Source organism: Rhineura floridana, chromosome 3 (assembly GCF_030035675.1).
Source record: "Rhineura floridana isolate rRhiFlo1 chromosome 3, rRhiFlo1.hap2, whole genome shotgun sequence".
Lineage (NCBI taxonomy): Eukaryota > Metazoa > Chordata > Lepidosauria > Squamata > Rhineuridae > Rhineura > Rhineura floridana.
In genome coordinates, this window is record NC_084482.1 from 206064491 (window position 1) to 206135249 (window position 70759).

The 70759-nt window shown below is 44.1% G+C and overlaps 4 protein-coding genes across 8 annotated transcripts in view; 3 read left to right on the plus strand and 1 right to left on the minus strand.

The window, feature by feature from the left end:
* Positions 1 to 3607: 3607 nt before the first annotated feature.
* LOC133381323 (zinc finger protein 24-like) lies at positions 3608 to 16972 on the minus strand. 2 transcript variants are annotated; one of them, XM_061620311.1, is made up of 4 exons: positions 16799 to 16972; positions 14964 to 15572; positions 13741 to 13855; positions 3608 to 5426 (listed from the first exon to the last, which is right to left on the minus strand). In XM_061620311.1, exons 2-4 carry the CDS (start codon positions 15513 to 15515, stop codon positions 4888 to 4890), a joined length of 1206 nt encoding a protein of 401 aa, XP_061476295.1. In that variant the 5' UTR covers positions 15516 to 15572; positions 16799 to 16972; the 3' UTR covers positions 3608 to 4887. The 2 variants fall into 2 exon arrangements, with proteins under 2 accessions (XP_061476295.1, XP_061476294.1); XM_061620310.1 differs by having other exon boundaries at positions 14739 to 15572.
* A 115-nt stretch (positions 16973 to 17087) lies between these two features.
* Positions 17088 to 24771, plus strand: LOC133381290 (zinc finger protein 260-like). 2 transcript variants are annotated; one of them, XM_061620218.1, is made up of 4 exons: positions 17088 to 17148; positions 18505 to 19502; positions 21419 to 21539; positions 23142 to 24771. In XM_061620218.1, exons 2-4 carry the CDS (start codon positions 18807 to 18809, stop codon positions 24689 to 24691), a joined length of 2367 nt encoding a protein of 788 aa, XP_061476202.1. In that variant the 5' UTR covers positions 17088 to 17148; positions 18505 to 18806; the 3' UTR covers positions 24692 to 24771. The 2 variants fall into 2 exon arrangements, with proteins under 2 accessions (XP_061476202.1, XP_061476203.1); XM_061620219.1 differs by lacking the exon at positions 17088 to 17148 and adding an exon at positions 17159 to 17414.
* Positions 24772 to 38127: 13356 nt separating this feature from the next.
* Positions 38128 to 51134, plus strand: LOC133381286 (zinc finger protein 585A-like). The gene is made up of 4 exons (XM_061620205.1): positions 38128 to 38212; positions 42904 to 43944; positions 44314 to 44443; positions 45202 to 51134. Exons 2-4 carry the CDS (start codon positions 43117 to 43119, stop codon positions 47691 to 47693), a joined length of 3450 nt encoding a protein of 1149 aa, XP_061476189.1. The 5' UTR covers positions 38128 to 38212; positions 42904 to 43116; the 3' UTR covers positions 47694 to 51134.
* Positions 51135 to 64619: 13485 nt separating this feature from the next.
* The window catches only part of LOC133381311 (uncharacterized), a 22789-nt gene continuing 16649 nt past the window's right edge, over positions 64620 to 70759 (plus strand). The window contains exons 1-4 of one of the 3 annotated variants that reach the window (XM_061620282.1): positions 64620 to 64805; positions 66109 to 66662; positions 67838 to 67961; positions 69679 to 70260. In XM_061620282.1, the coding sequence (XP_061476266.1) occupies positions 66297 to 66662; positions 67838 to 67961; positions 69679 to 70260 (1072 nt within the window). In that variant the 5' untranslated portion in view covers positions 64620 to 64805; positions 66109 to 66296. Of the gene's footprint in view, positions 64806 to 64884; positions 65204 to 66108; positions 66663 to 67837; positions 67962 to 69678; positions 70261 to 70759 lie in introns of those variants that run through there. The other 2 variants (XM_061620280.1, XM_061620281.1) reach the window with 2 other exon arrangements.

Below are 70759 nucleotides of genomic sequence, written 5' to 3' on the forward strand. Positions count from 1 at the left end.
GTTAAAAACAACTTATCAATGGGGTAAAGCCAACATAGTGAGATGAAACCCCCACATACAGGAGAGGAATATTTTCCAAGGATCCACTGTAGAAAGCAGACAAACAAAGTGGGGACGTATCACCTCCATTCTCTGCTTGTGAGTTTCCCACAATGCATCTGGGTAACTACTGCTGGACCAGATGGGACCTTCCTCTGATTCAGCAATGTAAATCTTATGTTTTGTAACTCATTAGATACTGTGTAAACATCTCTTCTGACCCTGTTTTTTAAACATTTTGTCAAATGTTTTAATAAAAGATACACAATGCAGCAGATGCTTCTCCTTTCCTGTTATGTTCTGTGTTAACCAAGCATCTTCCACGTTGACAAGTGGGACCTGCATTCCATTCAAATGCTGCTGTATGCTATGGAGGGTTGCGGTTCAGGATAGGATGCCAGCCAGGCAGTTGTGCCCTTTCCCATGGCACACTGTTCCATTTTGCACCAGTTTTCACCCCCAACAGACATTCTTGAGTTTTGTGGCCAGTGAGCATGCTCAGTACTAACTGGAGGTTGTTTTGCCCAAGCCTGCTGCTATCAGCCTCTTTTATGTGGGCAATGCTGTTTTGATTTCGTAAGAGTTGGCACTAAAATAATGTTGTTGTTGTTGTTATGTGCCTCCAAGTCGATTACGACTTATGGCGACCCTATGAATCAGTGCAATCGACTTGGAAGCACATAACAACGACATTATTTTAGTGCCAACTCTTACGAAATCAAAACAGCATTGCCCACATCCAAGAGGCTGATAGCAGCAGGCTTGGGCAAAACAACCTCCAGTTAGTACAGAGCATAAGTCGATTACGACTTATGGCGACCCTATGAATCAGTGCCTCCTCTTCGGATGCACACCTTAACATGGTGAGAGGGTTTGAGTGTGTTGAAGAAGCTGAGAGCAATGCCGTCAGGAGTCTAGACCAAGAGGCTAGACTCCTAGCAGGGGCACTCAAGGCGGAATGGTCCAAGCTGAGACACCAGACTACGATGCATCCAAACTCAGAGGAAGGCAATGGTAAACCACCTCTGAATATCTCTTACCACGAAAACCCTATGAACAGAGTATCCAAAATGCAACACGAGATAGTGCTGGAAGATGAGACCCCCCAGGTCAGAAGGCACTCACCGAGCTACTGGGGAAGAACAAAGGACAAGTATGAGTAGCCCTGTGACTAATGACGCAGCTGGGTCAAAGCCGAAAGGAAGCCCAGAGGCTGATGCGCACAGATGCAAAAGGAGAGTCCGGAGTTGTACGACACACGCAATAGGAACATGGAATGTGAGAAGCATGAACCAGGGAAAGTTAGAAATTGTCAAGCAAGAAATGGAACGCATCAACATTACAATACTTGGCATGAGCGAACTAAAATGGACGGGAATGGGACATTTCCAATCAGGCAACTACAAAATATTTTATGCAGGAAATGAGAAATTAAGAAGAAATGGGGTTGCTTTAATAGTGAGAAGTAATGTTGCAAGAGCAATTAGAAGCTACAACGCAAGGTCTGAGCGAGTGATATCAATGAGATTAAATGGGAAACCTATCAACATAACCATTATCCAAGTCTATGCTCCGACGGCAAATGCAGAAGAAGAGGAATTGGAGAGATTTTACGCAGAAGTACAGGAAGAAATTGATCACACGCCAAAACAAGATGTGCTGATAATCATGGGGAATTGGAATGCAAAAGTAGGGAACAGAGAAGAATTAGGAATTGTGGGGAAATGGGGCCTAGGAGACAGAAACGAAGCAGGAGAAAGACTTATTGAATTCTGTGAAGCCAATAATTTGTTTCTTGAAAACACATTTTTTGAACAACCGAAAAGACGACTGTACATGCGGACATCACCAAATCGCCAATATAGGAATCAAATTGATTATATAATTGGTAGCAGAAGATGGAGAAGTTGCATACTTTCTGCAAAAACAAGACCAGGAGCAGACTGCGGTACAGATCATGAACTGGTTGTATCGAAAATCAGAGTAAAGCTAAAGACATGATTCATTAGAAAATATAATAATGCTTGGAGAAACAGAAGGAAGTAGGGTGGTTCATGACAGATGCTCTTGGAGGTCACTGATTCATAGGGTCACCATAAGTCGTAGTCGACTTGGAGGCACATAACAACAACAACATGAATCAGTGACCTCCAAGAGCATGAACCACCCTGTTCAGATCTTGTAAGTTCAGGTCTGTGGCTTCCTTTATGGAATCAATCTATCTCTTGTTTGGTCTTCCTCTTTTTCTACTCTCTTCTGTTTTTCCCAGCATTATTGTCTTTTCTAGTGAATACTAAAAGAATACCCACTGATATTATTCTTAATTATTATGATTATTGTTCTCTTGGGGAAGAGGAAAAGGGGAAGAGGAAGGACACCCAGTGAGATACAGAGGAAAGAATCTGCCCTAAATATAAGAACCTAAGAAGAGCCTCATTGCTTGATCAGGCCAAAGGCCCATCCAGGCCAGCATCCTGTTCTCACAGTGGCCAACCAATTGTTCCAATGGGTATCCAGAAAGCAGGAGCTGAGCGCAACAACAGCTCTCCCTAATTGTGATCCCAGCAATGGGTATTAAGAGGAATACTGCCTCCGACAGAGGAGGCAGAACATATCCATCGGTGTTGGAATTCTTTTAAAGATGTTTTAAGATATTTTTTTAAAATATCTGAAACAAAAGGTCTTAAAAGTATCTTAAAAACAAAATATCCTAAAAGAGGTTTTGCTTTTAAGATATTTTAAGTGTTTTTATAATTTGTTTGCCACCCTGGGCGGCTCCTGGGAGGAAGGGTGGGATATAAATTTAACAAATAAATAAATAATCATGGTTAGTAGCCATTGATAGCCTAATACTGTTTGTGTTCCCAGGTGATTGGTATTCAGAGGTATCTTGAATAGTGTAACAACAACAGCTCTCTTCCCACTTGTGATTCCCAGCAATTGGTATTCAGAAGCATAATGCCTTTGACAGTGGAGACAGAACAGAGCTGTTGTGGCTAGTAGCCGCTGATAGTGTTATGAAATACAGCTGAGATCCAGTTTTTGCTGTAAGAATAAGCGTTCAGGAAATAACAGTTCCCCTATCCTCTCACAGGCAGACAACAGGGATGCCAAAATATCGAGGCGGCGAATTGACAGATGGAAAGAGGCACTCACCCAGCAGCAGGATGTCCAATTTTGCCACTTCCCAAACACAAACACACCCTGCAAACATCTGTTTAGATGTATTTTTGTTTTTTAGACTTGATCCCGCCCTTTTACTCCCAAAGGAGCCCAGGGTGGCAAACATCAAAATGTTAAAATAATACAATTTAAAATAAAACATATTTACAACAATTAAAATCATCTAAAACAGAGGTTCCCAAATGATAGTCCATGGACCACTATTGGTCTACAAGCTTCATTCAGGAAGGCCATGGAGTGTCTATGGATTTGTGGCTAAAGATGGGAGAGGGCACATCCATTGCACTGAATATTCATATTGATTTTTATTTTTATTGTTTTCTCATTTCTTACACTGAATTTTATTGCATCACTGTTTGAATTCTATGGATTACAATTGCTATAACAGGCAGAAAAATAATTGAACGGTTCACCAAGGCCCTCAGCAATTTTGAAGTGGACCACGGGATCCACTGATCTAAAACATTTAAGAAGCCATTTAAAAACAATCACATACCCTCACAGTTCCTAGTTTCAAGGTTGCCATAGCTAATATCTCTCAACCATCAAATGCCTGGGTGAACAGGAATGTCTTTAAATTTCTCCTGAAAGTCAGTAGTGAGGGAGACAGATGCACCTCATCAGGGAGGGCATTCCACAGATGGGGAACCACAACTGAGAAGGCCCTGTCTGGCTGCCAATGCCAACCAGGCAGCAACCACAGGCGGCACCAGCAACAGGACCTCCCCTGTTGCTTGTAGGGCCTAATATGTTATTAATGTACTGCCAAGATTCCTGTGGCTGTTATGGGGGCTGTTTGTTCTGCTTTTATTCATTCATTTATTTATTAAACTTATATCTCCTAGAAGGAGCTCAGAGCAGGAAACAAAAACACCAAAAGCACTTTAAAACATCTTAAAAACAAAGGACTTTAAAACACTAAAACAAAACATCTTTTAAAAAGAACAACTTAAAAGCATCTTAAAAAAGCAATTCCAGCACAGACACAGACTGGGATAAGGTCTCTGCTTAAAAGGCTTTATGGTATTATGTACTGATATTTGTGTTTTTAATGTGTTATAAGGAGGGATGGGATCCCTTGGCTGGTGCCAGTTCAAAAGCATTCCATTGACCTAACAGGCTGGAATTGATTCAAGTTCATTCTTGTCCGCTAGCCTCTGCTTTTACTGATACTTTTGTTTGCTTGGAAAAAAAACTATATTAATGTCAATATTTTTAAAGGAAATATTGGTATTTTGAAGGAAATATTTATATTTTCTTTTTTAAAAATATTTTTAAAGGAAGTATTGTCAAATTATAATTCTTACAATTGATGTTTTTAGAGGTGGACTTTTTAAAAAAAATCCATTTTCACAAATAGCTGCGGAAATTTGCTACATTAAAATCCAATTCTCACAGATTGAGAATAAGCAAATTAATGGAAAATGTGGTACCAAATCTGAATTGGACAAAATTCTAGCACACCCCTAGCTGTAAGTCACTTGAAGACCTTTGGGTAACAAGCGACTAACAAATCTAAATAACAATAACAATAATCCACAGGTTTAGCACAAGGGAACACAGCCCTTGGGCTGAAAGTGGTTCCCCACCCCTGCTCTAAAATGTTTGCAGTGTCATCTGGCTTTGTCACCACCGCAACTCTAAAAAACCACGTATCATCTATTCCTACGGCCAAATCATCACCTGACGGTATTGAACAGATCCAACACTGGCCTCTTGGTCAGAGCCTTTGGCGCTGTGGGCACTGCAGTTTACAGAGTCAGAGCCCTTCCCTTCCCTGTGGATTCTCTGACAGGCTGTGGGGCTTCTCTTGTGTGTCCTCAGAGCTGACAGCATAAAGAAGGCTCTCCCACAGTCCAAGCATCTGTGTGGCTGAGAGCCTGTGCGGGCACACTTGAGTTTAGGAAGGCCTCGTGCCTGCTGGAAGCTTTCCCCACAGACATTGTCCAGGTCTTTCCAAGGGTGGATTCTCTGGTGTGCAATAGTTTCGGTGAGGGGTTCGTGGTCCTTGTGGGAATCTGGTTTTCGCTCTCTTGTCCCTGGACAGCTGCCTTGTTGCTGCTGAACCAGCCCATGCAGACTCCCAGATTCGTCTAGAGAAGCCTTGCCTTGTGCTCTTCCCCTGGATGCCCCATGGGTTGCCACTTGCCCAGACCTTTCCATAGCGTGCCTCTCCTCCTCCTGCATGTTCTCCAATCCTTTCCCTGTTGGGAGACAAAAAAGAACAGGGCTGGCGTCAGCATAGGTGTCTTCCAGTGGTGGCTGGTGCCCATTGCACCTAGTAGGGCGGAAAGCAGGGAGCCCAACAGCAGGTGGAGCCAGAGCCAATGAGCAGCGGAGCCAACCAATTCTAGTTTTGTCTCCATCCTCCTCCCTGCCGACTTCCACAGTGGCAACATTGAGACTGAAGAGGAGGAGGAAGAAGTGGACAGGAGGTGCCACCCTCTGGACTGGTTGTAAGTAAGAAGGCAGGGGACAGGAGGGGTTGGTTGGGGGGCAGACAAAAGTTGGTGGGGCAGTGTCTAGAGATGTAAAATTTCAGGAAATTTTGAAGCCATGGAAAAAAACCAGTGTTTTTCCAGTTTTTTTCCAGAAAAAACAGAAATGTTTGGAAAAATTGAAAAAATGCAATATTAACACTTTTTACAAATTGAAAGTCACTTTGTTACTTTAGGAACATCAAATGTAATTATGTACAAGTTGGTTTGGCATAAAATTATCACATTTGGTATATTAAAAGTTATTCAAACAATTATATTAAAAATTATTCAAACAATTGTTACAAATTGAATTTACTTTTTAAAAATTTTTCTTTTTTTGTAACAAATGGATCTACAAGATCCTGAACTGTAAGGAACACCTGAACCGTAAGAAACCTCTTTTGTTTTGCCAGTTTATGAGGAGCAGGCAAAAACACTTTAAAAAAAACCCAGAAGAAACCATCAACATTAATAAACAAAATTATTTATGTCTCCACAAGTCCTCCACAGTGTTAAGCAGACATAAAGCATTAATTCCCATAAAAAGAACTGAGGGGAAAAAAAGGGGGGGGGACCAAGATTAAATGAAACATTTTATTCTTCATGCTAAAATAAGACATTCCATAATCCATTTTTTCTTCATTTTTTCAATTTTTCAGGAGAAAAAGGCTTCAGAAAAAGAAGAGGGGAAAAACCCCAACTGTTTTTTTCTGAATTTTTCCAGATTTCTTCTGGGCATACACATCTCTAGCAGTGTCCCATTTGCCCTAATGGACCAGCCTCCACCGGCATTTTTGTTTTGATCTTGAGCCCCCATCCAGTGGGACCATGGTTTGCACTTGCCACACCATAGTTTGTCCAGATTCAGCCCCAGTTGGGCTCAGTGGGACCTGCTGCTAAGTGCAAAAAGTCAAAACAGAGCCTAATGAAACATGCATTGCAGAGTCTTCTGTCCCCCTCCCCGCAAGTGCTGCTGACTTTGTATTTAGCTGCTGATAGGAGTATCTACCATGACTTTGCTTATTTACTGTTCATTTTTTATTTACATTTATTAGTCGCCCATTAATTTAGTCCTCTTGGCAACATGCAACAACTCAGTCAACAAAATTAGAACTCAAGTCAAACAATGTAAGCAAATATTAAATCAGACACACTTTATATCTACTTGTGTTTTTAAAGCTATTTAAGCCAGGGGTTGCCAACCTGTTTGGACCAGAGGGCATATTTCAAACTGTGACAGAGCACTGGGGGTATCAGTCACAATACGGCTCCTATGAGGGCATGACATAACACCAAAATGGCTGCCATTGGGGGCGTGGCATAAATAAAATTAGACAGTAGTCATGGTGAAGGTTGTCACATAATTGTATTTCCCTACTACAAAAGGTTTGACCTGTTGAATTTCTGCCTCCCATACTGCTGTTAAAGGCACCAGTACCCTGTTTTTCCCCAAGGCCAACCCTAAATCAAAGCCTAGGCTGCCATCCTGTACCCACTTACCCGGAAGCAAGCCCCATTAAACAAATAAACTTACTTCTGAGTAGGCATATATACCATTGTCCTGTAAGTTAACTATACAGTAAATTCTTAAAGAGTCCCTGGTCTTTAGCTCCTGCAAAGCAGAAAACACACCTAAGCATTTTCACATTTGCTTTTTGAGGAAAGGATTCTTTAACATTCACCCACACTTACTGTGTAGTAGTAATTGCAGTAAACAACCTCTAGACACTACCTGATCTGAGGTGAATCCAGCACAGGAAAGATGCATCCTGATTGCTAGGGAAAAAGGAAGAGCAAACTAGAAGATTCCAAGAGCTCGAAGAAAAGATAGTGGGAAAAGAGAGAGAAAACCAGCAGCTCTTTATGACTCCAGGGATTCCTATTGCCTGGTGTGCAAACAACTGATTTGTCAATCATAGCTCTGACTTCACTCATTGGCCAATAATATGTTGACCCATAGACAATACTACCTCTGGTTATTTTCCATCAAGCCTGAAAGCCTGGAGCGAGGATGAGCATTAGCATGAGTTAAGTTTCTTGAAGGTCTTTGGAGAGCCTTGGCAGAGGCCGGGTACGGCCTCAAGGCCAACACCATGGCAACGCAAAGAGATAAAGGCTAGAAGCCTTCAGCCAGCTATCTGTGGGGGTTTTGCTCAAGGAGAAGAAGCAGCTTTCTGTGGAGTTCTGTTATTGAGTGTTTCTTGCTAGGAGGAAAGTGAAACTGCTTTGTAAGCGTGCATGCCTTAATGTCCGAGTAAAGGACTCTTAAACTATCTCTTGCCTCTGGAGTTTCTTGACCGTCTCAATCTCAAGTGTACGCTGCGCTGATCACGCAAACATCCGCAAACACCAACAGGGTTATGGGCCCAGATCCAGCGCATGCTACACGAGAGTAAGAGGCTGGTCTGAACTGAAGGCAGTGTTCCAGAGGGCAGCTTGATTGATCGTGCCAGACAGAGGTGAGCGGAGATGGCTGTCAACATGTCTGGAGGGATGCCGATGGAAAGGCTTACAGAATCTAATTATGCCAGCTGGAAGCTGAGGATGAGAGCTTTCCTGATAAAAGAGGATTTATTTGAAGTAATTGACACCACCCCACCAGCGGCACCTCAAGCGGCCTGGAGGCGCAAAGATGAGAAGGCGCAGGCGTTTATTACCCTGGCTCTATCCGATTCTCAACTTTTGTATGTGAGAGATGAACCCTCAGCCAGACGGATGTGGGACGTGTTGCAGGCCCTTCATGTGCAACAGACAGCGGGGTCCAAGTTGTGTCTGGCAAGACGGCTGTACCAGATGCGCTTAACGGATGAGTGCACTATGACTGAGCATCTCACGGAATTCCGGCACTTATTCGCTGAGTTGGAGAATAGAGGGATGGAACATAGTATTCTTCAAAAAGTTTATATCGTTTTGGCTTCACTGGATGAAAGTTGGAACAATCTCGTGATGGCGATGGAGGCAATGCCCGATGGCGGATTAAATTTGGACTTTATTGAAGAAAAATTGACCCAGGAATGGCAGAGACGACAAGAGAAGAAAAAGACTGAGCTGCAAGCTGTCAAAAGTAAGCAGGCAAGCTTCAAAGAGCAGCAGGGCACTAAAACGTGTTATTTTTGTGGAGCGCGTGGGCACATTCAAAGGTACTGTGCAGTCAAGCGAAAAACCAGAGACAGAGGCTGGAAGCAGAGCAGCGTAAACTTTGTTAGCACAGAAAAGCCTCAAATTGAGACGGATTGGGTGTGTGACAGTGGTGCGTCCCATACACTCGTTAAGGACAAGAGTTTGTTTCACACATCTACAGCTGTGCAGGACTCTGTTCTATTAGCAGATGGTTCCAAAAGAGTCGTGAAGGCACGAGGGACGTTGAAATTACGTAAGATTGGCATTATTACAGATGTTTTGTATGTCCCTGAATTGTCCAACAATATCCTGTCAGTCAGAAAATTAACCAGTATTGGGTTTAATGTGGTGTTTGAAAAGGACAAATGTTTTGTGAAAAGAGGGGGTGAGGTATGCATGCAAGGAAGCCTGAAAGATGCACAGTTCGTTATACAGAGCAATCAGGCAGGGTGTGCTGCGTTCGGTGCTGAGGCGCAGACACATAAAGGCTGTGTGCATGATTGGCACAAAAGGCTGGGGCATGCAAACTACGAAACAATTAAGAAATCCCTGAGTCATAGTGAAAACATGCATTTGACAGATTGTGGTCAGTTGATTGATTGTGATGCCTGCCATAAAGCTAAAGCTACAATTGCACCCATAAACAGGGAGGCTGAAAGCACAACAAATGCTCCCTACCAATTAGTTCATGTTGATTTATCAGGGCCAATACAGAGTTCACGAGGGGGTGCGAGATACTTTATGGTAGTGGTCGACGATTTCTCCAGGTTTTGTCATGTTTATTTGCTGAAACGGAAAGATGAAGCAGAGCAGAAGCTGCGCCTGTTCATCAAGAGAATCGAAACTCAGCATAACGTTACTGTGCAAGCCATACACTCAGACCAGGGGGGGGGGGAATTCATGAGCAATTCATTACATGAATTCCTGGACAGCAAAGGAATAAAACTACATTTAAAAGCTCCTACTTCCCCATTTTCTAGTGCACTTCAGGAAGCATTGAGAGCCATGCTGGAAGATTCCAGCTTACCGGGTTCTTTCTGGGGAGAGGGAATTTTGTACGCGGCTTACATTCAAAACAGGGTGTTGCACAGTGCACTTGGAATGTCTCCATATGAAAAGCTTACTGGAAGAAAACCTAAGGTGCAGCATATTGAGAGATTTGGAGCCCGCTGCTGGGTTCACATTCCACAGGGAAAAAGACGTGGCAAACTGGAGACATGGCAAACCCAGAGCACAGGAAGGGTTTCCAGAATGCGTATTACAGAGTGTGGGTCCCACAAACACAGCAGGTTGTTCTGAGCAGAAGCATTAAAGTCTCAGACAAGCCTTGGGATCATAAACAAACAGTTATACTCGATGGGTCAGACGAAACGCCAACACAAGGGGTAAAAGTGGAAGGAACACAAATTCCACTGAAGGATGCATTAAATGAACTGATTTGGGGCAAACGTAAAACAAAGAAACGTAAGGCTAACGATCTGACATATCCTGAGCAAGCTGTGCCAGGAACAAGCTCAGGTGGTGGTGCAGTGGGAGCCGAAGCTCCAGTTCCCTTAAGACGCTCTGAGAGAGCTAACATTGGGAAGCCGCCTGACAGATTTACAGTGGGTGTAATCAGCGGCCCAGGTATGTGTAGAGAAATAGAGATGGATGCAGAAACTTTGTATCTGACCTGTGTACAACCAAAGTTTGATTAATAAAGTTTGAGCTTTGTGAAATGTAAACTGAAATGTAATGTATGCAATGTACTGAAATGTAACTGGAGACTGAAATGTATTACTGGATGCATACGTATGTAAAAATGTACTGTAGAAATGTACTGCTGAAATATAAATGTACCTGTTTGAGTTTCTGCAAGACCTGCTCCCTGCATTTCTGACTGATTTCCACCTGGCCTGGAAGGGTGGGGCCCTGTCTCTCTCCAGCTACAAAAGCAGCAACTGCTGAAGGGGCCAGAGACCATGTGTGTGTATGTGTGCGTGAACCTGCTGCTCGGGATGTCTATAGACTACTGGTGTTAGTTGTTTTTTAGTTGTTTTGGGGGTCAAGATTTAATTTTGGAGATTCATTTTTGCTGTTATTTGGACTATAGCATATTTTTGTTAAACACTGTTGTGAAGTGTGTGGGGATTGTTTAATTGTATATTTATTGAGATGTTCTCATTAGTTTGTTGTTTATTATTATTGTTTGGCTACTTATATACTGTGTATATTTATATGTTAAAAATAAAAATGCTACTTATTTGCTGGGAAATTGAAGATTTTTATCTAGGCCTTTTTATAAAGTGTTTGGTTCTCTTATTGTGACACATTTAAATGTTTTTTCTTTTCTTTTAATAATGTTGTTATTTAATTTTGAGAATTGCATTATTGTATTTATGCTTTATGATGTGTTATATTCATGTTTTTGTAAGCCGCCTTGAGGGCCTTTTGGCCATAAGGCGGGATATAAATTTAATAAATAAATAAATAATAAATAAATGTAGTGTGCAGTATTGATGGAAAGGTGGGAGCTGTTGACCCATAGGCAATACTACCTCTGGTTATTTTCCATCAAGCCTGAAAGCCTGGAGCGAGGATGAGCATTAGCATGAGTTAAGTTTCTTGAAGGTCTTTGGAGAGCCTTGGCAGAGGCCGGGTACGGCCTCAAGGCCAACACCTGCTGCTACCATGGCAACGCAAAGAGATAAAGGCTAGAAGCCTTCAGCCAGCTGTCTGTGGGGGTTTTGCTCAAGGAGAAGAAGCAGCTTTCTGTGGAGTTCTGTTATTGAGTGTTTCTTGCTAGGAGGAAAGTGAAACTGCTTTGTAAGCGTGCATGCCTTAATGTCCGAGTAAAGGACTCTTAAACTATCTCTTGCCTCTGGAGTTTCTTGACCGTCTCAATCTCAAGTGCACGCTGCGCTGATCACGCAAACATCCGCAAACACCAACATAATACAGACAGGAGCCGTCAGGCTCACTCATTTGACACAAATCACTTAGAAAGGTACCTGCACAGGCAAAAGGAGATTTGTCAGATTGATCGGCTTTGGACAACTTCTGGGTGAGATATAGCTCTTCTCTGTTATTCACGAAATTAACAGCTTATCTCTGTTTCTGTCGCAAAAAGCTGTCCTGGAAGTGCATTCTAAAGATAATAAACAGAAGAGGGATTTCTATTCCTGATTTCTATTCCGAGGAATATTATATTGTCTGGGACTATTCTCTTTTTGGTCTATTTTATTTTGACGAATCTGCTTCTTCACGACGCCACTAACTGTTTTGATGCTGGGAACTAAATTTGTTTTGCATTCTTGCACAAGAGAGATAAGGCAGGTTGCTCTGTTTATACTGTGATGTCATCAAGCCTGGAATATTAACCCAATTGTTGCTGAAATAAGAAGTGGTTCTTCTTTATTTTTGTTTTGCTTTGTTTTTGTGGTTTTAAAAATGGCAATCAAGAAAGTGGCTGAGAATCTGGAAGTAATTATGTTTCAGAAAATAATGGATGAGATTGAGATAACGAAACAAACCCTGCGACAGGGTAGTAAGGAGCTGAAAATTGAACTGAGCAAAATGACGCAGGAGCTTAAAGAAATAGGGGACCCTGTGAGAGAGGAGAATGAGATCAGAGATGAGAAAAGAAAAAATAAAGGGAAGATACAAGCCCTGGAGATTGGAACAAATGTGGAATTGGAAAAAGATCTGGAGTTTATGGATTTTAGAAATAAAATCTACTGTTTGGAATTTAACGTTATCTCTGAAGAAATTAATGAAGATATTAGAGATAAAGTTATCAATGGCTTGGATAATCTTCTGGACTGGAATGATGTGATGGAGCTTGATATAGAGAAAATCTATGGAATTAACTGCAGCCATGTGACAATGGAAAAACTCTTAAGAGATGAGCCAGTGCATTTTGTAAAAAAGAAGAACACAGATATGACTTTACAACAGTATTTCAGCAACTTATTCAGAATGGATGGCAAGAAAATATTTGGGATAGAGGAAATTCCCATCAGACTCTTATTATATGACTATGGCTACAACAGCAAGATTATTATGGAATACTGATAATGGAAGATTGGACACTGAAATTACTGGACTTAACAGGACTATTGAAGATGGAAGATGGAACTAATAGGGATAATGGAATAATGGCTATTGAAATTATTGGACCTAACAGATTCTGATGAGATGGATTAATCGAAATGTTTATTTGGACTATGGTTATGACAATAAGATTATTATAATTATTAACGAGATGGATTAATTGACATGTTTATTTGGAGAAAAATGGATAGATATATTTCTTAAAGAATTGAAACCTCTCTTTGACTTTTTGTGGAAAGAATAAAGTAATGTTTATGAGATTTGATGATTAATTAAGATAACTACTGGAGGAAAGTGATTTTATAATATGATTTAAGAGACAGGATTGTTATATATTGTAGACCTATAACTGATTGGATATGTGACAAATGGGAAGTCAACATTTTATTTTATTTTATTTTTTTGTTTAATCATTTTTGTTTTGTTTTGTTTTTTGTCTTTGAATGTTTTATGATTTTGTTTTCTATGTTTTATGAAAATTTGAATAAAAATTATTGTAAAAAAAAAAAAGAAAGGTACCTGCACATTTTGCTCCACAACTTTCTTTCTAGGAGGCCTAGAGACTTTTTTTTTCAAATGAAAGCTCAGATTCTGGGCTACCTGCTGGAGGCACCACTGAAGGCCTTCACAGGCGCCCAGGTACCCATGGGTGACAGCTGGCGACCCCTGATCTAAGTTATCTGCCCTGCCATATCCTGTTGCTAGTTAATTCAACAAGTTAATTGTCAGGCCAGAATGCACAACTGGTGGACTACGTTTGGAGAAAAAGTGCTCAGGAGGCCTGCTTCAGGGCATCCTATAATTCAGGCACAAATAAACGTTATACCCAGTGAAGTGGAGACTCCAGTACCATCCTCCTCTCTGGCTTTCCGATTGCCTCTGTGTTTCTGTGGATGTCCTATGGCGAAATCCAAGATTGCCACTTTAATTTGGCCCGGAACCTGAAACAAAAAGGAATATCCGATTCAGCAGACAAGGATGGGGCCAGAAAGGGGAGCAAAATAAGCTTGTCTTGACTGGGGTGGATGAATCTATCCGTTTCAGAGCTACAGTTCCCAGAATTCTCTGGGAAGAGGAGATAACTGTTAAATCACTCTGGCCATTGGAGCTCTGTCAGGGGAAGAGAAGTCTACTAACAACTCTCAGCACCCTTCACAAACTACACTTCCCAGGATTCTTTGGGGGAAGCCACGACAGTTTAAAGTGGAATAAATGCCTGGTGTAGATTTGGCCTCAGTTTATCATTTTTCTAATCTTAAGTTCATTGCTGTAAATTTCCACATCAGTGTTCGCAATTTTTTTAAAAAATCCTTATGTATGTTTTTTTAAACTAATATATGCATTTTTATGCAGACTTCACCCAAGCATATCCATTTTTGTACACATTACCTGGCTGGAAAACCACACGGCTAAATGCAGAGAAGGGCACATTTTGAAAGACAGTTGTGTTTCAGTTTGCATATTACTTTGGTAAGTGAAAGCCAGGTAAGTTCGCCTTGAAAGTTGAAACTGAATTGAATTTCTCTCCCCCCCCCATCTCCAGCCCAGTAATGTCTACAAACATGCCGACGCTAGGGTAAAGGAGGCACAAGAACACACAGAAAAGGGGGTAAAGTCTACAAAAGTGCAGGTTTTTTCATACAAAAAAGTACATGACTGGAGAACTGTGCTGCAAAATTCACACAAGTGCGAATTATGAAGGATGACTGTTCTTCGTTTTGTGTATTTTTGGGGGGAGGTGGAAATTGGGTCTGTTAGCCTCTAAGTGTGAACTGAATCAAATTTCTCCCCCATCCCCACAAGCAAAGGAGGGGACCCTCTCACCTGCTCTCCCCCTCCAGCTACCTTCAGCTTTTTCAGCAAGAAGTCTTCAGTCAGGACCACCACTTGGGACAAGGTCTCTGGTCCACATTCTCTGACCCAGCTCTGCATCTCCTGGGGCAGGATGGCCAGGAATTGCTCCAAGACCACCATCTCCAGGATCTGCTCCTTGGTGTGCCTCTCAGGCCGCAGCCACCGATGGCAAAGGACGCAGAGTTGGCTACTGACCTCTCGGGGGCTGTTGGCTTCCTGGTAGTTGAAGCCCCTGAAGCGCTGGTGTGTTGCCTCTATACTGCCAGGACTCTTGCTCTCCACTTCTTCCTTCACTCTCCTTGAACCTCCACAGTCAGGCTCATCAGAGATTTGTCGGCGTGGTCCGTGAAGACCTAGTTGGGTCTGGGCTTCCTGTTCTTTGGCAGCTTGGAGGGGGGCGACAGCTGGTCCTTTGACGGGCGTGAGGGCAACCCGAGGATTCTCCCAAGGTTCATCCAACTGTTGCGGATGTTCCCAGGTTGACAGTGGCGACTCCATTCTCTTCAGGAACTCCTGCCATTTGGCTTCCCATTTCTGAGGCTGCCCTTCATGTTTTTCCTGTTTTACCTCTTCTCCTGGCCTCCTTGGCAATGGCAAGAATTCCCTGATGCTCCCAGGAGGGACGATGTGAACGGATTTTTCACACCCCTCTGTCATTTGGGGGTTTCCCTCCTCCATTTTAACCTCAGTCTGCACCCCTTGCTCTAGTGGGGCAGGAAACTGGGCAACTCCCTCCTTGGTGGCCATTTTGTCTCAGGCCAAAATCAGCCTCCAGTTGCACTCCTGAACTTCATTCCTGTAACTCTGCAAAATTATGAGGAAAGGTTGGAACTACTCTGATTTTCAGCCACTGGAACAGCCCGGAGTTTCCTGGGTCTTGAGAATGAAACGGAAACTAAAACAATTAATTTAAAAACAAAATGTTGCAGCATATCCCCTGGGAGAATGGAATGTTCCTGTTCAGGATACTCCATTCCATTCTTCCCCCAACCCTGCAACAGTCACTATAACCAGAATGTCGCAATTTCCAGGTGGGATTCAATTTCAGGTCACACAATTATAGTTGTTGGGGAGGTCTTCCGCAAGAAACCCCCTTCTCCAAAATATGATAAGGAAAGCAACAGGAAAAACACAGGAAAGTTTGTGGGATATCACTTGCTTTGATGCAACACCACCAAGCCACCCCGCAAACAAATCAGTCGGTGCTCATTACCAGTGTGCTCTAATCTCCCTGGTCAATAAACAGGTCGCCTGGAAGCACTCTTGAATGACCACATCCAGACCATGCTTAAATGTGGGTTTTAGGTGATGGTGAAGAAGACTTCAGTCCTATTTACAACTGCATAGTGGCACATTCAGAAGTGCTGGATCCCCTATGATAGTCACACCACACCCCCTTTCCACTTTCCCTCTTCTCCCTTGCTCTCCGTGTTGTCTCCAAGTCCACACTCCACTACAACAGACATCCCTAGGGGCCAATCAGCATGAAAGGGGAGGCTGTGTGTGTTAGCTACTGAGAAGAGTCTTCTCAGCAGCTGACTCGCTTCCTTTGATTGGCTCCAATCCACATGAAAAGATAAGGACTCTTCTTAGTGACTAACACACTTCCCTTTCATACTGATTGGATCATACATAGGGACCTACCCGGGCCCTTGCTCCTGCAATCCCCCTCCTTATGCGACCTTAGAGGACTACACCCCTAATCCTGTACCAACATCATCAAAACACTAAAAACATCATTTTTTAAAAAAACGTTAATAACTTCTCAAAAAGCAACTCAGTACAGACGCAGATTGGGATAAAGTCCTAGACAAATGCTGTAACGGCACTTTAAGACTACGGATTGTACCCAATTAAGTTTTACTCAGAGTAGACCCATTGAAATTACTGAACCTAAATTAATCCTGACCGTTAATTTAAATGAGTCTACTCTGAGTAGGGCCCACATCGGATACAATACCACCTTTATAGAGCGCAATCCTAACCCAATTTACCTGGGAGTAACCTCCATTTAATTCAATAGGACTTACTTCGGAGTAGGACTGTGCTCTCAGAAAAAAAAGCAATAACAAAACATCGCAAAATAGCTTGAACTTTTGTAGGTGACAACACCCCGCTTAACCTCCATTTAACTCAATGGGACTTATATCGGAACAGACACGCGCATAGGATTGCACGAACGGAACGGCATCCACAGCAGAAGGTAAGCATGTACCCGATGATAGAACCCTAAGGGTTAAATGGATCGAGTAGCGCTTCCTAGAAAGGGCAAGAATAGGTAGGAAAGGAATATACGTGCGTGTGTAACAATTAGGAAAGGGCCTTTCCTGTTGGCAGGAGTGCATTAGCAGGGGAAGAAGCTGATGACGTTAAAGGGAAGGTGAGTTGCAACCGGCGATTGCGACTGCAAGGAAAGGCATGGGGGGAAATTATTGTATTTTTAATATCTTGCAGTATCCTCAGTGTTTCACCATTTTTATTACGTTGCCAAGGGAGACAGCCTCGGGAATGGTCATTTGCAAGAAGTGGCTAACGTTTATTTTTTAATTTTTTGAAAAAGAGATGCGAAGGCTCCCAGGCTCAAGCTGTTGATTGAGCGTTCAGGATGATTTGCCTATAGGGAGATTAGACGATGTTGGCTCTTTAGTGAGTATTCCTTCTGATTTGTTTGTGGGGAGCCTAGATGATGTTGCATCAAAGCGTCATTCCACACTTTTCAGGGTGTGTCCCTGTCACTTGTCCTATGGCAAGAAGTCTGGTTTTCTGGGGAAGTGGGTTTGTTGTGCAAGACTCCACCTACTGTTGGTCTCCCTGTCTTCTGCCCTACCTGTCCCGATAAGCACCAAGCATCACTGCCACCTTCATCCCAAACCATGGCTCATGCTGGCTGGAGCAGATGAGACTTGGAGCCCAAGAACATTCAGGAAGGCCACAGGTTCCTCATCCCGCATCTGTATGGAGAGGGAGAAATATTTAGATGATCCCTTGTTTAAAAAGGTCTAAAACCGAGCCCACCACTCCCTAGATCGTTGGTTCCACTGTCATACCACTCTAACAGTTAGGGTTCCTGGTGTTCAGCTGAAATCCAGCTTCCTGTCACTTTATTCCATTATTATTATAGCCCATTATTCTGTGTCCTGCACTCCGGGACAATCGAGAAGAGATCCTGACCCTCCTCTGTGTAGCAACCGTTCAAGTACTCAAACAGTGCTATCATATCTCCCCTCAGACTTCTCTTCTCAAGGCTAAACATGCCCAGTTCTTTCACACTCTCCTCAGAGGTCTTTGTTTCCAGTCCCCTGATCATATATGGTACTTGAATCTGATCATACTTCTCGCTTGCCTAGATGGTGGATAGAGAGGATATGGGTAGAAACTAGTCTGCTGTATCAAGGTGGTCTGCCCATTTTTGCCTCTGGCCCCACCCATCATAGGCATGCGGCCTCCAGAAGGTTTCCCAGAAGAGAACGTGGCCCTTGGGGTGACAGAGATCCCACATTCCTGCTCTAGGTGGACCACTGCCATGTAATCCTGCATGTCAGTTATTCTGATTTATTTTAATTATTGGGCAATCCTCCTAATAAATAGTCTGTGTGCCTTTTTAAAATAGGACTTGGATTGTAGAATCAGCAGCTTCTACACACTATAGGAAAGGAGTCCGCACAGACCTGCTTTGCTTGCATACGTTGCCCCTTATTCCTTTATTTTCTTGTTTTTCCAAATCTGTTTCTCTCAGGACACTTCCATTTTAACCTCAAGCCCATGCAACATGGGGACCTTGTGTTGCTGGGAAGGCTGGACAAGCTCTATATGACGGCCCTGTTATAAAAAACAATTGATAGATTGAAAGCCAAAGACAGGCCAAGAAGAAGATTCAAGGTGATAGAGCAGACTGGCTTTAGAGGAAGCTGGTTAGCAGCTGGAAACAAAATGGCTGCCAAGCCAAGGGCCTGAAACAAAATGGCTGCTGAGTAGGAAACACCATCAGGCTTCCATTTCCAGACGGCTCTAGGGCAGGAGTTGCTGCCAAGAAGGAAAATGGAGGCCCAAGATGCAAAGGGCTTCAAATCAGGGGAGAGTTTGGACAAAACATGCCTTTCTCATGTCAACCGGAATGAATTTCTCCACCGGATGACACCACGGCAGGTCAAACAGGAGCCTGATGAGGGGTTGGCGCAGCACTGGGAAGCCCAGTGGCAAGAGTTCCTGAAGACCGTAGAGTCGCCTCATTTGCAGTGGGGGAACCCACAGCTGGAGGAAGGGCACAGCCTGACACAGGGTGCAAAAGTGTGTACGGCGTCTTCGGAGGGCTCGGCCAGCAGAGGACGAGAAATTTCTGCCCCACCAAGCCTTGGTGGCCCGGCGGCCCGTGGCTGTTCGGAAGCCGTCATTAGAGGAGAAGCCACAAGGGTGAAGGAAGAGTACCTGGATGATGCCTCGGAAAGTGCTGAGGCACCCCGGCAGCGCTTTAGGCAACTGCGCTACCAGGAGGGGGATGCACCATGCGCAGTTTGCGCCCAACTTCGCTTCCTTTGCCAACAGTGGCTGAAGCCAGAGAGGCACACCAAGGAGCAGATCCTAGAGCTGGTGATTCTGGAGCAGCTGCTGACCATTTTGCCACCAGAGATCCAGAGGTGGGTTACAGAGCGGGGAGCAGAGTCCTGTGGCCAAGTGGTGGCTCTGGCGGAGGATTTCCTGCGGAGGCAGAAAGAGGTTGCAAGGCTAGATGAACAAGTGAGTCTGTTCATTTTCTTTTAGTACCTAAAAGTTTGTCTCAGTCCTTACATACCCAACTGATCACTGCGCTCTGCAGGGGAGGGCCTCCTGCAGATGCCATCTTATCATGATGTCTGTTCTGCACAATGTAGAAATTGGGCCTTTACAGTCGTGGCACCCACCCTTTAGAATTGAATATTAGTAGAGATGTGAAGGCCTGGGGGAAAAGGTGAAAACTAGGAGGGAAACCGTTTTCCCATTTTTTCCCAATTTTTCAGAAAAAAATGAGAGAAAACATGTTTTCTCCCATTTCTCCCCCCCCTGGGCCTGCACATCTCTAAATATTAAATAGGCAGCATCGTGGTTGCCTTTTGGGCACCTGCTTAAGACTTTGCTCTTCCAACAAACCTTTTAAGTGGAGACTTTCCCCAGTTTGCATATGTATCGGGACTGTTTTTAAGATGTTTTACCACTTCTGTGTTTGCTGCCCTGGGCTGCTTTGGGAGGAAGGGCAGGGTATCAGTTTAGTAAATAGAGTTACCATAGGTGACCACTATCTGCACTCTTTAGAAAAAAATAGAAGACATTCTTGATCTGATGGGCATTCTCAGCTGGATGAATGGGTCTCTGCCATGGGTGTCTAATTAGTATTGCTTTTTTAAAAAAATGCTGGTTTTGGTGTTTTTAGCCTTTTTTAAATCTGCTTTTATTGTCGCTTACACATTGCCATGAGACGCATGCGTGGAAGGTGATACGTAAACTGTTTTTTAATAATGTATTTTATATTGTTGGGACCTGCTCTGGGACGTATTGGTAATAAATTTAACAACAACAATTTAAAAAGGTTTCTTACCTGCCTTTTAGACTAAGGTCTTAGGGTGGGTTACAGCCATATAATCCTATAACATTAAAATTCAATAGAACTGTTTTAAACAAACCAAACAATGTACATTGGACTATAGAGGTGGTCCTGCAAAAATCACACAAATCTTAACTGTCAAAGGCCAGAGTAAAGAGGTGTGTTTTCTGCAAATAATGGAAACTATATAATGACCTCAATCTGATGTCCTCCAGATGTTGCTGGACTACAGTGCGTGTCATCCCTGACCATTAGCCATGCTAGCCTGGATCTAATGGGGATTTGGAGTCCTTCAACATCTGAAGGACACCAGATTAGGGAAGATTGGCATAGGCCGTAATAAATTTGCATTGAGCAGGGAGTTGGGCTAGATGACCTCCGAGGTCCCTTCCAACTCTCCGATTCTGTGATTCTGAATCTGCTGTCACTGAATGACCCCGAGTGACAAAACCTACCTAGTTCACATACCTACTTCCTCCCCCACCTAGCATAAATTTATAGACCTCAACAATTTTGCTTTCCTTAGTTTTGTCTGTCTTCCCTTATTTCTAAAATGGACAAGGATAAACAAAGTAGTTTGAAGTTTGTTTGTCCAAACAAGCCGGAGTTAAAACTAACCACAGTTGGATGGGTTTGAATGACATGACAAGCCATGGTTAATAAAAAACGGAAGTGAAGGCTTGCAAGCTCCTCTTTGTGGCCGCATCAGAGAGGGCAATGTGGAGCGCTTTAGTCTGAGGGTCACTACAGCTCTTCCAGTTCCCATCCACCCAAGCCAGTATGGCCAGTTGTCATGGATGATGGGAGCTGAAGTCCAGGGAGCTCAAGGTGGCATACGCAGTTCTTCCTGTCCCCATTTTATCCCCACAAGAACCCTAAGAGGTAGTTTAGGCTGAGAGACAGTGATTGGCTCAAGGTCACCTAGAGAGCTTCACAGCCGAGTGGAGATTTGAACTCTGGTCTCCCAGGTCCTAGTCCAACACTTTCACCACTACACCATGCTGGCTTTTGTTACATTACATGCAAACTATCTCTGGATAAGGCTGCATCTTCTGTCCTATAATTTCTGTTCCAGTTCAGAGGGCTGGTCAGGAAAGACGAATCCATGAATTTCCCCAAAGAGGAGCCAACTCCATCAGACTTGGGCCTCTCTGGGGAGACCAAGCAGGAGGAGGAGAGGCCCGATGAGTTAGTGGGTAAGTCTTGCTTTTACACGTGAGCCTGGATGAAGTGGGTGTCTGGTCACTTTGAGATTGTGGCCTCTTTGGGGCAGGGACCTCTCTTCTATATTTTTCCTGGTGTAGCTCTAAACCACCATTGATGTTGTGTAAATATCATCGGAATAATAGTTAATAATTGCCGTTAGCTTCACAAGTGCCGGGATGCATTGCTGCGGTTCTTGCTGCTTCAGAGCCAAGCTGGATTGGATCATTTAGTCCAGCAAACTACTGCCTACAGCAGCCAGCTAGATGTTGAATAGGATGGAGACAGGTGCTCCTTATTTGTATCCAGCATCTGGTATTCAAAGGGAGATGCCCCCTCAGATACGGAGCTCCCGTCTGGTTGTCACAGGTAATGTGCTGAAAGGGTCTAATCTTTTTTTAATTATTTTTTGCCTATACAAAAACACAGAAAACACACATGCACAAATACATATATAAATATAAATATGTACATTATAAACATGTTATGAACATATTCAAATAACCATTATAATGTCATTCTTTACAAGTGACAAGTATTATGGCTGCCAGTGCTGGAGATCACTAATATCCGTTCAGCGTTTACTGCAATGATCTTGGCTGCAAAAAAAAGCGTTAAATGGTTGTATGTTGTCATTCTGTGGCATGGATGTCCCAGCAGGGTCCCTATGTCTACAGCATCCTACAAACCAATCAGCATAAAAGGGGAGTGTGTTAGCCACTGGGAAGAGTCTTCTAACATGCTTCCTTGTCCTTTCCTGCTGATTGGAGCTAATTAGAGTGAAAGAAGGTGAGTCAGCCACTGAGAAGACTCTTCTTAGTAGCTAACACTCTCCTCTTTAATGTTTATTGGCCCCTAGGGATGTCTGTTCTTGAGGGAGAAGGCATTAGCAAGGATCTCATTGTCAACCCTGCAGCCAGAAAAGGGGAGGCATGACTGTGACTAACATGAAGAGACCCTGCACCTCTGAATTTGCCACTGCGCTACTGGTCTTAAGTGCAATAGCATTCTCCCCGCTTGTGAAAGATTAACTGGGGAAAATTATTCAGAATATTGAAGTACCTTTACCCCAGGGATGGGGAACCTTTGGCCATCCAAATGTTGCTGGACTACAACTCCTATCGTCCCTAACTATCGGGCATGTTGGCTGAGGATAATGGGAGCTGGAGTTCAAGAACATCTGGAGGGCCTCAGATTCCCCACCCCTGCTTTCACTCACTTTTAATGGTTCTACCTCCACTGTCAGAGGCCGGAGGCCCCTCAATACCAGGTTTTAACTGCAGATGAGGAGAGGGCTGTTGTGTTCAGGTCCTGCTTGTAGGCTTCCCATTGGGGCATCTCGCAGTGGCCAACCAGAACTGGATTCATTCATTCATTCATCACCCGATGGGATGTGCGATGAGATAGGCCTTTGGCCTGATCCAGCAGCCAGGCTCTTCTGGTGTCCTTGTTTCATAATGTAATAAGTCTCTGTAAGTTTTTTTCATTTTAGCATTATTCTTTTTGAGTCTTGAGGATGGGAGTGGGCAGCCTCTAAATTAAATTATAATTTTTTAACAGTCTTTCCTGTTGTGGTTCCTTTTTCTTATATGCAGGAAATGCTTCTGCCTTTGCTATGGCGAGTGTTAGTGGGCTACATAAAAATGAAGAGGAAAATTGTGCCCTTGGATTTTTTCATCAAGTGGAACCATTTGGGTTGGCAATGGGGAAAGGAGATGCGGGCATTACTCAGTGCTGTGATCATCATAGTACATTTGACAATCAGCCCAGGCCACAGAGAGACCATCAAGGGAGTGAAGTGGACCTCTGCAAGGGTCTCAGTGAAACCATGGCCCAGCAGGAGTCTCCAGCAGGTGAGAGACAAAAGACTTGCAAAATTTGTGGGGGGAAATTCAGCTGGAGAACTGATCTTATTAAGCACAAGAGGACCCACACAGGAGAAAAACCTTACAGATGTTTGGATTGTGGGAAGAGCTTCAGCCAGATATCGGACCTTAATATCCACAAGAGAATCCACACGGGAGAAAAGCCCTTTAAATGCTCTCACTGTGGAAAAAGGTTCAGCAGAAGAACAAACCTTATTGTGCATGAGAGAATGCACACAGGTGAGAAGCCGTATAAATGCTCATACTGTGAGAAAACCTTCTGTGCTGGCTCACAGCTTATTAGCCATCAGAGAATCCACACAGGAGATAAACCCTATAAATGTTTTGAGTGTGGGAGAACCTTTAGTTGGAGTGCCACCTTCAGAAGACACCAGAGAATTCACACGGGTGAGAAACCGTATAAGTGCTTGGAATGTGGCAAAAGCTTTAGTTTCAGGTCTGTTCTTATTGCCCATGAGAGAACTCACACAGGGGACAAGCCACATAAGTGCTCAGACTGTGGAAAAAGCTTCAGTCAGAGGGCTCACCTTAATAGTCACCAGAGAATCCACACTGGAGAGAAACCATTTCAGTGTTCACAGTGTGGGAAGAGTTTCAGTCTGAGATCAGTTCTGATTGCTCATGAAAATACCCACACTTCAGAAAAACCCCACAAGTGTTCAGACTGTGGGAAAAGTTTCAGTAACAAATCACAGCTTACAAATCATCAGAGGCTGCACACAGGAGATAAACCTTATAAATGTTTTATCTGTGGGAAAAAATTCAACTTGAGCTCCCTCCTTACTGGCCACCTAAGAACCCACACTGGAGAAAAACCTTATAAATGTTCACACTGTGAGAAATGCTTCAGTGGTAGATCAACTCTTGTAGCGCATGAGAGAACCCACAGAGGAGAGAAGCCACACAAATGCCCAGATTGTGGGAAAACCTTCAGCCAGAAAACAAATCTCAATAGTCACCAGAGAATCCACACTGGAGAGAAGCCCCATAAATGCCTGGACTGTGGGAAGGGCTTCAGTCAGAAATCGCACCTCCTTAATCACCAGAGAGACCACACAGGAGAGAAACCGTATAAATGTGCATGTTGTGATAAAAGCTTTAGTGCCAGATCCACTCTCGTGGCACATGAGAGAACCCACACAGGAGAGAAGCCACATGAATGCAAAGACTGCGGTAGAAGCTTCAGCAGGAAAGCTCATCTTGCTAGACATGAGAGAACCCATGTTGCTAGCAAAGCATTCTTGGTGCTTAGTCAGTAGACGAGTTTCTGAGTGGCCAGAGAGAGTAGGGAAAAGAAACCAACATGCAAATAAACTATATAACTTTTCACTGCAGAAACTAAGACAAACTTCAATAACAGCCCAATTTCCATCCACACTTAATTCAGGAATAAATCCCTTAGAAATTGGGGGGGGGTAGGACGTCCAAGTGAGCATACTTAGGCCTTGCCCACCTGAGTGATGTCATCTTTTAAGGGGACTTGTTTAGTGTGGTGTAGTGGTTAGAGTGTTGGACTACGACCTGGGAGACCAGGGTTCGAATCCCCACACAGCCATGAAGCTCACTGGGTGACCCTGGTCCAGTCACTGCCTCTCAGCCTCAAAGGGAGGCAATGGTAAACCCCCTCTGAATACCGCTTACCATGAAAACCCTATTCATCAGGTTGCCATAAGTTGGGATCGACTTGAAGGCAGTCCATTCCATTATATTATTTTTTCTAGAGGAAGTGACCATAGTTCAGTGGTTGAGCGCATGATCTGAATCGGGGTCAGTGCCCTGACACCAAAGAGCGGATCTGGTAAGCAGGAAAAGAAAAGGCCGTAGCTGAATGGTAGAGCAGCTGCTGTGCATGCAGAAGGTCCTAGGTTCAGTCCATGCAGGGCTGGTGGGAATGTCTCCCATCTGAAACCCTGGAGAATGGCTGCCAATCAGTGTAGGCAATACTGAGCCCAATAGTTTGACTTGGCAACAGGCAGCTTCCTATGTACCTGTGGGATGCTTTGCATGCAAACATGTTTGTAATTGGTGATGCAAGTCTTCTTGAGTTCATGCCACGGTTTCTAATGATGATGAAGCATGGGAGGATGGAAGAAAGCATGTGGGAACTTACTGTTATGATAGAACGTTATGCAGGACTCAAGTGGGGATAAGAAGCCAGCCTGTCAACCAATTAAAGATTTATTGGTTTTTTAATAGGGCTGCTCTGAACCCCTTCTGCCATTTAATTGCATGCAACCCATTGAAATGAAGTGGATGGAACATTCTGGCATCATGACGTCAAGTGTTTATTTCTTACAGCAATATGCAGAGTAACGTAAGCAAAAAAAAGAAAATGGGTCCCTGCCTGGAGCAGCTTACATTCAAAAGGGAAGACTCTGGATGTGGGGAGGAAGGCAAGAGAGAAAAGGCTCTGTAAGTGTGGTAACAAATTGAACCAGAACTATCACTAGAAGCGAAAATGATGAAACTGAGGTTATCATACTTTGGACACATCATGAGGAGACGTGATTCACTAGAAAAGATAATAATGCTGGGGAAAACAGAAAGGAGTAGAAAAGGAGGAAGGCCAAACAAGAGATGGATTGATTCCATAAAGGAAGCCACAGACCTGAACTTACAAGATCTGAACAGGGTGGTTTACGACTAGGGTTGCCACCTACTACGTGGTGATGGGGACGGCAGAGAAGGCCTACTTCTCTGCCTCTATTGCATCCTCAAGTAGCCATCCAGTGGAGCTTTTTCGTATTGTCAGGGGTCTGTTGACATTAGGGTTGCCAGGTTCCTGGCCTGAGACTGATCCCATATCTTTAGGAGAAGAGAAAGTCAGCCAAGTGCAGGTGTTCCTGCAACACCGTAATGGGAAAAACCACAAGGTGGAATTCTCCCTTCCCCCTGCACAACTTTGAAAGATACAGAAGACCTCGTGGTTGCCAGGCCCGGCTTCCAAGAGGTCTTCTGTATCTTTAAAAGTTGTGCAAGGGGAAGGAAGAATCCCACCTTATGGTTTTTCCCATTACAGGGTTGCAAGAACACCTGCACTTGGCTGACTTTCTCTTCCCCTAAAGATACAGGATCAGTCTCAGGCCATGGACCTGGTAACCCTATTGACGACAGATGCTGTTGGAGGTTGCTGATTCATAGGGCCGCCATAAGTTGTAATCGACTTGAAGGCACATAACAACAATGGCTCTTAACAGCTATATGAGAGACATAGGCTGCGTACACACCATACATTTAAAGCCCATGGCTTCCCCCCCCCAAAGAATCCTGGTAACTGCTTTACCCCTCACACAGCTAGAATTTCCAGCATCCTTGACAAACTACAGTTCCCAGGATTCTTTGAGGGTATGTCATGTGCTTTAAATGTATGGTGCGTACCATATCATACATTTAGTAGACAAGCCTTTTTTCCCTTTCAGCTTGGAAATTCATTAATGAGGAAAACATTTTTCCACAGGGTGGGCAACCTCAGGCCTGGGCACCTAGTGTGGCCCTCTAGGCATCTCTGTCTAGTCCAGGTGTAGGGAACCTTTGGCCCTCCTGCTGTTGCTGGACTACAGCTCCCATCATCCCTAGCCATTGGCCACAGTTGCTTGGGCTGGTGGGAGTTGTTGTTTAGCAACATCGGGAGAGGCAGAAGTTTCCCACACCTGGGCTAGCCCTTGGGACTCTCCCCAGGCAACACCCCCTCACCAGCCCACCTTCACACCCTCCTCGAGTGTTTTTCCTGGCTGGGATATGCGCTTGAACTCTGATAATGCCTCTTGGTTGCCTGGGTAGAGGATAGAATGAATGGGGTGTGTGCAGAAATGAGCCTATTATTACACTGATATCCCACCTTTCCTCCAAGGATCTCAAAGTGGAGAACATACATGGGTCTCCTCCATCTCCATTTTCATCCTTGCAACAACCTGTGAAGTAGGTTAGGTTGAGGGACAGTGACTAACTGGCCCAAGGTCATCCATTGAGCTTCATGGCTGAGTGGGGACTGGAAACCTGGTCTCCCAGGTCATAGCCCAACACTAACTGGTACATTATATTTGTTGCTCTGCCCATTTTTGCCTCTGGCTTTGCCCACCGTTTGCAGGTGGCCTCCATAAAGTTGTCGAAGGGAACTGAAGGCGGCCCTTGGACCAAAAAAGGCTCCATTCACCCCTGCTTTACTTGATGGATTTCTGCTGGTTGTAATATCTAAAAAGCACAGAAGCCCTGTGAAATCAGCAACCACGGCGGCCTGGGAGAAAAGGTACATTAGATGCAGGAAAGGCACCTGACCAGTGGCAGTTGGTCCATTAGGGCTAATGGGGTGCTGCCCCCACCAACCTCGGCCAGCCCTCACTTACCTGCTTCCTTCCATCCAGTCCTGCCTGTCGCCTTCCTCCTCCTTACTCTCAATATTGCCATTATAAAACTTGATAGGGAGGAGGTTGGTGAAAACTAGAAATAGCTGGCTCTGACTATCATTGGCTCAGGCTCCACATCCTCTTGGCCTCGCTGTCTTCCACCCTACCAGTTCTAATGGGTCACCTGCCACCACGGCAAGTGCTTAGAACGGGTGGCTAACCATTCTTTTAGCCCGAGGTTCATTCTGGGCCAACATGCCAGGGGCCATGTGTCAGTGGTGGGGTGTGGCCCTCCCGTGCACAGACACAGAACCCACACAGCCCCCTTCAGCTGATTGATGTAGATCAGCTGAGGGGGAGTTACTGCTTCCATCGCCTCATTAAATGAGCAATCTGACAAGGAAGAGGGCAATCTGCATCCCTATCAGGGTGCTGGGCTGTGTCTTGTTTGCTGCTGTTGCCAAAATTGGTGGGGTCTTTTAAGGACCAGAAAAATTTGCTTGCAGGGTGGATGGGGAGGCTGATCTGGCCCCTGGGCTGGAGATTAACCATCACTCTTAAGAGGTATTCCCTCCAGAATTTGGGAATTCCCTCCTCAATTTCCTCCTTTTCTGCACACCCCAGACTCTTGAGTGGAGAGGGACTTCAAGCACCCTATCACATGCCTAGGGCTAGGTTTCCTTGGGATGAAGATCACTGGAGTCTTATGCTGCGTCTGATGTAAGTTGTTTCTGTTTTTTAGGCAGATCCTGCTCCTTTCCCCCCCAGGTTTCTAGAAGAACTCCCAATACCCCATGAAATGGAAATGGACTGCCTTCAACTCGATCCTGACTTATGGCGACCCTCTGAAGAGGGTTTTCATGGTAACCGGCATTCAGAGGGGGTTGACCATGGCCTCCCTCTGAGGCTGAGAGGCAGTGACTGGCCCAAGGCCGCCCAGGGAGCTTCGTGGCTGTGTGGGGATTCAAACCCTGGTCTCCCAGGCTGTAGTCCTGCACCAGTACCCCATAGCATTGGATTATTACAGAAAACAACTCAGGCTTCTGCATCTCTCACAGAGTTTCAAGAAGGCCCATCTATTGTTGTTGTTATTAATTACCCACCCTTCACCCAGGGGCCCAGGGCGGGTTACAACAATTTTAAAACACATTATTAAAACAGTTAAAAACAACCTAAACAACATCACAGAAAATAGGGCGGGTCCTATAAAAACACATCTCAGGTGTCAAAGGCCAGGGTAACGAGGTGCGTCTTCAACATTTGCCGAAATTTGTACAATGAAGTTACCAGATGCACCTCAGTGGGGAAGGAGTTCCACACCGTAGGGGCTGCCATAGAGAATGCCCTCTCCTGGGCAACCATCCCCTGAGCTTCTGAGGAAGGCGGAACTACCAAAAGGGCCCCCTCTGCTGATCTCAACCCCCGAGAAGGTCTCTAAGGAAGGAGACAGTCTTTCAGATATTTGGGACCTAAGTCGTTTAGGGCTTTAAACACTAAAGTGAGCACCTTAAACTGGGCTAGGAAATGAACTGGAGCATTCATTTTATTTAACAAAAATTATATACCACTTTATTATATTAAAACCTCTAAGCCAGGGGTTCCAAAAGTGGTCTATGAGCTTCATGGCACTGGTCTGTGGCATGTCCACGTTAAGTATTCACAATGAAAGTAAGTGATGAAGAAGCAAAACAACAATTCAAAACCACACAGCATCTAGCAGTGCATTACAATTGCTACAACAGGCAGGAAAACCATCAAGTGGACTGCCAAGACCATCAGCAATTTTCGAATGGTCAGTGGGAACAAAAAGTGTAGGAACCACTGCTCCAAGCGGTATTCCTTGCTACATAAGGAGACTCCAGGTAACTTACAAAAATCTAAGAGCACAAAGCATAACATAAAATCAAAAAAGAGCAATAGACTATGACTTAAAAAATAACACATAAAACTTACTCAGCATGGCCTCGGCCTGTTTCTGGAGCATACCACGTTAGCGTGCAGGTGAGAGAATGTATGTTTGAATGCTGCCGCATGAAAGATAAAATATCTGCACATAGGAAAACAGCAGGCTGAAGCCTATGGTAGAACCACTGGGATGTTGAAAAAGAAGCCCTCCTATTATTAATTATTATTATTATTATTATTTATACCTTGCCTTTTGGCCAAAGGCCCTCAGGGCGGCTTACAAAGAAACACAGGTATAAAATACAATATAAAATACATCAATAAAACAAGACAATTTACAAAAGTTAAATAACTGCTCTTAGGCTAACAATGTTAAAATGCACGACACATGAGGGGAAAGGGACAGGGGAGAACAAGGAGAAAAGCACGCTCAGGCCCCAGTTCTCAAATTGCAGGTCTTATCATGACCAGCTGGAATGGAAGCAGGTAGCCTGAGAGCATGGTGGCTACTGGAGAGGGCAAGGCAGCTAGTCGCTCAGCAGAGGCGACGAAACATTTGCCCTAGTGTGTGAGAGGGTGGTTTCCAAACAGAACCAGAGAGGCTGAAATCCATTTGGAACAATTTATATTACAATGAATGCATTTCAGTTTGACAGATATATGTACAATCCACAAAGAATGTCAAAGGAAATGTGTTCTGCCTGCCTGTGTTGTCTCTGTTCTGCCTCGACTGTTGGAGGCAGTAGGCTTGTGAATACTAGTTGCTGTAAATCGAGAGTGGGGTGGGGGCTCTTGCACTCAGGTCCCGCCTGCCGGCTTCCCATTGGGGCATCCGCTTGGCCACCGTGAGAACAGGATGCAGGCTGGTCGAATCCTCTTTTAAAGTCATGAGAGCCCTGAGTTGTAGTATTGTGTGACAGGGAGAAAAACAAATTCCTATCCACTTTCTCCATGCCATGCATAATTTTATACACTTCTATCGTACCTCCAATTTGCCTTTTCTTTCAACTAAAAAGCCCCAAATAGTGTAACTTTTCCTAATAGGCCAGAGCCAGTGTGGTGTAGTGGTTAGAGGGGTTGGACTATGACCTGGGAGACCAGCGTTTGAATCCCCACACAGCCATTAAGCTCACTGGGGGACCTTGGGCCAGTCACTGCCTCTCAGCCTCAGAGGAAGACAATAGTAAACCACCTCTGAATACTGCTTACCATGAAAACTCTATTCATAGGGTGGCCATAAATTGGGATCGACTTGAAGGCAGTCCATTTCATTCATTCATTCATTCTCCTTGTAGGGAAGTTTCTCCATCCCACTTGATCATTCTGGCAGCCATTTTTTGAAACATTCTACAAGATCCTTTTTGAAGTGAGGCGACCAGAACTGTACACAGTGTTCCAAGTGTGGTCTTATAAGAAAAAATAAAGGTATGCTCCTGGAAGCAATATCCCAAATGGGGCCACGCCATAGATTTGTATAAAGGCATTTTATCTACTTATTTATATGTAAAACATTACGTATAGATTTTGGTTCCTTCACTCCACTCAGAGTGGCTAACAAGAATGGAAACCAACCATAAAATACTGTGAGTATATCCACAGAATTCAAATTGTGGCACAACAAAGTACAATATCAGAAAGAAAAACAAAATCAGTATGAACATTTAATGCATTGGATGTGTTGTCTCCCGTCTTCAGTCACAAATCAACAGACATGCCACAGACCATCTGAATGACGCTTGCAGGCCACATTTGACCTAATACTGAGGTTAGATGGACCAGGGGTCTGACTCTGGTTTCTAGGAGGACTCCTACTATGAATAGCATCAGATTCTTGTTGGTCAGTGACAACATGCTGCTAATCAGATGTGGGAAAAGTTAAGAGCTGCACATGTACAACAAACTGCGGGAAGCAGGCTGTGTTTGGCACGGAAGCTTTATCAGATGCGTTTTACTGATGATATGACTATGGAAGAGCATTTGGCTGAATTTTGTAGATTAAATGTTGAGCTGCAAGATCGAGGCGTTCATCATAATGACTTGCAGATGGTTTATCTCCTGTTATCTTCATTGGATCAAAAATGGGACGTGCTGGTTGCTGGTCTTGAAAGTCAACCTGACGGGACTCTATCTTTGGACTTTGTGGAACAGAAACTTCAACAAGAGTGGTGTAGGAGACAAGAAAACAAGAAAATGGACTTAAAAGAGGCTGGGACTGTGTCTGTACAACGGAATCAAAGAAGCAGGGAAGAGACTAAAACATGTTATTTTTGCGGGTCACGTGGGCATATACAGAGACATTGTTTAAAGAAGAGGAATTACAGAGACTTTGAAAGTCAGAGAGCAAGTGTGAACTTTGTTTCTAAGGAGAGCAATAAACTGATTAACTCTAAGTGGCTTCTTGACAGTGGAGCGTCTAATTGCCTAATCACAGACTCTAGTTTATTTTACACTTCAAAGCCGACGCAGGAGAAGCTTTATCTGGCTGACGGATCTACTCAGGACGCGACAGCAAGAGGAACACTGAAGATGGGTAATTTGGGAATTTTAACAGATGTATTATTGATTTCTGGTTTAAAATATAACATTCTATCAGTGAGAAAATTGGCTCAAATAGGTTGTAACGTTACATTTGAAGGGGATAGATGTTTTGTGAGAAAAGATGGTGAAATATGCATGCAAGGGAAATTACAGAACAACATGTTTATAGTTGAATGCAAGATTGATAAAGACATGTGTGCTTGGATAGCAGTAAATAAAGAGAAACATGAGAATTGTGTCCATGAATGGCACAGAAAATTAGCACACGGACATTTTCAAAAGATACAAAACACCCCAAAATATAGTCAAGATTTGAAGTTAACACACTGTGAGCATGTGGATGAGTGTGAGGTATGTTATAAAACAAAAATGACTGTGAAGCCAGTAAATAAGAGCTGTGAAAGCACGACTTCAGAACCATATCAGCTTATACATGTGGATTTAGCTGGTCCTTTTCAGTGCTCAAAAGGTGGAGCAAGGTTTTATTTAGTGATTGTGGATGATTTCTCCAGATTTACACATGTGTTCTTATTGAAAAAGAAAAGTGACGCAGAAGAGAAATTAAAGGCATTCATACAGAAAACAGAGACACAACATGGGGCTGTTATCAAAAATATCAGATCAGATAGAGGAGGCGAATTTACCAGTAATTCATTTCAAACATATTTGGAAAAGAAGGGAATAATTCATAGTCTCACCGCTCCCTTCAGCCCATCCTCCAACGGCACGGCAGAGAGGAGGAACCGGTCATTGCAGGATTCATTGAGAGCAATGCTAGCAGATGCTGATATGAATAACACTTATTGGGGTGAATGTATTCTGTACACTGTTTATATTCAGAACCGCCTAATGCACAGAACAATAGGCATGTCTCCCTATGAGAAACTGACTGGGAGAAAACCCAGGGTAACACACATAGAACGTTTTGGGGCAAAATGCTGGGTACATGTAGTAAAACAAAGAAGACATGGCAAATTAGGCTCAAGAGCACAAGCAGGACGCATTTTGGGATTTCAGAATTCATATTACAGAGTTTGGTTACCTGAGAAACAACAAGTAGTGTCAAGCAGAAACATAAAAGTGATAGATAAACCTTGGAGACACAGCCAAACAGTGATCTTAGAGAGTGAAAACAAACAGGAAGCTGCAGATGTTCCTTTCGGGCAGCAAATTCCATTAAAACCTGCATTAACAGATTTGATTCATGGTGGCAAACGTACTGTTAAAAGGCTGAGAGGTGAAGACATAACAACACATGATACAGAAATGCCAAGTACGAGTGCTGGTCCAACTAAAGTTGAAAGTGAGGAAGAAATGGAAATAGATAATGTCAGGAGATCAGAGAGAAAAACGAAAGGTCAACCTCCTCAAAGATTTGCATTTAATGTTACACAACAGAATAATGAAACAGATGAAATTCCAGAGGAATGGGAAAAAGAGGGGCCTATAGATAAAGAAACAATGGATCTAATGTGGAAGTATTGTGTTGAAGAATGAAATGTAAATGTATCATCAAATAAAAGCAAACATGAATCTGTGAAACTTGTGTAAATAAAGAATAAAGAGAAACTGAACTGAACTGAAACTGTAAATAGAAACTGTAAGAATCCATGTACTGAAATGTATTTGTAATGAAAAGTTAATGTTGTAGAAATGTAATAATTGTAACTTGATGTTTTGAAGTCTGCAAGTCTCAGGTGGGGGCTGTTGGTCAGTGACGCAGGTTGTGAGACTTACAGATAAGGTTTTTAGCAGAGAGAGAAAAACCTGAAGCAGAAGGGTTAAACTGTGAGAACAGAGTTCCAGACAATCAAGGTCAGTGTGGCTAGCTGAGTGTGTGATAAGCTGGGAACTGGCAGGAACTCAAGTGTGGGGGAAGAATTGTCAATGGAGGAAGATGTCTCTAATGTCTTTGCCTAGTAAAGACTCTTACATGAAACTTGCCTGGCCTGTCTTATTCCTGTTCTAAACGGCTCTTGGATCCATACCACGTCTCACCTACACACGCAGTGCGCTACAATTCTCACACAGAACAAGTCAGAACTCTGCTACTCTCAGATAATGTACACACCAATGAAGCACATTGAAAGCACACTATCTTCCCTAATAATGGGAACTATAGTTTATGAAGGGAACTGGGAATTTGTAGCCCTGTGAAGGGAAAAACACCGTTCCCAGAATTCTTTGGGAACTGTCATGTGTTTTAAATGTGTGTTGGATGTTTCCCCTTTAAATGTATGGTGTGCCTCTGGCAGCTTCCTATGTTCTGGTGTGAAGCAGGGTTGTAGTCCTCCAGGTCTTAGTGGGTCATAGACCCCTTACTTTGGTGGGAGCAGGGTCCCAGCCTGGTTGCTCTGAGCTAATCAGCATGAAGATGGAGCATATTAGCCACTGAAAAGAGCCCTTGTCCTTTCATGGTGACTGGAGCCAATCAGAATGAAATGAGGGGAGTCAGCCACTGAGAAGACTCTTTTTAGTAGCTAACAGGCAGCCTCCCCTTTCATGCCAATTGGCTTCTAGGGATATCTTTTGAGATGGAGTGTGGACTCAGGGATGACATGGAGAACAAGGGTGCGAAGGGAAAGTGGAAAGGTGTGTGGGGGTGTGGGATGACCATCATGAAGGGACGCTGCACTTCTGAATTTGTCACTGCACTACTGATTATTTGTTTATTTATTAAATTTATATCTTGCCCTTCCTCCCAGAAGGAGCCCAGGGCAGCAAACAAAACCCTAAAAGCACTGTAAAACATCTTAAAAACAAAATACTTTAAAACATATTAAAACAAAACTTCTTGAATAACATTAAAACAAACCATCTTTTTTGTTTTGTTCAAATCTTTAAAACATCAAATCTTTAAAAACTTTTTTTTAAAAACAGCTTTAAAAAGACTTGTTGAGAGAGGAAGGTCTTCAGTAGGCGCCAAAAAGATAACGGAGATGTTGCCTGTCTAATATTTAAGGGGAGGGAATTTGAAAGGGTAGGTGCCACTAAAGGTCCATTTTCTATGTTGTGTGGAACAGACCTCCTGATAAGATTATACCTGCAGGAGGCTCTCACCTGGGTATATAAGAGATAAGACGATATTTCAGGTATCGTGGTTCCAAGCTGCATAGAGCTTTATACATCAAAACCAGAACCTTGAACTTGGCCTGGTAGCTAATGGGCAGCCAGTGCAATTCTTTCAGTAATGGGGTGAAATGTTGGCAATATCCTGCCCCAGTGAGCAGTCATGCTGCCACATTTTGCACCAGCTGTAGCTTCCAGACCAACCTCAAGGGCAGCCCCACATATAGTGCATTACAGTAATCCAACCTGGAGGTTACCTGGTCAGGTTGTCCCAGTCCAAAAACAGCAACAGCTGTCTTATCAGACGAAGCTGGTAAAAGGCACTCCTAGCCACTGAGATCACCTGGGCCTCCTTGATGGATCGAGGAGTATCTCTCAGACTACGGACCTGCTCTTGTAGAGGGAGTACAACCTCCATCCAAAGCAGGCAATTGACCAATTCCAAACTTGGGAACCACCAAAGTGCCTCTCTCTTGCTAGGATTCATTCATTCATTTATTAAATTTATTAGTCGCCCATCTGGCCCTGATCCAGCTCACCACTGAATCCAGGCAGTGGTCCAGGGCTTTCACAGCCTCACCCAATTCAGATGTCACAGAGAAATTGAACTGAATATCATCAGTGTATTGCTGACACTTTGCCTCAAATCTCCTGATGACTGCTCCCAAGGGCTTCATAGAGGTGTAAAACAGCATTGGGGACAAGATGGTACCTTGCAGCACCTGCAGTAGAACTGGCAGTGGTCCAAAAAACAATCACCCAAAGTTTTTATCTAAGAATGACCCTGGAGATAGGATCAAAAACACTGTATAACAGTGTGTTTGATACCTATCTCATCAAGTCGGCTCACAAGGATCAATGGTATCAAAGGCTGCTGAGAGATCAAGTAAAAATAACAGGGACATACTCCCCCTGTCCTTTTCCTAATAAAGGTTATCCATCAGGGCAACCAAGGGCGATTCAGTCCCATAACCAAGCCTGAACCCAGATTGGAATGGGTCAAGATCAGAGCTTGGAAAATTTACTTTTTTGAACTACAACTCCCATCAGCCCCAGCCAGCATGACCACTGGATTGGGCTGATGGGAGTTGTAGTTCAAAAGAGTAACTTTTCCAAGCTCTGGTCAAGATATTCTGTTTCATCCAAGCAATTGCTGGTACAAACCTCTCAATCACCTTCTCTAAAAAGATGGTATTTGTGATCAGGCAGTAGTTGTCACAAACCAATGGGTCTAGGGCAGGCTTTTTCAGGAGCGGTCAGATCACCACCTCTTTCAGGGCAGCTGGGACCACTCCCTCCTGCAATGACACATTCCCCACACCCTGGATCCACTCAGTCAAACCCCCTTGGCAAGTTTTAATAAGCCAAGAAGGGCAAGGGTCAAGAGGACACATTGCAAACCGCATCATTGCAAGCACCTTGTCCACATCATCAGGCCACATCAAACTGATCCCAAGAAGTTACAGCAGATGTTGCACTGGACACCTCACTTAGGAACTACAGTAGATGTGGATGGGGCATCAAGATTGCTACAGAGGCAAGCAACTTTACCCTTCAAGTGCCTTGCAAACTATTAACAGTGGGCCTCCAAAGGGTTTAAAACTCCATTTCTTGGAGTTGATGTTAACTGGGGTTGCCAGGTTTCTGGCCTGAGACTGATCCTGTATCTTTAGAAGAGAAAGTCAGCCAAGTGCAGGTGTTCTTGCAACACTGTAATGAGAAAAACCACAAGGTGGAATTCTCCCTTCCTTCCTGCACAACTTTTAAAGATACAGAAGACCTCTTGGTTGCCAGGCCCAGCCTCCAAGAGGTCTTCTGTATCTTTAAAAGTTGTGCAGGGGGAGAGGAGAATTCCACCTTGTGGTCTTTCTCATTATGGTGTTGCAAGAACACCTGCACTTGGCTGACTTTCTCTTCTCCTAAAGATACAGGATCAGTCTCAGGCCAGGAACCTGGCAACCCTAATGTCAACAGACCCATGACAATACGAAAAAGCTCCACTGGACAGCTACTTGAGGATGCAATAGAGGCGGAGAAGTGGGCCTTTTTTGCCGTCCCCATCACCATGTAGTAGGTGCGGTTGTGGTGTTTTACTTGTGCCCGATCAGCCTCACAGCATGTCTTTCGCCACTTGCACTCTCACTGTAGTCCACACCGTTTCATTGCCCTTAGTTCACTAGTGTACCAAGGTGCAAAGCGGGCCCCACGTTTACTAATGTGAAGGTGATTCAAATTAAAATAACAACCCCCCCCCAATAATATTCTAGTATGGATTTTAGATTTTCCTTCTAGAATAAGACAGCTACCTTTACTTATTTTTGTTTAAATTATCTACTTCATAAAATAAAAACCTACCCACCCACCAGAAGGACTTCAATGAAAATGGATTGCCTTTAAGTAGATCCCGATTTATACCCCTGAGCCACTCGCTGTGGGGGTGATCTTCACCTGGCATTTTACACCCAGGAGACACCATCAGGAATTTGAACTCACAGACTCTGGACTCCCAGCCAGGCTCTCCTCCCTACTGTGCTATCAAGGCCTTACAATATTGGCATTTTTGTCCTTGATCGTTTTGTTTGTCTTCACTTGTTCGCTGTCCTCCCAAAGCCCTCTAGACAGACTTGTGGGAAACTTCCATGCAGTTTATGTATGAGTCTGCGGCGTGAGCAAGAGAGAAGCCAGAATTCCCATCAGAAGCAGCAGCTCTGCAGCTTTGGCTCTTTGGGAGTTAAAGAGAAAGAGCTCCAGCTCCTAGAGGGGCCCAGGAAGATGAAAGAGGAGAACGTGTGTGTTTGGGAAACGGGGGAGGGGGGGAGTCAAAGTTCCTTCCTGTTTGAATTTCCTTCAGCAACGGATGAATGGGGGAAAGAGGGGGAAAGATCCAAGCTAGGGAAAGCTTCTTGGCATCCAGTGGGAACGATGGTGAGTATATAGCAACAGAGAAAACACAGACTGGAGCCAATCTCTTTCCTTCCTGGGGATTCTGTGCTTTCAAACAGCAGGATGGTAGGCAGAAATCCAACAGGGGAAGCTTTCCTCCTCCCTTTGACACAAAAGCAGGGATGGGGAGAGCTCTCCCTGCTGGGTTTCTACCTGTATAATCAGCTGCTGAAATCAGGGAATGAAACAAAAGTACACGCATGCAAGCTGCTTCAAGTAGGGTTGGCCCGGTGCAGAAAGGGGAGAGGATGCTTGCACCTTTAACAGTGGTGCAGAAGAGGGAATAGGAACATAGAAAGCTGCCTTGTCCTGAGTCGCATCCATTGATCTATTCAGCTCTGTATTGCCTATACTGGCTGGCAGTAGCTCTCCCAGCCTTAACTGGAGATGCCATTGGGGATTGAACCTGGGGCCTTTTGCACATGCAAAGCAGATGCTCTACTCACTGAGCTATGGCCCTTCCCCAAATGGGGTTCAGCATGTACAGCTTGCACCACAACTATTTCTTGTCGTGAACTTTTCCTCCACAACTATTAAAGCAGGGGTGACTCATCTCCAGTTTTGGGGCTTGATCCACCCCCCCAATAAAATATTTTCTGGCTTCTCCAAGACGGATTGTTCCAATGTTATACTTGTTCTGAAATACTCAGTTTCATCAGTTGTTCTCTCTGCTGTTTTTCCACCGCTTGAGGTTACATTTCTGAGGCATGTCGGAAAACTAAGGATCACGGAGGCAAATGGAACAGAACAGAAGTTAGAGCCTGAAGATCTCACTTGCCCTTTTTACATTTGAACACATGGTTTAGAATCGTTTATCTGGTTCAAATACCTATTTGGATACATGGACTGCTTATGCTAATCTATACATTTAAATTAGGATTGATGGAATATTTTCATTGTCAGTGTCAGCTGGTGATGTTTTGAATCCCCCCCCTCCTGTCTTTTGCTTAGATTTGCAAATAAAAATTCTGAAAGGAAGGACAGACAAAAAGCTGGTTGTTTAAAGTTGATGCTATCGGGGCAGCCAGCTTGCCTAGGAGTTGTATTCCAGCAACAATTGGAGGGCCGCAGGTTCCCCATCCTTGCCCTAAGAGAAGCTAAATAAATTCTTTGCATCTGTCTTCACAGTGGAAGATATAGGGCAGATCCCTGAACCTGAACTAACATTTGCAGGAAGGGATTCTGAGGAACTAAGACAAATAGTGGTAATGAGAGAGGAAGTTCTAAGCTTAATGGACAATATAAAAACTGACAAATCACCGGGCCCAGATGGCATCCACCCGAGAGTTCTCAAAGAACTCAAATGTGAAATTGCTGATCTGCTAACTAAAATATGTAATTTGTCCCTTGGGTCCTCCTCCGTGCCTGAGGACTGGAAAGTGGCAAATGTAACGCCAATCTTCAAAAAGGGATCCAGAGGGGATCCCGGAAATTACAGGCCAGTTAGCTTAACTTCTGTCCCTGGAAAACTGGTAGAAAGTATTATTAAAGCTAGATTAACTAAGCACATAGAAGAACAAGCCTTGCTGAAGCAGAGCCAGCATGGCTTCTGCAAGGGAAAGTCCTGTCTCAGTAACCTATTAGAATTCTTTGAGAGTGTCAATAAGCATATAGATAGAGGTGATCCAGTGGACATAGTGTACTTAGACTTTCAAAAAGCGTTTGACAAGGTACCTCACCAAAGGCTTCTGAGGAAGCTTAGCAGTCATGGAATAAGAGGAGAGGTCCTCTTGTGGATAAGGAATTGGTTAAGAAGCAGAAAGCAGAGAGTAGGAATCAACGGACAGTTCTCCCAATGGAGGGCTGTAGAAAGTGGAGTCCCTCAAGGATCGGTATTGGGACCTGTACTTTTCAACTTGTTCATTAATGACCTAGAATTAGGAGTGAGCAGTGAAGTGGCCAAGTTTGCTGACGACACTAAATTGTTCAGGGTTGTTAAAACAAAAAGGGATTGCGAAGAGCTCCAAAAAGACCTCTCCAAACTGAGTGAATGGGCAGAAAAATGGCAAATGCAATTCAATATAAACAAGTGTAAAATTATGCATATTGGAGCAAACAATCTTAATTTCACATATACGCTCATGGGGTCTGAACTGGCGGTGACCGACCAGGAGAGAGACCTCGGGGTTGTAGTGGACAGCACGATGAAAATGTCGACCCAGTGTGCGGCAGCTGTGAAAAAGGCAAATTCCATGCTAGCAATAATTAGGAAAGGTATTGAAAATAAAACAGCCGATATCATAATGCCATTGTATAAATCTATGGTGCGGCCGCATTTGGAATACTGTGTACAGTTCTGGTCGCCTCATCTCAAAAAGGATATTCTAGAGTTGGAAAAGGTTCAGAAGAGGGCAACCAGAATGATCAAGGGGATGGAGCGACTCCCTTACGAGGAAAGGTTGCAGCATTTGGGGCTTTTTAGTTTAGAGAAAAGGCGGGTCAGAGGAGACATGATAGAAGTGTATAAAATTATGCATGGCATTGAGAAAGTGGATAGAGAAAAGTTCTTCTCCCTCTCTCATAATACTAGAACTCGTGGACATTCAAAGAAGCTGAATATTGGAAGATTCAGGACAGACAAAAGGAAGTACTTCTTTACTCAGCGCATAGTTAAACTATGGAATTTGCTCCCACAAGATGCAGTAATGGCCACCAGCTTGGACGGCTTTAAAAGAAGATTAGACAAATTCATGGAGGACAGGGCTATCAATGGCTACTAGCCATGATGGCTGTGCTCTGCCACCCTAGTCAGAGGCAGCATGCTTCTGAAAACCAGTTGCTGGAAGCCTCAGGAGGGGAGAGTGTTCTTGCACTCGGGTCCTGCTTGCGGGCTTCCCCCAGGCACCTGGTTGGCCACTGTGAGAACAGGATGCTGGACTAGATGGGCCACTGGCCTGATCCAGCAGGCTCTTCTTATGTTCTTATGTTTAAGACCCCAGTGTAAATATCAGTATTTAATAAACCAACAACCTTAAAGTTCATTGTTGTCAGCCGCCCAGAGAGCTTCGGCTATGGGGTGGTATACAAATGCAATAAATAAATAAATAAATAAATAAATAAATCCTGTCTCTAGGCTGCTGTCCATTTCATACCTGAGCCTACTATACAAGGTACTAGGAGGTTGTGGAAGCATTCTAAGGGAATTGGTGACAATAGAAAATTAAGGAAGCCTGCCAGTGTGGTGTAGTGGTTAGAGTGTTGTCCTACGACCTGGGAGACCAGGGTTCGAATCCCCACACAGCCATGAAGCTCACTGGGTGACCTTGGGCCAGTCACTGCCTCTCCGCCTCAGAAGAAGGCAATGGTAACCCCCCTCTGAATACCGCTTACCATGGAAACCCTGTGGCCATGTCGGGATCCACTTGAAGGCAGTCCAATTCTATTTCCATGTTTATACCACGTGAGGCTGAGGGAGCCAGTTGTCCTGACAGCCCCCCCCCGCGCTTAACAGACAAGAATCTTTATGTAAGAGCAAAACTGAGACTTATAGTTAAAAAGACCCCTAAAATCACCTCCAAGAGCTTGTTTTATAAAACTGGAAAAAAAACCCCACTTTATTGGAAGCTGCTTTGAGGACCTGTATGGGTCAGAATTTAAGTGTGTGGAAATAATATATAAATGATTTCTTCAGAGAAATGTGTGGACGGGTTGTTTGATTGTTTAAGAACATAAGAGCTTGCTGAATCAGGCTCATGGCCCACCTCATCCAGCATCATAGTGGCCAAATGCTTATGGAAAGACTGAAAGCAGGACCTGAACGCAATGGCACTCATCCCACTTGTGGTTTCCAGTAACTGGTATTCAGAGACACATACTGCCTCTGACAGCGAAGATAGAGTAAAACTATCATGGTTAGTAGCCACTGATATCCTCTGTGAATTTATCTAATCCTCTTTGAAAGCCATCCAAGTTGGTGGCCATCACTGCCTCTTGGGGGAGTCAATTCTATAGTTTAACTCTGCACTGTGTGAAAGGCTTTCTTGTGTCTGTCTTCAGTCTCCTAACATTCAGCTTCCCTGGATGTCCACAAGTTCTAGTGTTATGAGAGAGGGAGAAGAAAACCCTTCTCTCTCCGCAGTTTTGTCATGCCACACATAATTTTCATGAATCATAGAATCATAGAATTGGAAGGGGCCTATAAGGCCATCACATCCAACCTTCTGCTCAATGCAGGCATTCAACTTAAAGCATACCCGGCAGGTGGCTGTCCAGCTCCCTCTTGAAGGCCTCCAGTGCTGGAGAGCCCACCATCTCCCTAGGTCATTGGTTCCATTTTTGTACCGCTGTAATAGTTAGGAAGTTTTTCCTGATGTTCAGCCGAAATCTGGTTTCCTGTAACTTGAGCCCATTACTCCGTGTTCTGCACTCTGGGATGATCGAGAAGAGATCCTGACCCTCCTCTGTGTAACAACCTTTCAAGTACTTGAAGAGTGCTATCATATCTCCCCTCAGTCTTCTGTTCTCAAGGCTAAACGTTCCCAGTTCTTTCAGTCTCTCCTCATATTTTATACCTCTCTATCCTTGTTGCTCATGCTTGGAATCTAATGGGAAGTTTACAGATAGATGTATGAATTTCTAAGCATATTATTTTTTTATCCTGCATTTTCATGTTTCATATATTTACATCCAGTCTGACATCTCTCATTTGTGGTATTATCTCTCTCCCACTCCAGAGAGAAGCCCCTCTTGCTCATCCGGGACGTCTGCTTAACCGTATGTTAGCTCGGAAGAAGCCCCAGTCACCTCTGTTGCTAACTGAGTGAGGCCCATTCACCTTACATGGCAAATTAGTTTGGAGATCTAAGAACTGAGACAAAGCCAAAGGCTGGGCATTTGTTCTGACGTTTGGTGAGGAGGTGAGACGTCTCTGGGCAGACTGAACTCAGATGAGGCTGTTCTGGGCCCAAGACAAGATGGCCACCAAGGAGGGTACGCACTCCGGCTTTGGCCTGCGGTTCCATGTGGAGCTTGAGCAAGGGGTCCACCAGCGGATCAAACTGGAGGAAGAGGAGCCATCAGATTCCACGCTGGGGGAGGGTGTGGAGGAAGTCCCTCACATCATCCAGGCTGGGAGCATTCGGGAATTCTTGCAGAGGCCTCCTGGGAACCATGAAACCAATGATGGCCTGCTTCAGCGTTGGGAAGCCCAATGGCAGGAGTTTCTGAAGACCCTGGAATACCCTCACTCGGATTGGGAGACCTCACAGGTCTTGGAGGAACCCACCCCGTGGGACAACACTAAGGCCTTCCTGGCCTCCTTTGAGCAAGTGGCAGAAGCCTGCCAGTGGCCCCGAGAGGACTGGATGGCCCGTCTTCTGCCGGCCCTCAGTGGGGAAGCTGAGCAGATTTTCAGCAACCTGGATACCAGAGACAGGGTTGACTATGACAAGGTCAAGGCAGCCATCTTGCGAGGGGATGCCATCACCAGGGAGAGGCAGCGCCAGAACTTCCGCCGCTTCTGTTACCAGGAGGCCGAGGGGCCGAGGGGCGTCTTCAACCGGCTCCAGAAGCTTTGCCACCGGTGGCTCAAGGTGGACAGACACACCAAGGAGCAGATCCTGGAGCTGCTGATCCTGGAGCAGTTCCTGGCCATCCTGCCGCCGGAGATGCAGATCTGGGTCAGGGAACACGGGCCAGACACCTGTTCCCAGGCTGTGACCCTGGCCGAGGATTTCCTGCAGAGAGCACAAGGCAATGAGGATTGGGAAGAGCAGGTGAGAGTCCACGTTCTGTAACTTTGTCATGGCCTTCTCTCGTTACGTCACACCTTTACGCTTGACACCAATGCTAATAGTAGTAGTAGCAGCATAGTAATAATAGTGATAATAGTAAATGGGGCTCTGCAACAAAATGTTGCAGTGTGGAGTGTTTCTTGTTCAGTTTGTAGCCACTCCATTCAACCCAGGTTTATTTCCGCCACAGTAGAATTCTGTGCTCCCTGAGCTTGCTCAGACTTCATTGAGCTGTTTTTTGGGGAGAGGGAGTCATCTCCATTTTGGGTTGTGGGAAACATTTCTTATGGTTACTGTCCAGCAGCATCTCCGCTTCTGAATCCTGCCTTTACAGGGGATCTTTTCTTTCAGGAGCTGGGACCAATTGAGGAGGTCGCTCTGGATTTCTCCGAAGGAGAAGACACCCCGTTGAACGAGGAGTGGAGGCAAGGTTTTAGGGAGGCTGATGAGGAGGCTGACGATGGAGACACCAGCTTGCTGGGTAAGGATGACCCAGTTTCGTATTTATTTATGTTCACTTTTTTAAACAAGCGTCCGCCTTCTCTTCAATCAACTGAGAGCAGCTAACAATAAAACAATACATTAAAATGAATAATAATTAATAACTACAATGAGAATTGCAATAAAATTGCAATAATCAATAATTGCAATGATAACTAAAACTAAACAAACACAAACAGGTTACAGTAAAGCAATTGTCAGGATCAAAAGGAGCTATCGCCCCCCAATCATAATAGCTGTTATAAGGTACCATGGATTAGAAAACATGTAAAATAAATAAAACATAGGAGAATTTTTAAAAGTCAATGTGAATTCTGTAAATATCTGACATTCTGCAGGATTTCATTCTTTCTTTCTTTGGCAAGATCCACACTATACATTTAAATCCCTCTTCTACGACTTTAAACAGTCATGCCTTCCCCTAAAGAATCAATGGGTCTGTTCTGAGTTGAACTTAGTTGGATGCAACTCCTGAAATGTAAGTATCAATGGCTACTAATGAATAGTTATATAGGACCTCCAGAATCAGAAGTGGTATACCTCTGAATGCCAGTTGCTAGGGAAAAACAGCAGTAGTGGGCTATTGCCCTCATGACCTGCTTGTGTGCTTCCTTGGAGGCATCTGATTGGCCACTATGGAAAACAGGATGCTGGGCTAGTTAGACGGCTGGTCCAGTCCAGGAGTGCTGTTCTTTATGATTTTCTGCAGTGTTTAAAGTGTCCTTTTTGTTCTGGCAGGTGAAGGATGGATGAGTGCCAACAAGGAAGAGACGCCCCAGTCTGACGGATTTGATCCAACACGCCCAAACAGGACACTGAAGAGGGGAAGAGTAGAAAGCAAAGTTTCCTGCTTTCGTGAGCAGGAAGATGCTTCCAAGGGTTGGCACCGACCTGAGAGAAAAAAAGGAAATCACCCACCAGAGAGAAAAAAAGGAAATCACCCACCAGAGAGAGCAGAAACATCTGTTGTTTGGGAGAGCGATGAACCCCTTGAAAAAACCAGGGAAGAACAGAGAATCCACACACCAACGAAGAAAGGCATGTTCAAGGTTGATGGATGGAGTTTTAAGCAGAGATCAGATCTTATTAAACGTGAGAGAACCGACACAGCGGATCACCCCTATAAATGCTCTGATGGCGGGAAAAACTTCAAGGTGATCTCTCATTACATTTCTCGTAAAAGAAACCACAGAGGAAGGAAACTACACAGATGCCCAGACTGTGGGAAATCCTTTATTGCCAAAGCACACCTTATCATTCATCAGAGAACCCACACTGGAGAGAGGCCATTTAAATGCCTACCTTGTGGGAAAACATTTGCCCAGAGTTCTAACCTTACTGTCCATCAAAGAATCCACACAGGAGTGAAGCCATTCCAGTGCTGTGACTGTGGGAAAAGTTTCTGTTCCAGCACCAACCTTACGAAACATCAGAACATCCACATCAAGGGGACCTCGTATAAATGCTTAGTTTGTGGGAAAAGCTTCAAGGTACACTCTCACTTTATTGCCCATAAGAAAATACACACACAAAGGAAATCGCATAAATGTTCATACTGTGGGAAATGTTTCCTTGCTGCATCACACCTCATTATTCATCAGCGAATTCATACTGGAGAGAGACCCTATAAATGCTTGGAATGTGGCAAATCCTTCAGTCAGAATGCTCATCTTACTGTACATCAACGAACACACGAAAGAGTAAAATCATTCCAGTGTTCTGACTGTGGAGAAAGCTTCAGTTCCAGAATAAACCTTATCCAACATCAAAGTATTCACACTGGAGTAAGCCCTTATAAGTGCTCTGAGTGTGGGAAAACCTTCAGGGTGAATTCCCACCTTATTGCTCATAAGAGGAACCATGCCACCAAGAAACCACATAAGTGCTCATACTGTGGGAAATCCTTCTTTACCAAATCATACCTTATCATTCATCAGAGAATCCATACTGGAGAAAGACCATTTAAATGCTTGGCTTGTGGGAGATGTTTTAGCCAGAGTTCACACCTTAATGTTCACAAACGAACCCACACAGGAGTGAAGCCATTCCAGTGCTCTGACTGTAGGAAAAGTTTCACTTCTCATGCAAACCTTATTAAGCATCAAAGCATCCACGCAGGAGAAAGCCTACATATATGCTCTGACTGTGGCAAAAGCTTCAAAGTGCATTCTCACCTTATTGCTCACAAAAGAATCCATGCTGCCAAGAAAACACATAAGTGCTCATACTGTGGGAAGTCCTTCTTTGCCAACTCATACCTTATCATCCACCAGAGAATCCACACTGGAGAGAGACCATATAAATGTTTGGCCTGTGGGAAAAGTTTCACACAGAGCTCACACCTTACAGTTCATCAAAAGACCCACACAGGGAAAAAGCTATTCCATTGCTCAGACTGTGGCAAAAACTTCAGGGTGAGCTCTCACCTTATCGCACACAAGAGGATCCATGAAGCAAAGAAACCCCATAAGTGTTCCTACTGCAGTAAATCCTTCATTTTCAAGTCCTACCTTATCATACATGAGAGAATGCACACAGGAGAGAGACCATACAAATGTTTGGCTTGTGGCAAAAGCTTTAGTCAGAGTTCACACCTTACAGTCCATCAAAAAACTCATGTGGGAAAGAAGCCATTCCAATGCTCTGAATGTGGAAAAAGCTTTAGAGTGAGCTCTCAACTTATCTCCCATAAGAAAGTCCATACAACAAAGAAACCACATAACAACAACAATAATAATAAATGCTTGGATTGTGGGAAATCTTTCATTTCTAAATCATACCTGATCATCCATCAAAGAATCCACACAGGAGAGAGACCCTACAAATGTATGGCCTGTGGAAAATGCTTCAGCCAGAGTTCTCACCTGACTGTCCATCAAAGAACCCACAAGGGAGAGAAGTTGTTCAAGTGCTCTGACTGTGGGGAAAGTTTTAGTTCCAGGATGAAGCTTCTTAAGCATCAGAGAATCCACATGAAGGGGAACCCATTTAAATGCTTGGACTGTGGGAAATCCTTTGTCACCAAGTCACAGCTTGTGGTCCATCAGAGAAGCCACACAGGGGAGAGGCCATATAAATGTTTGGACTGTGGCAAAGGGTTCAGCCAGAGTTCAAACCTTATTAGACATCAGAGGATTCACTCAGGGGAGAACCCCTATAAATGCTCAGATTGTGGAAAAAGCTTCTGTTCAGGTGAGAATCTTCTTAAGCATCAGAGAATCCACACTTAAAGAAACAAGATCCTGTACTATATGTAGGCCATAGAAGCAAACAACAAATTGCATTTTATTAACCATTAGAGGGGAAGAAATATCTATAACAAAACACCACAATGCTGCTCAGAAAGTTTCTGTCATTACCCAACCAGAGAAGAGACAGCTGATGTAAATGTTTAGACATGGAGAAAATATTTCATGAGCGCTCAGTTCTTTCTGTACATCAAAAAGCCCACAGCTGGAACTCAAACCCACATCAGGTTTTGAACCCAAGTCCTGATGGATACAAGGGTAATTCAGTGTATGTACCATCATCTAGGGAGCTTCAGGGAAACCACCAGAACCAACAAGAAAGCCTCTGAATGACAGGCAGAATGGTAATGTGGTGGTACTCCCTGACTTCTGTATAAGCTTCCAGGTCAAACTCACTACCTGCTCTCATTGTGATAGACTACCTAGGCCTGTGTGTTGTACCCTCCTTTATCAACCTGACAGGAGCAGAGTTTTAATCTCAGACTGGTGGGAGATGGGGGGATGTACTGCCTTCAAGTCGATTCCGACTTATGGTGACCCTATGAAGATGGTTTTCATGAGGCTGAGAGGCAGTGACTGGCCCAAGATCACCCAGTGAGCTTCATGGCTATGTGGGGATTCGAACTGTGGTCTCCCGGGTCATAGTCCAACACCTTAACCACTACACCACACTGGCTCTCTCTAACAGCAAGAATAGATCTATCTTATTTCAGATTTTGGCGTAGATTAAAAGGAATGGAAGATTACCAAGATTTGTTGGTTTGAGCTATTAAGATCCAGAGGCAGGGCAGAGCAGTGCCAAGATAAGTTTGAGGTGTAAAACCATTCCACTGAAGAATATTTAAACCTGAATCAAGAGGCACTCAGGAATTGAATTTTTGACTAAGTCTCAAAGATCTTGAAGTCTGTCTCATATACCACTTGGAAGAAGAACTTGTAATAATATAAACTAAATGTAAATGGACTGCCTTGAAGTTGATTCCAACTTATGGTGACCCTATGAAGAGGGTTTTCATGGTAAGTGGTATTCAGAGGGGGTTTACCATTGTCTTCCTCTGAGGCTGAGAGGCAGTGACTGGCCCAAGGTCACCCAGTGAGCTTTATGGCTATGTGGGGATTCGAACTCTGGTCTCCCAGGTCGTAGTCCAACACCTAGGAAGCTGCCTTTATATTAGGTTGGACTATTAATTCATCTAGTCCAGAATTTTCTGTTCTGATTGGCAGCATCTCCTTCCTGATATTTTTTATTAAGCTGTGGAGTGAGCTGGGCCTAAACCCAAAGAATGGGTTCTGCCACTGAGCTCTGGGAAATCTTCTGCAACTTTTGAAATTTTAACACATGGAAAGGCCATGCAGAAGAGAGACTTGCTTAGATATTAGAGAATCCACACGGGAGAGAAGCCATATAAATGCTTAGATGGTTGCTAAAGCTCTTAGCTTTAATGACCATTGGAGTATCTTCATAACTGTGTGAAATTGTTCCAGTGTTGTCTACTAGATGTCATAGGATCTGCACAGGAGAGGGCACCTTTATGCAGTATGAGGAAACTAACTTTTTTTGTTAAAAAGGAAAGAAGGGGGGGAAATGCAGGCTCCTGACCAGTTTAGGGCTTTTAACCTGTTTACATACATACATACATACATACATACATATATATGACCAAGTACCAACTGGTGATTCCTTTCTGGCTGAGCAAACTGTTGCCAAAAGCAAGTCCTTGATGAGCTGCTTCTTAATGTCTGGATTGTGAGACCTGTTTCTGGCCATCTTCTGTGCTGGGAGTATGCAGAGCTCTCTCGTTCCATAGCTAATGATGGGGAATCTTTACTTTCTCTGCTTTTGGTACCATGTCCTGCAACCACCATCCAGTCTCCTGCACGTGCTTGCCTCAAGGCAAGCAGAGCTTGCCTTGCAGAGACCATCCACTAGCAAGTGGATTTATCAGGCTTCCTGTTATGTGTGTTCTGGGTTTGCTCAGATCCCCATCTCTATGGGGTGTGCATTCTTTCACAGAGCATAGTGCATCAAATGCCTGTAATGAGTGTCAAAGAAAACCTGAGCAGAGAGCTGTTATAGGAGAAAGAGCATGGTTGCTTCCAAACCAGTGATAATTTCTGCAAATGTGACTCCATGGCTGACACTTGCCTTCTGCACTGCGACACCCCCCCTTCCCACAGAATGGATGTGGACAAGACTGTTTCTGCATCTGTGGAAAAACCTTCCTGTATGGGGGCTACTTTAATTACATTTTAAACATTCCATTTTAAAAATGCCAGAGTTCTCAAGCACATGAGTGCACATATGTATCCAAGCAAACTTCTCTGTTATTGTGATTGACATGCCCAGTTGTGATGTCACATGGGCACCATCCAATAAGGGATCAGCAACAGTTTGCTTCAGCTCTCCCTCCTTCCCCCACTACAAACACATGGGGCAGAGTGTTGCCTTGCTGGCTTTGTCACTTTCCCAACATCTTCAGAAAAGAGACAACTTGACATGCCTGAGTATTATGTCCCATGAGCACCATCCAATCAGGTGCCAGTTACCAAACTCATTCCTTCCTCTTCTGTATAGCGAATTGCTTCATTTCACTAGCTACAGAGTTGCTATTTTTTTCAGTAACTTTGGAAAAAATTGTTACAAATTGGCAGGGCTTACAGTCGCAATTGCTGTCTGGATCTTCCATATTGCTGATTCTCCACAGGAGAATCTTTTGTCTGGAAGTATATTTTTATTCCTGTTGTGTTTCAAAGATAAAACTCTTTCAGAAGGGCTGAGATTTTGCAAGTCTTGTGCCCGCATAAGGCTGAGATGAACAGCTCAAATGCTTCACTTTGACAAGCTCATTGATTATCCAAGCTGCATTAGAATCTGATCACGTCTGCAGGCTGCTGGGACCGGAAACATAGGGTCAAAAATAATGGGATGCTGAAGCTCAACATCCAAATCCAACCACAGAGCCAACATTGTGTGCAGCCTTTTCCTTTAGCACAGGGTCTGCCCAGCCTGTACTCAAAGACCCCCATGAGGGGAACGCCAACGTTCCTCTAGATCAGGGGTAGAGAACGTCAGGCCTGGGGGCCAAATGTGGCCCTCCAGGCCTCTGTTGGCCATGTCCCCTCTTCACCCAGCATCTCTCATCATCCCTGCTCCACTTCCTTGGGTGCTTTGCCTGGCTGGAAAGTGTTTTTGCATTGTGATGATGCCACTTGCTTGCCTTGATGGGAGGATGCACGGACTGGTACATGGACTACTAGTGGTCCATGAGCTTCATTCAGGGGGTCCGTGGCGTGTCTGGATTTGTGATTGAAGACATGAGATGGCACATCAGTTGCATGAAATACGCATATTGATTTCTAATTGTATTTTAATTGATTCTTTTTTATATATATGTAGAATATAATACCATGTAAGAAATAAAAGCAGCAATACAAATACAATGAAAAATCCTGCAGCATATAGCACAGGGCATTGCAATTGCTACAACAGGCAGAGGAGTCATTAAGTGGTTGGCCAAGACCTTCAGCAACTTGCAAGTGGTCCTTGGGGGGAGGGAGTTTGGGAACCACTTCTATAGAGTAGACAATAAGAGCCAACAATCGTTTGTGACTCCACAACACCGAAAGGCTCTTCTGCAGTACCACAATCTTCAATGTCTTTTCATATTTATGTTATAAATACACGATGTTCATTTAGGCCCCATCCGCGCCAGACACATAAAGCGCTGTGATACCACTTCAAATAGTAATGGCATCCCCCAAAGAATCCTGAGATGTGTAATTCACTAAGGGTGCTGAGAGTTGTTACCCCTGCAGAGTTACCATTTCCAGAGTTCCCTGGGAAGAGGGACACTTGTTACACAATTCTGGAAATTGGAGCTCTGCAAGAGGAATAGGGGTCTCTCCTACAAATTCTCAGCACCCTTAACAAAATACACTTCCCAGAATCCTTGAGGGAAGCCATGACTGCTTAAAGTGGTATGATACTGCTATAAATGTATAGTGCAGATGGCATCTCTTGATTGGCCAGGGAATCTAGTTTCTGGGGCTGATGAGAGTCCAGAAACAGCTAGGAGTACAGTTTCCCTAATCCTGTTACAGTGGCTGTCCTGTTAGCATTCCAGCCTGTTCCATTGTACCAAAGCCCACATCAAGGTCTTTAAACACACAGAATGGTATTCAGCCGAGTCATACTTGGAACAGCCCTAGTGAAATGAATGGATGTAAATACCTTAAGTCCATTGCAATATAACACAGAGGACCCAAGTGAAATCATCTCTATGTATGATATTCTTAACAACTTCAAAAGGGGATTGGCGACATTCACAAAGGAGAAGGCTTTTACTCCAAAAGGATTTTAAAAATGCTTTGAGAAAAACACAAACTGGAAATACTGGCATTAATAAGACTGTAACATGGCCACCAACTTGGACAGCTTTAAAAGAGGAACAGACAAATTCATGGAGGATAATTAATGGCGACTAACCCTGATGGCTATGCTTGACCTCCGCTGTCGGAGGCCGTATGCTTCTGAATGCCCATTGTGGGAAACCACAGGAAGGGAGAGTGCTGTTGCCCTCTTGTCCTGCTTACAAACTTCCCTCTGGGGCATCTGGTTGGCCACTGGGACAACAGGATGCTGGACTAGATGGGCTGACCTCATCCAGCAGGGCTCTTCTCATGTTTATCAGTACACACAAAAATTAAAAATGCTTGTTGCAAGGGGGGGGGGGACTTATGAAGAATTGGAAATAAGTTATGCATAAAAACAGTCTCTAGGGATATTAGAATATCTTTGGGGTACAGGTTATAGTCAAATGTTAATGTGTTAATTTGAAAGAAGGTTATTAGAAAGTGCTGCATCAGTGGCATTTCTCACTATGAAAAATACAGTAGGGCCCCACTCATATGGCGGGTTATGTTCCAGACCCCCGCCTAAAAGCAAAACCCTCTGAAAAGCGGAACTGCGTCCATAAAATAGTCCCTGATGCCCGAAAAACGCTGTAAAAGTGGAACAAGCGCCATATGAGCGGGGCCTTACTCTAATTGAAAACTGCCATATTAGCGGAATGCTGAAAAGTGGGGCCCTACTGTACATCAAGTCTCTTTTTTTAAATGATGCATGTTAGAAATGCTGAGTGCCAGTTTGGGAGTTCTGTCTGTGGTGTTCATAAGGAAATACTGGAAAAGCATAAAGGAACAGCAAATGAAACCCTATTTGGATGCCCCCTGGACCCATACACACACTAGGCAAAAAAAACAACAAGAAGATTGACTCTTGTATAGGCTGGTCACTTCAGGAAATGCATTTGCAACATACAGAGTGGAAAACTAGCCACCCAGAACCGGCTACAGGAACGACCAATTCTGAAAAGTGAAAAAGGGTGAAATATTTGGATGTTATTTTATTTCTGATTGCCCTTGCTTCTTGACTTTGGAAGGAGAAAGAACTATGTACTTATAACAGTAGCCTGCCACTTTCATTTGCTGTGAGGAGGGGGGAAAGGACAATCTCTATCCATTTGCCAAATTAAAAGGAACTGGAACATCTGGTATTTCTTGTAAGCATGAGAAATTCCACACATTTACATGCACACAGGTACACATACAACAAAGGACTGGATGCATGTGATGCGCTTGAGCAGAAATGGAGGTCTTTTAAAAAGTATTGGTGGAGGGGGGTTCCTAAAAAAAATAATGAATAAGCAAGTACTGGCTGCCTTAAGGTCAAAGGAACCTATTAGAGCAGGGGTTCCCAAACTGGTCTGAACCACCAATGGTCTGCAAGCTTCATTCAGGTAGTCCACCGTGTGTCTGTGGAATTGCAGTTGAAGACAGGAGAGATGGCACATGCATCACATGAAATATTCATATTGATTTTTGACTGTATTTTTGTTGCTTCTTTTATTTCTTACTATTGTTTTACAGTTTGAATTCTACAGCATCTAGTGGAGGGCATTACAATGGCTCCAACAGGCAGAAGAATCATTAACTGATATGCCAAGACCTTCAGCAATTTTCAAATAGTCCATGGGGGGGAAAGTTTGGGGACCTCTGGCCTTGAGACTTTTAAAAGAGGCTCCTAAAAGGATTTGCTGTCTGTATGTGTTTCACCAGAGCTGGTATAGCACAGTGGGGAGGAGAGCCTGGCTGGGAGTCCAGAGTCAGTGAGTTCAAATCCCCACTCATGTTTCCTGGGTGTCAAGGGCCAGCTAAAAATCACCCCCACAGTGAGTGGCTCAGGGGTTACATGCCCTGCCACCTGTGCAGCTGTGGGCAAGCTGCAGAGCCCCAAGGAGCCCAGTTGCCCCCCAGCTGGCAGTTGCGGACAAGGAAGGGGCTGGCTTGTGCAGCTGTGGCAAGCTGAGCAGGCTCTAGCCAGCTGGGAAGGACTAGCTTCAGAGGGAGGCAATGGGAAACCCCCTCTGAATACGGCTTACCATGAACACCCTATTCATAGGGTCACCATAAGTTGGGGTTGACTTGAAGGCAGTTCATTTCCATTTTTCATGTGTTTCACTATTAATTTGGGGGAAGAATTCTTCATGATTAACAAGTTTGCTGTGAGCATTGTCTTCGGTAAAGTCCTGTCTAACATACAGAAACACCCCCCCATCATCATCACCATCTTTAATGGCACCCTCAGTCTCTCCCCAAAAGGCAGACTAGGATTGGATGTAGCATGGGATGCTGTTCAGAGTTCCACTCAGCCACTCCCTTTCCCATTTACTCGATTTCATACCCCCCTTCTTGCTGTTCTCCCAATCCCCTTTCTTTTCTGGTCCCACTTCTGTGGCCATTGACCATGCTCAATTTTCACTGGGATCTCAAGGGGGGAAATTGAGGAAAGAAAATAAAAATAGAGGTTCAAAGTTTAAATTGCTGTAACCCAGCATCGTATCTTGTGATGGATCAGTAAGAAAATGAATTGTTTTATTATTGTAATCATTAGTACTAGTAATAACAACAGCCACAACGTCCATACCAGTTGCTCGAATCTGCAGGAGGGGAGAGTGTTCTTGTGCTCAAGTCCTGCTTGGGCATCTGATTGGCCACTATGAGAACAGGTTGCTGGACTAGATGAGCCACTGAGCAGCCAGGCTCTTCTTAGGTTCTTACCTGCACTGTGCAGAGTGCAATTTCTTCACCCACTATTCTGTTTCTTGAGTACCTTTCAGCAAGATCTCTGACATATCTAATTCAGCACTACATCCTGCCACTTCTTTGTCCCAAAGTACACAGTCCAACAGCATTACATACACCTGTTTTTATCTGATTTTATTACTCTGAGGTCCCTGCAGAAGAGCCCCGTCATTGAATTGAAAACCTTTTACTGTATTGCTTCAGAATTAACCTGTGTCGATAGAAGTGGGGAAAGGGAATCTTATTTGGGGTGAGATGAACTTGGAAAGCATATATTGTGGTGGTAGTGGGCCTTGTCTTGGAGGACTTCTAGGCCTCTTAAACAGTTGTGGGATAGAAAATCAACAGGTGAAGTCTGCCCTCAGTCACTGAAAGGTGTCACATGTTGATCTTGAAACAGTTGTGATCGCAGAAATTCGGTAGTGTCACTGGAAGACTTGAACTGCTGTTGAATTCCTGGACCTTGAAAAAGTTGCATAGCAGACAGCAATTCAACAAGTGAAGCCTTTCCTCCTCCACTGCAAATGTTTTGCCTGTTGATCTCCTGGGCCTTGGAAGAGTTACACAGTAGGGCGAAATTCAACAGAATACGCCTCCCCCGTTCAGCTGGTTAATCTTTTGCGTGCTCTGCCCACGAGGTTAAAGCGATAGCGCACATACCAGAGTGGTCAATAAGGAAGCCAGTTTCTCAAGCTGCTCTTCCTGCAATGAATAGGAGCCGCCAACCAATAAAGGCAGAGGTGGGCAGGAAGGGGAGGTGGACCTGGGCAGCCAATCAGAAAATTTCTCGTGACAGCACCAAACACGTGGATGAGATCTCCGCTCTGTGGTAGCCGATGCCTACCAATAACGGGCGTGGAAGATATATGGGCGGCTCTGGCGAGCACACCGCTTCGGAAATATTTATATGGGGGTTGGGCATATTGGCCTGATTGGATTCCAGATTATGCTGGTACCGCCCCCCTCGGCCAATTTACTGGCCCTCTTGGGTAGGTTGCTGGCATCCAATAAAAGGTAGAGCGGGCGCGTGGAGAAGAGTCAACCAATGGGAGGAGGCGGAACGTGGCGGAGGAGTTTAAATCTGAGCGTTTACCGCGCTGTTCTCTAGGTATCCTAGCAACGACGCCAGCTCTGCAGTGCTGAGTGGGAGACAAGATTCACTTTGTTGTTGTTATGCGCCTTCAAGTCGATTACGACTTATAGCGACCCCATGAATCAGTGACCTCCAATAGCATCTGTCACGAACCACCCTGTTCAGATCTTGTAAGTTCAGGTCTGTGGCTTCCTTTATGGAATCAATCCATCTCTTGTTTGGCTTTCCTCTTTTCCGACTCCCTTCTGTTTTTCCCAGCATTATTGTCTTTTCTAGTGAATCATGTCTTTTCATTATATGTCCAAAGTATGATAACCTCAGTTTCATCATTTTCGCTTCTAGTGATAGTTCTGGTTTGATTTGTTCTAACACCCAATTATTTGTCTTTTTTTTGCAGTCCATGGTATGCGCAAAGCTCTTCTCCAACACCACATTTCAAATGCACTGATTTTTCTCTTATCCACTTTTTTCACTGTCCAACTTTCACATCCATACATAGAGATCAGAAATACCATGGTCTGAATGATCCTGACTTTGGTGTTCAGTGATACATTTTTACATTTGAGGACCTTTTCTAGTTCTCTCACAGCTGCCCTCCCCAGTCCTAGCCTTCTTCTGATTTCTTGACTATTGTCTCCATTTTAGTTAATGACTGTGCCGAGGCATTGATAATCCTTGACAAGTTCAATGTCCTCATTGTCAACTCTAAAACTACATAAATCTTCTCTTGTCATTACTTTAGTTTTTTTTTTTTTACAATAATTTTTATTCAAATTTTCATAAAACATAGAAAACAAAATCATAAAACATTCAAAGACAAAAAACAAAACAAAACAAAAATGATTAAACAAAAAATAAAATAAAATGTTGACTTCCCATTTGTCACATATCAAATCAGTTATAGGTCTACAATATATAACAATCCTGTCTCTTAAATCATATTATAAAATCACTTTCCTCCAGTAGTTATCTTAATTAATCATCAAATCTCATAAACATTACTTTATTCTTTCCACAAAAAGTCAAAGAGAGGTTTCAATTCTTTAAGAAATATATCTATCAATTTTTCTCCAAATAAACATGTCAATTAATCCATCTCGTTAATAATTATAATAATCTTATTGTCATAATCATAGTCCAAATAAACATTTCGATTAATCCATCTCATCAGAATCTGTTAGGTCCAATAATTTCAATAGCCATTATTCCATTATCCCTATTAGTTCCATCTTCCATCTTCAATAGTCCTGTTAAGTCCAGTAATTTCAGTGTCCAATCTTCCATTATCAGTATTCCATAATAATCTTGCTGTTGTAGCCATAGTCATATGATAAGAGTCTGATGGGAATTTCCTCTATCCCAAATATTTTCTTGCCATCCATTCTGAATAAGTTGCTGAAACATTGTTGTAAATTCATATCTGTGTTCTTCTTTTTTAGAAAATGCACTGGCTCATCTCTTAAGAGTTTTTCCATTGTCACATGACTGCAGTTAATTCCATAGATTTTCTCTATATCAAGCTCCATCACATCATTCCAGTCCAGAAGATTATCCAAGCCATTGATAACTTTATCTCTAATATCTTCATTAATTTCTTCAGAGATAACGTTAAATTCCAAACAGTAGATTTTATTTCTAAAATCCATAAACTCCAGATCTTTTTCCAATTCCACATTTGTTCCAATCTCCAGGGCTTGTATCTTCCCTTTATTTTTTCTTTTCTCATCTCTGATCTCATTCTCCTCTCTCACAGGGTCCCCTATTTCTTTAAACTCCTGCGTCATTTTGCTCAGTTCAATTTTCAGCTCCTTACTACCCTGTCGCAGGGTTTGTTTCGTTATCTCAATCTCATCCATTATTTTCTGAAACATAATTACTTCCAGATTCTCAGCCACTTTCTTGATTGCCATTTTTAAAACCACGAAAACAAAGCAAAACAAAAATAAAGAAGAACCACTTCTTATTTCAGCAACAATTGGGTTAATATTCCAGGCTTGATGACATCACAGTATAAACAGAGCAACCTGCCTTATCTCTCTATGTTCAAGAATGCAAAATAAATTTAGTTCCCAGCATCAAAACAGTTAGTGGCGTCGTGAAGAAGCAGATTCGTCAAAATAAAATAGACCAAAAAGAGAATAGTCCCAGACAATATAATATTCCTCGGAATAGAAATCAGGAATAGAAATCCCTCTTCTGTTTATTATCTTTAGAATGCACTTCCAGGACAGCTTTTTGCCACAGAAACAGAGATAAGCTGTTAATTTCGTGAATAACAGAGAAGAGCTATATCTCACCCAGAAGTTGTCCAAAGCCGATCAATCTGACAAATCTCCTTTTGCTGCAACAATTTAAACCAAGTAAAAAAAATAATAGAAAGAAGGGTGCTTGCCTGTTAGTCCGTTCTCTCTTTCAAGAAAAGATAAACGTATCGCTTAAGCAGATAGAGCTTGTTAGGAAGTCCGTCCGGCATTGTTGGCTGGACCTTATCTCATAAATTAATGAAATCCAGTCCTCCCAACAAAAACAGGCTTTGAGGTTGATCTCTACGTTTCTCCCTGCCCGGGAGAAATTTCATCAGTCAAAAAAAAAAAATGTTCTGACTGATTTATATCTGAATAAGCTTCTTTTGAGGCGGGAGCCCGTCCCAAAAGCAGGCACAAGCGAAGTCACCCTTCCCGGAAGTCGTCATTACTTTAGTTTTTTTGACGTTCAGCTGTAGTCTTGCTTTTTTGCTTTCCTCTTTAACTTTCATCAGCATTCGTTTCAAATCATTACTAGTTTCTGCTAATAGTATGGTATCGTCTGCATATCTTAAGTTATTGATATTTCTCCCTCCAATTTTCACACCTCCTTCATCTTGGTCCAATCCTGCTTTTCGTATGATATGTTCTGCGTACAGATTAAACAAATAGGGTGTAAAATACACCCCTGTCTCACACCCTTTCCGATGGGGAACCAATTGGTTTCTCCATATTCTGTCCTTACAGTAGCCTCTTCTCCAGAGTATAGGTTGTGCATCAGGACAATCAGATGCTGTGGCACCCCCATTTCTTTTAAAGCATTCCATAGTTTTTCATTATCTACACAGTCAAAGGCTTTGCTGTAATCTATAAAGCACAGGGTGATTTTCTTCTGAAATTCCTTGCTCCGTTCCATTATCCAATGTATTTTTGCAATATGATCTCTGGTGCCTCTTCCCTTTCTAAATCCAGCTTGGACGTCTGGCATTTCTCGCTCCATATATGGCAAGAGCCTTTGTTTTAGAATCTTGAGCATTACTTTTCTTGCATGGGATATTAAGGCAATAGTTCGATAATTACTGCATTCCCTGGGATCCCCTTTCTTTGGAATTGGGATGTATATGGAACGCTTCCAGTCTGTGGGCCATTGTTTAGTTTTCCATATATGTTGACAATTTTTTCTCAAAATTTGGATAGATTCAGTCTCAGTAGCTTGTAGCAACTCTATTGGTATGCTATCTGTTCCTGGTGATTTGTTTCTTCCAAGTATTTTAAGAGCAGCTTTCACCTCACATTCTAAAATTTCTGGTTCTTCATCATATGGTTCCTCTGTGAATGAATCTGTCATCCTTGCATCTCTTTTATAGAGTTCTTCAGTGTATTGCTTCCATCTTCCTTTTATTTCATCTCGGTCAGTCAGTGTGTTTCCCTGTTGATTATTCAACATTCCTACTTGTGGTTTAAATTTCCCTTTCATTTCTCTAATCTTTTGGAATAAGGCTCTTGTTCTACCCTTTTTGTTGTCGTCTTCTATTTTTATACAATAACTATTGTAATAGTTCTCTTTGTCCTTACGTACTAGTTGCTGTATTGTTGCATTTAGGGTTCTGACCGTGTTTCTATCTCCTTTTGCTTTTGCTTTCCTTCTCTCTTTAACCATTTTAAGAGTGCCTTCAGTCATCCATTCAGGTCTTTCTCTCTTTTCAATGCTGGGAAAAACAGAAGGGAGTAGAAAAAGAGGAAGAAACAAGAGATGGATTGATTCAAGAAAGGAAGCCACAGACCTGAACTTAAAATATCTGAACAGGGTGGTTTATAACAGATGCTGTTGGAGGTCACTGATTCATAGGGTCGCCATAAATCGAAATCAACTTGAAGGACATAACAACAACGAATAGGTTGGCTCTTTCTTCATGCATCTTAAGTACACACAATTTATGGGGTATTTTTGGACCCCATGGGGTTTCTTCCCCCTGGAAGAAAGTGGTAAGTTGTTGAAATTTGGGGATGTTGTACAGGTTAATATTTCTGACAGAAGAACACCCCTGTTGGTCTACTTATGTGTAAATTACACAATGAGAAGTGGACCCCAGAAGTCAAGCTTAAATGGGTATACAATTTGCTAATTTGTTGTGTGTGTTATGTGCCTGTATTTTCAATGGGTCTGTCCGGCAGAGGACCAGCATTGAATACTGCCCCAACAGCTTATTTTATGTTGCTATTACAAAACCAAGACAGCTTTGAAGGAGCAGGTACTTACCCTACTCAAACTCTTTTTACCAGATTGCCCTTGTATTTACAAGTTAAGCCTCACAAACGCTAATACAGAGGACTTTTGTTGAAGCCTCTCTTTCAACCCCTACTAACCTACTGAAGTGCAGGTCTGTTTTTGCTATCCTCTTCCTGGAATCTTCCTCTGGTTCTCTTACCAGACACCAGAGCCTAGCATTTTAAACTGCGTCTCATTTCTTCCTCAGGGCTGTAGATAGGTTCTCCCCTCATCTCTTCAGCCTGAGACACGTGGGTCGGCTACCTCGGCAAGTCTTTGGCCACCAATCCACTCCGCCTTTTGGGTTTTGTTTGTCATCTTCTGGCTGTCCACCATGAACACCAAGCATCAACTACCATGGACTGATCCTGACTGACCAGTAGCTAGCCACGTACACACTTATTCTGGCCCCACTAGTCTAGCCTCAGCCAATCACACTGTAACCAAGAATTCTAAACCAGCAAGCACCAATCAAAATAGGCATACCTTCTATCCTTCTTCTGCATATTGAGAGTTCTATCTCTGGCCTCTCCTCAACTGTCATTTAAGGTCCCCGAGTGACAGTTAAAGCAGCTTTCACTTGACCTGACCAGACAGAAGACTATCAAACACACTTCAGTGTACATTGTGACACAAATGACAGAATGCATCACACAATACTCAATAGATTTTTATTAAACTTAAATAAAGCACAGTTTAAAGAAATAGGATTTCTTTAACAGGACAAGGTTGGGGTGGTGGTGACAGGGGACACTGGACTAGTCCCCTCAATCACCACCACCCCAACCTTGTCCTGTTGAGTGGTGAGGCCTGAAAGGGGTTTGCAAGCCACACATTTCAAAGCCTTACCTCAGTTAGGAAACCCTGCGTTATCAGGGCTCTCAACTGCAGGAAGACTTGGAAAGCATGTTCAGCTGAGGATGCTTACAGATCTTGCAATTCCAACACAGTTTGATTTTTTAAAATGCCCCTGAATAGAGTTTGAGAAAAGCTTTGTTGAGGCATTTTATATCCAGTGGCACCACAAGGGCTTGCCCTGCTGTTGCCATCCCCTTTCTGACTTCCTGAAAGGGAGACACCTGCGCATATTCAGCAGGCCTTCCTCCACTGTGGACAGTGGCAGGAAGGAGCCATGCATTGTGTCTCCTTAGACATCTCATATAGGAACAGTGGATGGAGGGGACTAAAGGTACAGAGAGCAGAATTGGAGGGCTGTGGGAAAGCATCTTTGGACATTCTCTTGTCTCCTTGAGAAAGAGAGAGCTGAGGGTGGGAACAGTGGACTTTGGAGCATTGGAGCTCTGTGCCTCCACCTATGCTCAGCCTGTATATTTGTAAATAACTGCAAATATTATGAAATGCCAAGAGGGTGCTCTTTCAAGAGGACACTTCTGAGTCAGGTGGACCAATGATCTGACTTCGTATAAGGTAACTTCCTACAAACATAAGAAGGTTGACAAGACCAATCAGGTTTTCTCTCTTCTCTCCCCACACCCCCCAGACACATAATCATAGGGATGCCTGAGTAGGTCTCCGAGGAGATTTAACACATTGATATAAGGCCGTTCATCCAAGAGTTTAGGGGCGGGGACACAGTACTGCAGCTGCTGGCTCTGGTGTCACATGCCCATCCCTGATGGAACATGTGGATATGGAAGGTGAGAAGGATGAGCTGGTGAAGCTCCTCTTTCCACATGTAGACTAAGCATAGGGAAGCAATTATGTAAAATGGAGCTGATGGAAGTTGTACTCCAAAACATCCACAGGGCACCAGGCTGGGGAAAGCTTATGTAAATAGTACTGAAATGTCTCCATTTCAGGATTTCCCTCCAAGCTGGGAAGTTCCTCTGCTTGTAACTGAGCATAGTAGGGTTGCCAGGTTCTTGGTCTGAGACTGATCCTGTATCTTTAGGAGAAGAGAAGGTCAGCCAAGTGCAGGTGTTCTTGCAACACTAATGAGAAAAACCACAAGGTAGAATTCTTCCTTCCCCCTGCCCAACTTTTAAACATACAGAAGACCTCTTGGTTGCCAGGCCCGGTCTCCAAGAGGTCTTCTGTATCTTTAAAAGTTGTGCAGGGGGGAGAATTCCATCTTGTGATTTTTCCCATTACAGTCTTGCAACTCCACCTGCACTTGGCTGACCTTCTCTTCTCCTAAAGATACAGGATCAGTCTCAGGCCATGGACCTGGCAACCCTAGAGCATAGGTTTGCTTCAGATCTTCAAGCAAGGATATCTAGGTTTAGAAAAAAGGTGCAATTGCCCTTGGGATACTGTGTACAGTTCTGGTCACCACACCTCAAAAGGATATTTATGGGGATTATCACTGGCTACTGGCCATGATGGCTATGCTCTGTCTCCACAGTTGGAGCAGAGCTTGGAAAAGTTACTTTTTTTGAACTACAACTCTCATCAGTTCTTTCATAGCTGCCCTCCCCAATCCTAGCCTTCTGATTTCTTGACTATTGTCTACATTTTGATTAATGACTGTGCCCAGGTATTGATAATCCTTGACAAGTTCAATGTCCTCACAGTCAACTTTAAAGTTACATAAATCTTCTGTTGTAATTACTTTAGTCTTCTTGATGTTCAGCTGTAGTCCTGCTTTTGTGCTTTCCTCTAACTTTTATCAGCATTTGTTTCAAATCATTACTGGTTTCTGTTAGTAGTATGGTATCGTCTGCATATCTTAAATTATTGCTATTTCTCCCTCCAATTTCCACACCTCATCTTGGTCCAATTCTGCTTTCCCTATGATACACCCTTTCCAGTTGGGAGCCAATCGGTTTCTCCATATTCTGTCCTTGTGCAGAGTACAAGTTGCGCATCAGGACAATCAGATGCTGTGGCACCCCCTTTTCTTTTAAAGCATTCCATAGTTTTTCATGATCTACACAGTCAAAGGCTTTGCTGTAATCTATAAAGCACAGGGTGATTTTCTTCTGAAATTCCTTGCTCCGTTCCATTATCCAATGTATTTTTGCAATATGATCTCTGGTGCCTCTTCCCTTTCTAAATCCAGCTTGGACGTCTGGCATTTCTCGCTCCATATATGGCAAGAGCCTTTGTTTTAGAATCTTGAGCATTACTTTTCTTGCATGGGATATTAAGGCAATAGTTCGATAATTACTGCATTCCCTGGGATCCCCATTCTTTGGAATTGGGATGTATATGGAACGCTTCCAGTCTGTGGGCCATTGTTTAGTTTTCCATATATGTTGACAATTTTTTCTCAAAATTTGGATAGATTCAGTCTCAGTAGCTTGTAGCAACTCTATTGGTATGCTATCTGTTCCTGGTTTCAAATCATTACTGGTTTCTGTTAGTAGTATGGTATCGTCTGCATATCTTAAATTATTGCTATTTCTCCCTCCAATTTCCACACCTCATCTTGGTCCAATTCTGCTTTCCCTATGATACACCCTTTCCAGTTGGGAGCCAATCGGTTTCTCCATATTCTGTCCTTGTGCAGAGTACAAGTTGCGCATCAGGACAATCAGATGCTGTGGCACCCCCATTTCTTTTAAAGCATTCCATAGTTTTTCATGATCTACACAGTCAAAGGCTTTGCTGTAATCACAGGGTCATTTTGGATACTCTGTTCATAGGGTTTTTGTGGTAAGAGGTATTCAGACGTGGCTTACCATTGCCTTCCTCTGAGTTTGGATGCATCTTAGTCTGATTTCTTAGCTTTGACCATTCCGCCTTGGGTGCCCGTGCTAGGAGTTTAGTGTCTTGGTCTAGACTCCTGACTGCATTGCTCTTAGCTTCTTCAACACTAAAGGATTAAAAAAAAAATTCTGCTGCGAATCAACTGAATGAATCTCACAGACCACTCGTGGTCCACGGACCACACTTTGGGAACCTGTTTTAAAGTGAATAAAAAATAATACCGTGCTCTTCTCCTTTTTGGAGTGTTTTTTTTGGGGGGGGGAGAAATATTTGTGCGTGTGTGTTTCAAAAAGCTTTTGTAAACCGCCCTGGAACATTTTAATCGAAGGTCACGTTAAGAAATCCTTTAAAATAAAATATATTGGAGAACAGCGACTTAACTTAATGCTCTACTAGATGGACAAACTCTTTCTACTTCTGCACCATTTTTTTCCTGCCAAAGGGCCTCTATGGGGTTAAACCCACCGAGCTCCTCCCCTTGCCTAGAGAGCCTGAGAAATAGGATCCCATTTTGTGTAGCTGGCCAAGCCTGAAAGCGTCTTCTTGGTGGGGGCAGGGGAGGAAATGGCCTTTTTGAATTTGTGCAACCAGCAGCAGCGTTAATAGCAGCAGTTGCAAGTGCAGCAGAAGGAAATAGCTCCCTTTCTGCATAGGAGGGGGAAATGCATAAAGAGGTGAGCTCTTAAATGGGTTGTATTGCAGCTTTTTTGGGGGGGAGGGGGAATTGGGTTAATTACACTTGCAAAAGGAAGGAAATGAGTTGTTCGGAGATGCAAGGATTGAAAAGGGTCAAAGGCAGCTGATCTCAGTCGGCAGTGACAACTTCTCTTACCCTTTCCACCCAGGCCAGAGCAAAATGACCATACAGATCCTTCCATCTCAGATGATGATGATGATGATTAACTGCAGTTATGTTCTGGTTTGTCACAAACCCGAAAAGCCAAGCTCTAGATAAGGATCCTTTGCTGAATGTGGCTTTTATTGGGTGAATCCTTTTAAGGTGTGGGTGTGTGTGAAGACACCCCCTGCATAGATCTGTGTGCTTGCTTCCGGGTGAACCAAATTTTTGATTGTGAGTCTTCCAACTTCAGTGTTATCTGCTTAAGACAGAGTTTCCCAATTCTGGTCTGTAGACCACCAGCGGTCCAGAAGCGTCATGCAGGTGGACCACAGCAAGTCCATGTTAAATGTTCATATTGATTTTTAGTTGTATTTGTATTGCTTCTTTTATTTCTTACACTGTTTTATTGTTACAATTTGAATTCTGCGGAATGCATAAAACACAGTTAAAACCCATACAGCGCCTACCTCAGCTCATGACAATTGCTACAACCTGCAGAAAAATCGTTTAGCGGTGTGTCAAGACCCTCAGCAATTTTCAAGTGGTCCATGGGGAAAATTGTTTGGAAAACACTGGTTTAAGAGATAATCAGTATTGCTACCCTGTTCCTTTTATGTGGAGATAAGGTACTGCATTCGCCACAGCACAGTCTGGATTAATATTAACTGGAATACTAAACAAAAGCTGTGTTCATTGTTAAAAGGGGAGAATCTAGAAGAAGTCTAAGTAATGGTGGTGGTTTATTAATTTTCAGAGGGATAGGTGGTTAGACTCAATATAAGAATGCCAAATGTTCCTGTCTGGGTAGGTATTATCAGTGGCACAGCTACAGGGGCTGATTTGCAAGGTGGCAAACCTAGAGACACCCAGCTTGCCAAATGGTTTTCGGAAGGGCCACAGCTCAGTGGCAGAGTGTCTGCTTTGCATGCAGAAGGCCCCAGGTTCAATCCCCGACATCTCCAGGTACAGCTGGGAAAGATCCTTGCCTGGAACCCTGCAAAGCTGCTGTCAGTCAGCATAGACAGTACTGAGTTAGTCAGACCAATGGTTCCGAATCAGTATAAAACAGCGTCTTACATGTTAACCACAGGGTATCTTTAATGTGACGATGAGTTTTCATCTTTCTCTCTCTCCAGGGGCAAAACCTCATGTGCGATGTTGACATCCGTTCATCCGAATGCCCTAAATGAATTGTGGCGCCACCAAAAACAAAGGCCCTGGGAGACCAGGCTTAGGACCCGGCGCTGTTTGCCCCTATCCGTGTGACCATGTGAGCAGCCAGCATATGGTAGGCCGACGTTGACACTGGTCTGGTAGAGTCAAAATGGCCGCCAAGCGCTCCATGGCAGCTAACCTGGGCCTCCAGTTCCAGGCTTCGCAAGGGCAGGGACTGCAGACGCAAATAAAAATGGAGGAGGAGGAGGAGGAGGAGGAGGAGGAGGAAGAAGAGGCGGACGGAGCAGCGAAAGGGCCTCGTGTCATCCAGGCTGGGAGCCTGAGGGACATTTTGGGATGGCCAGGGCCGGAGCAGGTGAAACAAGAGCCTGACGAAGAGGTGCCTCAGTGCTGGGAAGCCCACGGTCAGGAGCACTTGAAGCTTGTCCAGTCGCCTCACTCTGGATGGGGAAACCCCCAACAGCCGGAGGAGTTCATGCTGAGGCGGCACAGGGCAAAAAGGCGGGAGCAGCAGGTAAAAAAACCCAGGGACCTTGTTGAGATAACCGAGGAGCTTGCCGAGTTGCTACCAGGTGAGGTTCAAGGCTCTTGTGTTTATTCACAAAGCCCTACACAACTTTGGTCCCAAAGGGCTTTACCGCCTGATTCCTTACGCTCCGTCTCAGTCATGGAGTTCCTCTGATGGGGCGCTTCTGGTGCTGCCTCACACCCCTGAGGCTTGATCGGCCTTTACCAGGGGCCAAGCCTGTATCATGGCAGGCCTTGCCCTGTGGAACCCCCTGCTGGTAGAGGCTCGGCAGGAATCATCCCTGCCTTCTTTTAGACGTCTCCTGAACATGGTATTAAACAAACAGGCCTTTGCAACGTACATTTCTTGTTCCCAGTCAGTAGTTGCAGATGTTTCTGCTGATACTTTATTTAACTTACTGTAATTTTGTATGCCATGTTAATTTTTTTAATGGAAGTGTAGTTTATAAATATGTCAATAGATAAATAATGAAAGGGGGGAGGGTTGATGGGAATCCAGGACAGGCCCCTGCTGTGGGCCCAGCCAGGGAGCTGTGGAGTAAACCTCCTCTGGAGACCCAACCTACCGCTGCAGGAGGGGCATCCCCTCTCAACAACACTCGGGCAGTGATGCAACTACGGACTTTTACAGGATGGGGTTGGGGTGGTGCCTTATTATGCCGAGTGGGGCCCTGGACTTCTAATGGATGCCATTGGATGCTAATGGATACATTACTTCACTCGCTTCAAAATGTGGTAAGCCCAGTGCTTGGAAAGTTCGGTTTAAGAAAGTTCACACTGAATTAGTTTGAAAATATCTAAACTACACTCGAAAATAGTTCCCAGAATTGCCAGGCGAACTGAATTTGAAGCAAGTTCGTTTTGTGGCGGAACCCTGAATGATTTCTAGTTCATCTTCAAGTTCATTCTCTAACATTTTTTAAAAAAACTCTTTAGGCCTTTAAGTTTAAAGATCATAATGGCTGGGGGAAATAGGTTAAACCATTCACATCCCTCTGCATGTGCGCGCTTTGATGTTTTCTTGGTCTTCTTAAGTCTGTTTTGTAGTTCAGCGCAGGCCTGGAGGGCTGCATTTGGCCCCTGGGGACTGGGGTTCCCCACCCTGGCAATAAATAAATGAATATATTGCATGTGCGGAGCAGTTTTCTGTCGCTTTCCCAGGTGCCAGTCCTGTTTGAAGAGATGGACGTCAACTCCCCCGAGGCAGAACATTCCTTCCTGGACAGACGGCGGTACCTCCGCAGGGAGGCCAAGCAGGGGCTGGAGAGGGAAGCCAGTTTGCTTGGTAAGAGCTTGTTCTGCCTCCCCCACCCAGAGATACCAGCAGGCAGTAGCTGCTGAGGGTGGCAGAACTACCAAGAAGACTCCCTTCTAGGGAGGCACAGGGTGCATTCTGCGGGGAAAGCCCTGAGTTTCCCATCCCGAAAACCTTGGCTTTCTCTTCCTCCTTGTTACCGCTCTGTGTAATGGCGGATTTGGGTGACCGTCCAGTGTCTACCAGCTGGGCAGGGAAAGAGGAACACCGACAGGCAAGGTGTAGCTGGTTTTGCACATTTGGGAGAATGGTGGCGTTGGGGAAACTCTGCAGGATTAGATTTGCAGTCGATATGCATAAGTATTTTTTTTTAATTAAAGAGGCGAGAACACAGGAAAGCTGCCTTATGCCGAATCAGGCTGTGGGTGTATCTAGCTCAGCACTGCCGACATAGCAGGGCTAGGGAGTCATTTTCAGCCTGGAGGCCATATTCCCTCTTGGGCAACCTTCTGCGGGCTGCATATCAGTGGTGGGTGGTGCCAGAAGCAAAAGTGGGCAGGGCAGTGGGTGTAACTTACTTCTGTACTACATTTCAGCCAAGCAAAATGATAGATTTCTACTATATATCCCCCACCTGTGCTTCTGTCCATCCAGGCAAGCAGAATGCATTGTCACAGTTGAAGGACACATTCAAGCCAGGCAAAAGCCCTTTATTGTTGTTATTATTATTATTATTACTACTACTACTACTACTACTAGTAGTAGTAGTAGTTCTCCTAATTACATTTATTACTTGCTGTTCACCAGCAGGTCCCTGGGTGGGTTACAACAGTAAAATTTAATTATTAAAAATAATTAAAACACATTACAATCACAGGAATAGGGTGGGTCCTGAAAACATACATCTCAGGTGTCAAAGGCCCGGGTGAAGAGGTGCGTCATCAGCATTGCTGAAAACTGTACAGTCATATCTGTGGGGAGGGAGCTTCACAGCTTAGGGCTGCCACAGAGAAGGCCCTCCCCAGGCTACCATCCCCTGGGCTTCTGAGGGTGGTGGAATAACCAAGAAGGCCCCCTTCTAGGAGGGCACAGAGCAGGGCCTATGAGGGGTGTGGTTTGTTATGGAAATATGCAGAGATATTCAGCGTCTGAGCTGCATGTGTCCAGTGTGTAGTATGCAATGTGTCCAGTAGCAGGCCTTTACCTTGCATTTAGATCACTGAGACTTAAAGCATAATATAATAAGAAAAGCTATTTATAGAAATAAATAGTAGATATAAAAGGCATACCTAGTTCTAACTAACAAAGTTGGAGGCGCAATGCCCAGACTTGGGTGTTGCCCTCATGGCTCAGGAGAGAGAGCAAAGACAAAGATGTCTCCTCTCTCCTTGGACAGTCGAAGAAGGCAAAGGGAGGAGAGGCAGGTCAGCTTCTCTGAGCATATCAGTCTACAAGGGAAGGAAGTTAGGTAGAGAAGAGCACGGGTAAAAGTAGGCAAGCCTAGGCAGCTGGAGGACCCTCACTCTATCTTCCTTCAGGAATACAAAGAAAAGAACCCAAACAGGAGTTGCTCTTGCCCCTCTTCCAACAGGCCTGAGGAGAGTGGGTGTGTCCTGGGAAGTCTTGAGGGCCTGGGAGAGGTGCCTGGAGAGCTCCATTTGGCCTCTGGGTTTGAGTTTCACCTACCCTGCACTAGATGAACTAAAAAAAGTGACAGCCCCCCCCCCCATTTTCTTCTTGATAACAGTTGGTTCCATCACACCGATGCACAATTTCCCGAAGATGAGTCGTCGTGGTACCAACTGGTCGTATGCTGAGGTGATTGATCTCCTGGATATTTGGGGGGAGCAAAGGATCCAGCAGGTCCTTCAGAGCAGCCACCGGAACATGGACACCTTCCAGGTCATCGCTAATGAGATGGCCAAGAGGGGGCACGAACGGACAGCCCAGGAGTGCCGGACCAAGACCAAAACGATGCGGCGAGACTACAAAAAGGTCAAAGAGAACAACTCGGCAGGGCAAGGGCCCATCACATGTCCCTTTTACGACCAGCTGGATCGTATTTTGGACTCCAGTGTGCCCCAGCCCCTGGGGAGGGTCCAAAATCTTGGGCACCAGGAGGAGTCGGGTGGAGACGATCGTCCCCTGTATGCCCTAGAGGAGGGAGCCCCCCACGACGAATCAGAGGACTATCTCGAGACCCAGGATTTCTTTGATCCCTCCACCCAGTTTTCCATTGAACTCGTTGACTCCATGGATTCCACGACTGTGGTGTGCAAAACGGAGAATACCTTTGAGGAACCGATAGGCACCCCTCAGCCAACCTTAGGTAGGTACCCCGTTTTTGTGGGTACAAAGACAAGAGGTCAGGTCTCTCTTCCCGTTCTCCCTCCCTTTGTGCAAAGAGGTGTAATTGTTTTGCAGAGAAAAGTGTGTGCATATCCCCATCAAGGCTCTTCAACCAACACTGCCCCAGGCCTGTGCTTAGAGCAGCAAAGATACTCTACTCTTTGGTGAAAGGCAGAGCCAGATACCACTTACGGTGGGAATGTCCACTTCTAGGGGAGTTTTGGTGTAAGGTGTTCTGGGAAATTAGTAACATAATAAGGGAACCTATACAGATTGCTCCACAATTGTCGTTACTGTCTGTTTTTGAAGAATGTAAGAAGAGCCTGCCTGCTGGATCAGGCCAATGGCCCATCTAGTCCAGCATCCAGTTTATTTATTTATTTAAAATATTTCTATCCCTCCCTTCTACCCTATAATAGGGCACTCAGGGCGGCTTACAAAAATAACATCGGACATGTACATGATAAAATTGTAAGCAG

Coding starts and splice junctions, on each gene's coding strand:
- LOC133381323 (XM_061620310.1), bottom strand. CDS start 15,515: ATGGCCACCAAGGAGGGAGTTGCCCAGTTTCCTGCCCCACTAGAGCAA. Junction 13,856..14,738: donor TAGCTGGAGGGGGAGAGCAG/GTGAGAGGGTCC, acceptor TTTTTGTTTCAG/GTTCCGGGCCAAATTAAAGT. Junction 5,427..13,740: donor TGGAGTCTCCACTTCACTGG/GTATAACGTTTA, acceptor GTCTCCCAACAG/GGAAAGGATTGGAGAACATG.
- LOC133381290 (XM_061620218.1), top strand. CDS start 18,807: ATGGAGGCCCAAGATGCAAAGGGCTTCAAATCAGGGGAGAGTTTGGAC. Junction 19,503..21,418: donor TTGCAAGGCTAGATGAACAA/GTGAGTCTGTTC, acceptor TTTCTGTTCCAG/TTCAGAGGGCTGGTCAGGAA. Junction 21,540..23,141: donor GAGGCCCGATGAGTTAGTGG/GTAAGTCTTGCT, acceptor TCTTATATGCAG/GAAATGCTTCTGCCTTTGCT.
- LOC133381286 (XM_061620205.1), top strand. CDS start 43,117: ATGAGGCTGTTCTGGGCCCAAGACAAGATGGCCACCAAGGAGGGTACG. Junction 43,945..44,313: donor ATGAGGATTGGGAAGAGCAG/GTGAGAGTCCAC, acceptor CTTTTCTTTCAG/GAGCTGGGACCAATTGAGGA. Junction 44,444..45,201: donor TGGAGACACCAGCTTGCTGG/GTAAGGATGACC, acceptor TTGTTCTGGCAG/GTGAAGGATGGATGAGTGCC.